At 36.3% G+C, this 72,089-nt stretch overlaps 2 protein-coding genes across 3 annotated transcripts; both read right to left on the reverse strand.

The window, feature by feature from the left end:
- Positions 1 to 15,343: 15,343 nt before the first annotated feature.
- Positions 15,344 to 26,526, reverse strand: LOC110375059 (potassium channel subfamily K member 9). 2 transcript variants are annotated; one of them, XM_064041734.1, is made up of 10 exons: positions 26,270 to 26,526; positions 25,970 to 26,077; positions 24,985 to 25,615; positions 24,135 to 24,290; positions 23,390 to 23,516; positions 22,699 to 22,889; positions 22,056 to 22,243; positions 21,223 to 21,337; positions 20,743 to 20,830; positions 15,344 to 20,538 (listed from the first exon to the last, which is right to left on the reverse strand). In XM_064041734.1, exons 3-10 carry the CDS (start codon positions 25,109 to 25,111, stop codon positions 19,779 to 19,781), a joined length of 1,752 nt encoding a protein of 583 aa, XP_063897804.1. In that variant the 5' UTR covers positions 25,112 to 25,615; positions 25,970 to 26,077; positions 26,270 to 26,526; the 3' UTR covers positions 15,344 to 19,778. The 2 variants fall into 2 exon arrangements, with proteins under 2 accessions (XP_063897804.1, XP_021188706.1); XM_021333031.3 differs by having other exon boundaries at positions 25,970 to 26,526.
- Positions 26,527 to 27,819: 1,293 nt separating this feature from the next.
- LOC126056535 (uncharacterized) lies at positions 27,820 to 33,893 on the reverse strand. Its single transcript, XM_064041714.1, has 6 exons — positions 33,133 to 33,893; positions 32,245 to 32,436; positions 32,023 to 32,136; positions 31,436 to 31,606; positions 30,025 to 30,125; positions 27,820 to 29,018 (listed from the first exon to the last, which is right to left on the reverse strand). Exons 1-4 carry the CDS (start codon positions 33,176 to 33,178, stop codon positions 31,503 to 31,505), a joined length of 456 nt encoding a protein of 151 aa, XP_063897784.1. The 5' UTR covers positions 33,179 to 33,893; the 3' UTR covers positions 27,820 to 29,018; positions 30,025 to 30,125; positions 31,436 to 31,502.
- Positions 33,894 to 72,089: the final 38,196 nt, after the last annotated feature.

Genomic DNA, 72,089 nt, shown 5'->3' on the forward strand with positions numbered 1-72,089 from the left:
GCTTTTCGTCTCGTTTTCTCTTGCTTATTTTCTATATCTGTGTCTCGTTTTCGCAAAAAAAGAAGGGGTTGATCTGACTGCCATCAGAAGGGATGAAATGGCCTTATTGGAATGGTAATGACAGTGTTTGGTAGACTCCCTGGTGTTGAATAATTAAAACTTCAAAACTATAAGACGTTTCATATTAAAATCAGGCTTTTGGTGCTTCTTTCTTTTTAGTTTTTAGATTTCAATGTTGTGTAGGAAGTAAAGAATATTTAACTTGTATCTGCATTCAAAACAACTTGTTTTTCCTAAATTCATCCTTCCGTATAGGTAGTTTCTTAAATGGACTAAGTACATAAAAGTACTAAGTATACATAGTTAACACAAGTAGATAATTCGGTATTTGATGTACCTACACCTAAACAATGTAGGTACTATTGAATCGAAATCGTCATTAAAAGAAGTCGAATAACACTTTCCTGGAAAATGTTCGGTCTTAGATAATTACTGTGAAAGCATAAAACCGACAACAAAAATATGCCGACGGTCTTACGTATATTTTTTATCAGGGAAAATGGTGGAAAAATAAAATTAATATAAATTAATGAGAGCGCTGAATGAGACGGAAAGCATATCTTCAATTAACTTGAAAATTACTACATCAAAACAAAGCAAGACATCATATTTTTTAAATTAGTCATACACGCTTACAAACATATATATTACGTAATCTTAACTCTATGCTACCGTTTTCAAATGAACTCAAAAGCACCCTTGGACCACACATTCCCTCTTCATTCGGTCTCGGTCAAGGTCACTCGCGTCTACAACACATACATACATGAGGTACATCTACAAAACATGAGGTCATTTTATTTCCATTGACGCAACAAAAAGACCCATAAATTTTGCCCCAACTTAAAAGAAAATCCACTTTATATTAAGCTCAATTTTTCTCAAAATAATTAAAACAACGCTTCGTCAAAATGTTACTTGATCAAAGGGGGTACACAGTAAAAATTTCCCCCTTAAACCCCCGACTCGGGGGTGCAGGGGGCGTTCGTTTCTTTGTCCCGCGTTATCTATACAATTATTTGAAGAAAGTAAAGTCTCGCAAAAAGATAGGAAGGCTGGACGTCCGCGGAGTTGAGACCGTCGCCTCTTTTGTGGAAATTAATTTTGTTGATTTTAGTACAAAGAACGTATTTGACGTCAAAAAACCTCTCTTACATTTACTTTATAACTATAACAAAATTCAATAATTGAAAACAATAATAACAGAAAAGTTTTGTTTTGTTTTTCTTTATAAATGTTTTAAATATACTCCTATCTGGAGCCTTTTATTTATTTTTTGTAACACTATGCTATATTGGAACAGCTGCAGAGCACACATTTCACTACTCCATTATTTAGTGCATAATTAACAACAATTAATTTGCATAACAAAAATATATTTCTTATTTCAGAAAGCCACTAAAGAGCAACATCTCCATCGCCGGACGCCCTACAAAAACGATCCTCTAAAGGGGAGTCGTGGCAAAAATGACGCTCCGGAATAAAATAAATACTCGACCAGCTTTGTCAGACCTCCCCCGTCCCTTCTGTACTAAAGAAAATGGTATATAGAGGGGTATCTTAAGAGTTTTCCAGAGTTCTTGTACGCTGGTTGTGAAAAAGCGAAGAATCTATTGTATATAGGTTGCCAGCGCTGAGAGGTAAAAATTTATTGAGGAATATTTTTCAGAGGATGATATTGTTTTTGTATGCCGTTGTTTGGTTAATGGTTATTTAGAAATTTTAGGTAATAAGCGTTAGGTATTCACAATGTAAATAAGATGTGTCCATTTCAAGGTCATCTGATATATAGAGTGAATCAAATCATTTTTTAATTGTATACCTCAAATATTCATTCATAAGGTTGAGGGGGAAGTTAAAATAAGGACTGAGTTTTCACTTTTAAACTAATGGTTAGTAGTTAATACGAATTGCATCCATATAAGGCAAGGTATTAACATAGCTGGTACGGTCAGTAATAAACGTGATCGAGGATCCGAGTTCGTTTGACCCCTGTGTGTATATGGTATATAAAACTCTGATTATCTGCCAAAAGTATAGTTTTATATTTATACAATTTTAACGAAAGATGTAAGAGTTACATATACCACATAAATACCTATAATCATTGATTGTAGAAATACATTTTAATGAACTTTAGGCATTATTCTTAGGTGCCTACATAAAAAAAAATCTTTGTAATTTTGCAAATTGTTAAAATGTCCTTAGGTTTATTTATATTTACTAAATACCGCAGTTGTTTAAGAATAAACTAATGTCCAGTGTCTCTACAATAACTACCTACGTATAAATTTAATATTTTATATTCCTCAGAATTTTGTCGTTGCATGAATTGTCTAGTATTTTAACTAAGAGTGGAGAAACGAGGTTTTACGTTATACTTAATATTTTTTCGACAATACAGCAAAATATACTTAATTAGAAATTATCTCAGAATTTCAATAGACACAACCTTCACTACTCCAATTTCCCTCAAAATACGCAAAATTTCCCGTACATTTCTTCAAAAATATTTCTATACCAATACTCATTACCAATTTATTATTATAATGATGCTTCTAGAAATAAAGGCGTCCGGTCACGACTCGGCAGCTCTCGGTACGACTCGGGGACCACTCGGGTGCGACTCGAAGGGGCTCGCAATTTCCTATCTGACTGACAATTTCCTTGGCTCTCCCGATTTTAATATAAAACGAGTGAAAAAACATCGCATCGCCCCCGACTTCTGTAGACGGCGGTAGAGTAGTATGGATGTGACTGCTTTTGATGTTGTATTTTTTTAAGTTTAAAAATTTGTGTGTCATTTTTTCCATTTTTACTTAATTCCTAAATTGATAATTGAGGTAGCTTTATTTACACTAGTAAGTATGTAATTAATTATGTCACTTCAACTTTAATAGTTTCTATAAAAGGACTTTGCTAATCTCCTATGCAAGTATAGTGCCTCAATCACCTTGAATAAATTTTTGAAAAACAATAATTGTTTTCTGTAGTTCTGTAGTCTGTGTTCATTCATTGAATTACGCTATTCAATATTAATATGTATAATGATTACCGTCAAGGAAAAAAAAATCTAAAATGGTAAACAAAACTATATAACCATCGTCTTATCCTCTTTATTCTGCCGCTCCTTTCAAAATGGCTTTGGCGAGAGAAAGAAAAGTGGTTCGCGATGGCCGCCCCCCGCCACCCCTCGCCCCGCGCCGCCCACCCCTCGCCCGCCGTGTTATTTTACAAAAGATGCTATTTTATTCAACTCGCCATTGTATTTTTGTATAAAATAAGTTGCCTTAATTTAAAAACGTCTGACAAAGAAATAAGAGGAATAATTAATTTGGAATTTTCTTTTGTTTCAGTGCAAGTAATACGATCGGTTTGATGCTGTATACTGCGTCTTAGCTAAGAATGGATAACCATACTCGTTCAATCAACTGTTGTGAAATCGGTTGTGCCATTTCTTCAAACACGGTTCGATTCCAGATCATATCATTATGGTACTTTCTTAATCTATCTTAGACACTTAAGGTGAAAGAAAAACCTCTAGAAACTGGAAACTTGGAAAAAAAGAAATAATCCGCCTTTAGCAAGCGCGGTGATTAACGCTCATTTTTTCTCTGTACTTAGGAATGTAACAAATGTTTTTTTCTGAAAGTTGCTGAAAATTTTCGATCAAGGTCAACTTGCTTCAGTCTTCATGCTGTTGTTTTAGTACGAAAGTTTCAACTCGGTATCTGCACCAAGTCTACTAAAACCTCTTTACCTCATGCGGAAACTAGTTTTTCTACGGTTTTACTTACATCTTGATAGCTATTTTTAACCCTGAAATAATCACTGTTTTGAAAATATATGTCTGAACGTCGTTACGGGTCTGAAAAGTCCGGCAACCAGTTTTACCGAGAGTATCGCGTTGCCAAAGATGTTCAAATAATGTGTCATCTAAAACACGAAGAAACTCGTCATAACATGGTATCTTTTGGTGTTTTTTAATTTTATCAATTGACTTAATTATTATTTTACTTTGAACAAACCTACAATTTTGAGGTGAGTTAGTAGTAGGTAGTCTTAGTACGAGGGTTTACGGCACTTTTAATGACTCTGTAATACTTAATGTGTATTTTTATTAGCTGTCCCGATGAACATCGTACAGAATAAATAAATGTTGTGATTTTTCATTGTTTTAGTAAGATAGGTATACTTATCTGAAGTAAGTATGATGGTGCTATAGAGAATATAAATAAATAATAAATAATAATAAATAATGCCGGGACACTTTTCACACACGATTGGTTAGCCCCATGGTAAGTTATTAATTAACTTGTGTTATGGGTGCTAACACAACCGATAAACTACATATAGCTACATAGATACATATTTATAAATACATATTATAACACCCAGACCACGGCCAACAAACATGCTTATAACACACATGTCGACCGAACCGGGAATCGAACCCAGGACCTCAGGTTCGGCAGTCCGGCATGGTGACCATTGCGCCATCGAGGCCGTCAAAATTCTTAAGTGAAAAATATACAAATCAGAGTTATAAATATTCCTAATTTGCCATTTGTACAAAGACTTTTCTGGTGTGTAAATAATCAACCATATTTTTTTTTCAGGTATTGGAAGCTGAAAGAAAATATTGCGATAAATGAACATCTAAAAAATTACTCCGAGAAAGTTGGAATTAAATATTTTCTTTGGATATCAATTTCGGCGTTTTATTTCCATCATTTTATATTATGTAAACTGCAAAAGTATTTAATTTCATGTCATGACATTTATGTAGGTAGATATTTAATAACGTATCAGCAACGCGGAAAAAACAACGTCTTAAAGATGTTGAAGTACCCGCTACTACTGAAGGCTGTTTCTAAGCTTATTTTACTCGTTTTATTATGTAATCCGTGATACAATATTGTGACTAGCCAAATGTCACGTAACTTACAGTTTGAAAAAAAAACAGGGCTTTACTCGCTCCCTTTTCTAAGATAAAAAACTATACTTACCATTTACCAGATCTAGTCTGGGTATAATTTCGACATCAAAACATACCCTCATTTTCAGATCCATTAAAATCCATTTTCCAAAAACCACTTAATGGTACAAAACCAAACAATAGAAGGATAACTTAACAAACACTTACCTCGTCTCAAGCATAGCAACCGCTAAGTTACATTTAAGTAATATTTAAGTGTTACATTTTCTAAGATCCGTTGCAAAGGCCTTTTTCCTTTTCGATTGATTTGTATTCTCAAAGATAAGTAATTAGGAGCCCACTTCGGGCCAGATCCATAAATCCAAGGGGTGGGGAGGGTTCTCCCTTGAAAAAAGGGGGTGTTCTTCTTATATTTAAATATCGAACCCCTTCCGGGTAGGTGCCACGGTTTTTCCAGTAAAAGGGGTAAGTGACAGAAGCAGGGAATAGGAGGTCGAAGGAGTAGACGATCTTTTATTTCTTAAAATTATTATATCATTGGTGACCTTCATTTAAAATTAGATGATGTATTATTGTTGCCGCTATAACAACAAATACTGAGAACTAGAATTACATAAATATTTTGAGGGGCCCCCATACAACAAACGTGATTTTTTTGTCCGTTTTATACATCGGCACGGACGGAACCCTTCGTGCGCGAGTCCGACTCGCACTTGGCCGGTATTTTACTAACACGCTTATATTAGCTTCACATGTACTATGTATGTAAGAAAATCTTGGAATCTTAATTTGACCCACTTCCTGGTTTTCGATCTGGATTAAATTTTGCACACGCTCTGAGTTCTGATGACAATAGGTACATGACTAGCTAAGGAACGTCATTTCAAATCCAATATGGCGGCCTCCCAAAGATGGCGGACTGGCTGTTAGAAATCCACTCCCATGAAATTGGTATCAAATGAAAAGATTTTCCGTCAGGAATATAAGTCAGTAAAAATAATTGTATAAAAACTATTCCCAATTTACTTTTCATAAGTCTGACAAAGATATCTGGTGCTGTACCTAATTAACATTTTTACAAACAAACATTTCGAGACCACTCCAAAGTTTTCCGTGCGCTGTCTCAAGATGGACTTAAGAAGCAAAAAGGAAAGAGTGTAAGGGGTGGCCCCCACCCGCCGAGCCCATTGGAATACAGAATAATAATCGCCAAAAGAAACTGGGAGGAGTAAAAATATAAATAGCCGTAGCCGTATCTTCCTCAGATATTAAAATTTGTACAAGAAAACGGCCGCGCCAGTTTCAATTTTGCTAAAATAAAATTATTTTCAAGCCGACAAATGTACGACCTTCTCTTTTGTTAGTGCTGAGACGTTTTGAGATGTATACAGGTCTTTTACACTGGGCGAGACGGCTATTCTTTGTTTGTTTATTGTAGATATTTTCTTTGGTAAGTTTTTGAAAGAAAATTGGATTTTCTGATGAAAGAAATTGTTGAAGTTTTAGGATTTCTTTTTGCGTCATCAATTCAGAAATGGAACTTGGAATCGATGATTTTCCTTTCTTTTTACGTTTTCCATACTTTTTAAGCTAAGTGGTGTATTTAGTACTGCTTATTTATAGGTAAGCGACCTTGTGGTCTCCATGGTGTTTCAAATGTGGCTAAACGAACTGTCTATTAAGAATCTAGTCTAAACGAAAGGACGCATTTTGTAAATGCGTAATACACATCTACATAGGTCGTTAAGAAGTAGATCAATACTATTCAATGGTAATTTGTTTAATGTCATGTAATTTGACTGAATTGAAGTACAGCAAATTAAAAAGGTTGTTTATCATGACACATCATGGTTACGAAACAGGCAGAGATAGTTATGATAACAAAAGACATAAGAGGCTGAAAGTATTCAAAACTACAGCCTTGCTGAATTATGAAAAAAGGGTTCCTTAAAAAATCACTTACCCCATACTTGAGAAGTCGTGAAAGATAAGTAAAAGCGCAAAGATATAAGCAGATTGCACGCAAGAATGGTGAAAGTGCGGCTCGCCGACTTCTCACTTTTGAACAACTTAAATCGTGTTCAACTTTAGTTTTTGAACTACGGATAGCAGAAAATATATGTGGCTTTTTAAGTGAAATTTTCATTTTTATTTAATTAAGTAAAAAAGTGGGAATTGGTGAACTATTGGTGGTAGGTAAGCTTATTGTTCTATGTATTTTCCGGATAGTTTGTTGCACTTCTTCTTCCCAGCAAAAACACATAGGAAGTGGTAAAGGGTGGGCGTTTTGGAAACTGTCTTTATTTATTTTTTGACGTTCAAAAAGTGCTGAGTTTCAGCCTAATTTGATTATTTACTTTAGATATGTGTGTGATGCGGGTATTTGCTACCCATGACTAGGATGGTTGACTTTCGTTGGGGGAGGTCTATGTCCAGCAGTGGACAACGATTGGCTGATATGATGATGATGAAGTGTAAGTATGATCTTTAAAGAACACGTACATATATAATATTTCCAGAATAAACTCTTAAAAACAGTCTTCTAGCTTTTAATAAAAACGCTATATAAAAGGTCGATGGTTCTCGTTAATCTCACCCTTTCATTACAGTTTTCTTTTAAGCGAGCGCCGATTGAGTTACACAGCGTTTTAATTAAAGAAATCTTATATAAAGTTTATCTTTCAAGTGTAATTATAGAGTAACCGGTATTAACAGGATATCTGCTGGAAAAAGTATCTTAGAAGATGTGAAGATATATACCTACTGGTTTTGTATTAATTAATATCGGGTTCTTCAGGTAACTGGGTAAATAAGCAGGCAGTCATTACTGTACCTAACTCTTCTGCATCTGGTTAGACTGGAAGCTGACTCCAAATTGAGAAAAGGTTAGGCAGATGTTACCTAATGATGATAACTAAACTATCAGTCTAGCTAGTCTAACTAAAAAAGGAACGCTTTAACACTGGTAATATAAGTTGGATATATCCGATTTTTAATGTCACAATTTCTACTTTTAAAATTTTGATGAAGATTTCTCTGCTAACCCTACTCTACATAAGTTAACCACCTGTTGACGCGTGCCCTTACAATAACATATTAAAATTAATAATTAGGGTGAACGTGTTAAGCATGCTCATTATCTGGGTCAAGGTTTGCTTAATAGATTAATGTCGGAAACAGGGAAACGCTTATAAGCTTCTATTAATGAATGAGGATTTACTGAGACCTAACAAAGGTCCTAATAGACGCCGAAAAACTTAGGTTTCTCTAAGTCAAAATGTTATTAAGTATATAGATTTATCAATATATGAGTAGGTACATAATAACATTTTAAAACCTCAATGTCAACCTACCATTCAATAACCAAGCTAGGCATGGAATCTAGGAATATATCGAAGATTGAAACTTAACTATATAGTACAAAAGCTGATTAGTATTTACCTATTAGGCTATCTACCCTTTACGATGATCACAAAGCATCAGAGGACAGAAAACAACAGACTTCTCAGAACTAGCTACAATTTTATAGCAATTTTCTTTCAAACAAGCAATCATCTTAAACGCTACCCTTTAAAAAATGAACCAATGACACGGCCCTCGTGCGAAAGAGAACGCTATAGAGGGGGTAATTTTTGCCAATACTTAAACGAAGATAGATAGGCAACTCCCCAACGCGGGGGTGTTTTAAGAAAATTTTAACTTTTCTTTATTCAAAGCAATACCTCCTCCCCGCGGGGTGGGGGGGTGCTCCCATTTTTCTTCTAGTATTCTCTTTGGCCAGTCTTAAGGAGAAATAACAGTGCTCTCCCACTTAAGCATTTATTAAATCCGTTATTCAAAATGAATTTGTGAAGTGTTTTGTTTTATTTTAGAAAGGTTTCTGTTTTAGCTTTTTTAATTAAAATTTTAAGTGTTTTATGGGCTTTTGTTCTGTTGCCTACTTACTTCGGTTAGCTGTATATAAGTAGATACCTATTAAGTATTTATTCATCGTTTTAGGTAACATTTTGTATAGTCTAGGTAGGTACCTAAGTACTTAGAAGATATATAGGTACTGTAGGAACCAGTAGAACTGAAAAAAGTCGTGGTGGCATGAGATAGGAAGAGGTTTGAGAGGCAACCTCTCAAGTATGAGCGTGCGGATTCGATTCCAGGTCAAGCAAGTACCAATGCAACTTTTCTTAGTTTATATATACTGTCTGCATCCGGTGAGACTGGATGCCGAACCCAACATAGCTGGGAAAAGGCTCGGGAGATGATGATGCAGAATGATGAAGTAGTTCTACCATCGAGAACAACGAAAAAACGTTAAGTTAAAAGTTAATGAAGATTTTTCATTGAGTAGAAAATAGTGTCCCGGTACATTCATAATAAACTTTTCTATGTTCTATTCCTAACCTAATTATTATCAGCGAATCATTGAAAATCTTTTTTGAATTGCAGATTGATTTGTGCAAAAATGATTGCTCCATCCAGCCTACCTACTATACTTTTAATTTACAGGATGCGGCTGCGTATCAGGTTTATTTTCATGAAGCGACTGTCTATTTGACCTCGACGAACAGTTATTATGTGAGATATTTGTAACGGATTTACCATCAGTTGCCTAAGGCGACAGATTTCCGTGCAAGTTTTTAATTATAGTGGCACTCTCTAATCTCGATTTTTGGAAAACCTCCAATGCCACTCTCTAATCACTCTTACACTCTCAATATCTTTTTCCGTAAAATGTTCAAAGCCTTATTTATAAAAACTGCAAGACGGGACCTAGAACCCCCTCTATATTAGACGAATTTTTCGAACCCTCACCCCTGATTTTTACAAGTTTCTAGGAATTGTCTAAGGGCAGAGTGAGACCAAACCACTGCTCTCCTAACTCGTTTTATCGCCAGTGTTAAGTTCTTGAGAATTTTCTAAGTGCAGGATGGGCCTGAAACGATGTTTACCTACTTCGATTTTTTAAAGGCCTACTTGTAGTTTTTTTTTAAGTGCAAGATGAAACTTTGAAATGTTGAATTAGGTAGATAGGTGAATCCCCTCTCTGCATTCAGTTCTTCAATCATCCTGCTATCATAAATAACTATGTACTTACAGTAATTTAATTGGTATTATCAATTTTTGTCTTTTATGCTGACACTATTTTATATTTTTAAATGTTTTTTTTTGTTAACGAATGTTGAATAAATGGATACCGAAAAAAAGTTTTATCTGATGGTCTTGATTACGTTACATAATTTATTAATGAGAATCACAATTCAACCAAACATTTATTTTGTTAATTCGTTTGATTGACAAAATTGCCATCTAGCGGCGATTACACGAGTTAGGTATACAGTTAAGTACCTCTTTGAGCATAAGAGCGGAGACTACGCGTTCCTGGATGATTTGAAAAACCAGATTAGATCCGTAGGTGGCGTTGCTAGTGGTGCGGCAGTAAGAATTCGAATAAAATCGAGGAATCCCATAAATAATAAAACTTATAGGTACGGACCTTAGAACAACGTGCTATTCAAACCCATTTCCCGTGAGATATTATTATCTGTTGCCAAATTTGGTGCAAACGCCAATAGTTAGCCCGCAACCCGACGCAGTAAAGCCTTCCTAATCATGGAGATATGTTCAAAGCAGTTTTAAGTCGGCGCCTTGAAGTATAAACTGACAAATAAAAGCGAACCAACCATTTGTATGTATTTTTTATTGAAATCCGATTTATGTTACATTTTCACTTTTAAAATTACAATTAGTTCAGACCGCATAATAACTAGAACTCACATATTCCAATTAACAGTTTTTATAATACATTAGTTTATATTAGTTTACAGTCAACCGCACTGGAAACGTTGAAGATACACAATTTTGGCAACCTTACTACACGAAGACACTGTGTCAGTTCATGCTTATAATTAGATAATAATAATAATAATAACCTGCCATTTTAACATGTATTTAATACATTGTCATCGGCAGGTGCCATAGTTCCCGTAGTTTCCCCATTCCTAGTCCATTAGCATCCCATCACAATAGCCCAAGTAGTTTTCATCCACAGTTAGCAATAGTTTAGCACAGAACCGGGGATTGTCCTTGGGTACATTTCTATAGTGTATACAGGGATAATCGTCGGTTTTGTGTCGCCACTTCATTAAAGTTGTCTCAAAAGGGCTTCAGCGTGTTGGCTTCGGCCCCACGTTCGCCTCCCAAAAATCCGGGACTCTGTAGTTCCGAGGTCAGAAAGAGACATACATTAATATAATAATAATAATATTCATTTATTTGCTCAGAATGTAGGTATTTACAATAAGGTGTTTACAGAAAATGTTGAAGCATCCTAGTACATTCTACCATTTTGGCATGCAAACATTTGATATGATGCAATTCATCATTACACATACTTAATGCTTATACAACTAAAAAGTGTCAGCTAGAAAGTCAGATACAGAGTAGTAGCATTTATTCAAGAGAAGTGTAGTTAGTTTTTTTTTTGAAGATTGTTACTGGTTCTTGTTTAATACTATTTGGGATGTGGTTAAAAATAGCTGGTGCCATGCCAAAAGCACTTTTCCCAAACAAAGCAGTCTTATATCCTCCAGTGCGTAATAAATTTTGGTATTGAGATCGTAAATTTACGTCTCTGTGTCTGCTTTCCGATAAACTTAAAAATAAGCTTCTATTAACTTTAACAAAAAGAGCAATTTCAAGAATGTAAAGGCAAGGAAAGGTCAACAAATTATATTTTTTGAAAAATGGAACACAGCTGTCAGTAACTTTCAAACCAAAAATAGCTCGTATACAGCGTTTTTGAGCTTTGAAGATACTTTCCTTTTCGGTACAATTGCCCCAAAATATTATACCAAATCTCAATTTAGAAACAACAAGACCATGGTATGCTAGTAATACTGTTTTGGTATTGACTTTTTTCTTAAGATTATAAAGTGCATATGCAGATGCGCTGAGTGTTTTACAGATTGCTTCAGCCTGCGGCTTCCACGTTAGCTGACTGTCAATTAAAATGCCTAGGAATTTTGTAAGCTCTACTCTCTCCACATTTTGGTTATTATAGTTGATGTTCAAGTCATTGATGCGAAGTCTTTGGAAAAAATGCATTATCTTTGTTTTTTGTATGTTAATTTTTAGATTGTTGCTGTTTAGCCAGTTTATTATAACTTTTATCGCGTAGTTTATGTCATTTTCGTAATTTACATGATTGTTACATTTTAGTAGTGCTGTGCTGTCGTCCGCAAACAGCACCATGGGATGGTGGACTTGGCGTGGGAGATCATTGATATAAATAATAAATAATAAAGGCCCAAGGACGGTTCCTTGGGGCACGCCGAATTTAATATCTCTGCTGGAAGACACGTACTTTTTTTCTAATTTAGATTTGACACATATTTTGCAGATTTCTGTCATCTGTTTGCGACCGGTTAAATATGTTTTTATCAGGTTCAGGATGTTACCTCGAATTCCATAAGCGTTGAGTTTGTCAAGCAGTATGTTATGGTTGACAAAATCGAACGCTTTTGACATATCTGTATAGACAGCACATATAGGCGTTTTGCTATCAACATTTGACAAAACAACCTTTAATAAATCAAAAATTGCCATATTTATATTTTTATTTTTTCTGAAGCCGTATTGTTCGGGAGAAAGTATATTGAATTTATTTAAGAAAGATGATATTGCCTCGTATATGACTTTTTCTATTATTTTTGAAAAAATGGGAATTAAAGCTATCGGTCTGTAGTTTGACATATCCTCTTTACTATCCTTTTTATGTATAGGTTTTACAATTATGGTTTTTAACTTGTCAGGGAATATGCCTGATGATATACTTGTATTAATAATATGAGTTAGGGGGCCAGCTATATTATTCGCAACAAATTTTATGACTTGGGTGGAAATCCCATCATAACCAAAGCTCTTTTTATTTTTAAGTGTTTTAATTATTCTTATTACGTCTAGAGGTCCAACTGGTGGTATAAATATTGAGTTTGGGTTATAGTCTATTTTTTTAACGTCCTGCGTTGTGCTGTTAGGTATATTAGTAATTTGGTCAATGAAATAATTGTTGAATAATTCTGCTATTTGCTTTGGATCTGTAATTGTCTGGTTATTATTTTTTATTTGTGAAATTGGTTCCTTATTTATTTTCTTATTGTTTATTATTTGCCACGAGGTTTTTGATATATTTATGGAGTTTTTGATTAAGTAATTATTTTGGGATTTTTGTGTTAGTTTTATAATTTTTTTAAATCTTTTAGAGTAATTAACAAAAGCGTTTTTGTTTTCTGTTGATGGGTTAATTCGTTGTTTCCAGAGTAAGTTTCGCTGTTTTTTACTGCATAATCTAATGCCACGTGATAGCCACTTGATGTTTTTTTCGGATTTTTTTAATACTAACTTGTAAGGGAAGCATAGGTCATGCAGGAGCTTAAATATTTTGATAAAGTTATTATATGCTTCATTAGAATCTTCTGTATCGTATACATCAGAAAATGAAATATTTTGTAGATAGCTATTAAATTTAGTTAAATTTTCCGTAGAAGTGTCTCGAATCTTAGTTCTCCAAGTTTTTATTATGCTTGATTTATTAACTTTAATTTTGACTATCTGTGCAGTATGGTCAGACAGCCCGAAATCTATCACCCGACAAGGACCTGCCTGCTTGGTGTTTAGTGCAAAATTATCTAAACAGGTATTACTAACAGGTCGTGTTGCTTCATTAATTGCTAGAGTAAGATTATAACTTAAGAGAAAGCATTTAAGTTCAAGGGTAATTCTATTATTTTTTAGAATGTCTATGTTTAGGTCGCCGCATACAATTATTTTAGTGTGGTGATTAGTACATATTTTTTGTAGAATAATATCTAAATTTTCATAGAATTTACTTAAGTTTGACATCTTTGGCGGTCTATATACACATACTATAATTAAATTATGTTGCTGCATCTTAATTGCGCAACATTCTATTATTCCTGAAACCGAGTATTTCATTATGTCGGATAATTCTTTGTACTCATGACCTTTTTTGACTAGAATGCAGGCACCACCGCGTTTTACGTTGCTTCTTGCGAAACATGCCGCGAGCCTGTAATTAGGTATATGAAGAAGATGTTCCTGCCCTGACATTATAAAATGCTCGGTTATGCAAATAATATCGACATTTATTTGACTGTTAAGCAGTTCTTGAACATGGACGGTTAATAGATCAGATTTATTTATAAGTCCAGCAATATTTTGGTGCATAATATACATGTGATCAAAGAAAAAACTCATTACGTGAATTCAAAGAATTTACATTGTTTGTGTTGTTTTCATTTAGTGATGGCGAGAAATCATTCAAAAGGGATGACAAGTTTTGAAAAACATTTTTCATACCTTCATCGTTCAATTTGTTATTATATTTAGAAAACATGGTAAAATCACAGCGTAAGTCAAAATTAGAATCTAGTAGCGTTGCATAGTTATAAGTAAGTAAATCTAAATAAAGTAAATTATTGAAAGTTTCGACACGCCAGTTAAACATCATAGAGTAGTTACTTAGCTTGTATGTCGGAAGGCAGAGTATAATATTCGTATTCTGTATTTTTTCCAATGTATTTCTTAACTCTATTATAATTTCTACATAGTTTTCAGTTCTTTGGAAATCTTCTTCTCCAATTAAGACAACACAATAATCGTTATGCGAAAAATCCTTAACTTTTTGGTACAAGTTCTTGATCAGATGCAGTAGTCCACAGTTAGGCGAGATGTAGTGACAAACAAGACTGTTTTGGAAAGTCTCTTCTGCAATTGTCAACACTTTATTTGTTTTGTTAGCGCTAACAATGCATATTTTATTCTTGTTACAATTTACATTGGTCTTATACGTTTCTTCTCTAAGTTTAGGTGTTATATTAGTAGCGTACTGTTCTATTGCTATTTCCATTTTGTTGCTGATCGGTTGCTTATTTTGCTTCTCTGATGTTTTCTTTGCTATTTTCTGTGGCGTTGAAGTTTGTAAACGGTTATTAGATGACAAAGTAACGTTTGCGTTACTCGTAGTATTTTCTATTTTACTATCATTTTTATTTCTCAGATCATGTATGGTACTTTTAAGTTCTCCGTTTTCTATTGATAATTTATTTATTTCTTCTTGAGCTTTATGTAGTTTAGATGTAAGTGCGTTTATTTGTTGTTTTAGCTCCTGTATTGTTGTTGTGTTCTCATCTTCTGATATATTGGGCATACTAGTGCTGCCATCTACTAGTGAACAATTTGTACTACTTTCTTCCGAAGACGAATCTATGGATCGTGATTTTTTTGTTTTATTTGGTTTTCTGAATGTGATATGATCGAGGAAGTTCATTTTTGAACGTGTACTGTTTTTTATTCGACTTTAGTTGTATTTAAAAATAGAAAAAACATCCGTCGCAGGTTGGTTTCGAACTCGCGCCATCTGACTCATGCAGTAGCATACCTACGCACTTGAATAGCCGTACGTTAATTCCAGAGTCGAAATTACTGTTCTTATTTTTGAAATATTAATAAAATCCGTTAAAAGTTTTGTATTTTGAATTTAGCGGTTTTATGGAAAAATTTGCACAAAGACTAGAATGATCTTAGCAAAATATAGTTTCAGTTTGAGGGACATTTCTCTTTAGGGTAGTAACTAGAATATAGTACCTATTCTTACTTTGAATGTCTGTTAAATGAGATTTTATGCTTTGGAACCAACAAATTCAAATAGACATTACCAAGAAATATGTTTAGATCAGCGCTGATGACTTACATAGATGTTGCCATTCTAAGACATTCACCATGTATCAATCAAGAGATGGTCTTTAAAATGAGTCTTCAATGCTCCTCAGATTCTCCAGTATATACAATGAAGCATCCACTGATCAGTTACTTTTTGTGGCGCAACACGGTAACATTAGGTGTCGTGTTGTCAACTTTTGACTTGAATTTTTAATGTTATATATCCCATAATTGCATTTACATATTTTGTGTGAGAGACATAGTTGGTCATTTAAGACTAAACATGAAAGTAAAATTACAAAAAAATGCTTTGTGCAACTGACGGTTAACTGCCTTACCACAAAAACTTTTAAACGTCAGTTTATGACTTGTATAAAAAAATGACAAATTATGACGTTGACATATGGTTCATTTTGCAGCCAAATTTTTTTTAGACAAGTGTAAAACAGGGGTTAAAGTTTTTGTAGTAAGGCCATAAGTGTTTAATTTGGGGACTACGTGGGTGGCTCGTTTGCACTACAAACTATTGATTTGGAAATGTTATGACAGATCTCTGTACAAAATATTATGAATATCTCACTGAAAGAGGTGGAACTTTTCTAAGAGAATTGTCCCTCTGAACTTAGCAACGAATTCGCAAATCGACTACATATAAAAAAGGATAGTTTATTATAGCATTTAAATAGCGCATCCTAATTATGCAATGTCAATTGCAATTGATATTTATATTTTGAAAATTATTTTACTAAACGAAAAATGTCTTTTCATAAAACATAGTTTGTCTTCAAGACACTTAATAGAATCAGTCGTGGGTATGCAAAGGATTACCTCAGTAGCTTGGGTAGGTAATAAGGTAATAGGTATGTAGGTAACATTACGCTCAAAACCATGTAAACATAATAAGTTGGATTTTGTGCTAAAAACTTAATATGAGCTAAATTCAGACTCCCAATGCATTATATAAAAATAAATAGCAAATGATGAGGCCAGATTAAGCAATAAAAAAATATAGAGAAATTGCCGACGCGAATATTAAATAAAATTATAGTTTATCTTTATTTTGTAGCTATGTTAAAAGTGTCTTGTTTCGAGTACGTTTGGCATACATATTTAATGCAGTCATGTTTAGTAGATTTCATAGATCATTTTTACTTAAATCCTAAACAAAGTCGATATAATTATTTACTATACATACATACATATCCATATTTAATCAGTGATTTACTGTCATTTTATAGATACTTCGTCGTTAAACGCTAATACATAAAATGTAAAATAATCGTTCGAAACGACATCAACGATTTTTTTCTTTTTTGGGAGTATTATAAATTAATTTATCTTAGATCTTTTGAAGATAATGTTTTGGCATTTTGAAGAGTTTTATAAACCTAAATAAAACTTAGTTTAATATAATACTAGAGGTAAAATTATCACAGCAAATAATAATACTGATTTACTAATACTAGTTAAAAATGGTATATAACAAAAAAGGTTTTTGGCAGCTAAGAATAAGTCTTATAAGTAAGATAAAAAAAAATCAGTTAAGGAGAAAACTCTCATATCCCATGTACATACATGTTTTTGGATGTCGCTGTAAAAATATAAAATAATCACAATATCACTATTATTTTAACTACACATTTCTTAACGGTAATTCTCACGTTTTTGACTAGATATTTGTATTATACAGTTAACTCACTTCATAGTCAGTACGATATTATTAATTAGTTTTACAACACAACAGCACAGTGTTTTGTAAATTAGCATTTACAGAATTTTAGTAGCTTTACAGTTTTTGACAACATCTTATTATTTTCAGAATAAAACTTTATTCTTACTAAAAACGTTAAACGTGATCGTTTTGAACTAAACTCCATTGCAAAGCAAATATATTATAACTTCAATTTTAGTTATACAATAACAATCTAGGTCTTTATAAGTATTTTCGAAAAGATTTTCCAAATCAACATTTTTGTCTCCATTTATAGAGGTATACCTAATTTTGTAACAAATCTTTGAGATGTAAGATCAAATAAAATCATTAATTCTTAAAATTATTGGATTTATAATAATTTGGCATTTATAGACCAGTTTTACTGTACAATTCTGTTTTTTAGAAAAGGTTGATCAACCATAGTTTTTAACAAAAACAATGCTCAAAGCTACATTATCATAATAAATTCTTGGAATATATATTTATAGATAAATAATAGATATTATATAATTAAATATTTTTACGTTTTTCGAATTTGAAATGTCTCAACTTTTATATATTTAAGGAAAATGGCCGAAAACAATTGTTTTTAATAACGGCTAGCATATATAATACAAAATTGTTGCGATTCTTTCATAATATTTCATAATTAAGGTTTCTGTGTTTTTAGACTTGAGTTAGTACAGTTATTGAAGTATGTAGGTACTGATAGTTTTCCACAAGGATCAATGCCTTGATAAATGTTCCATCTTGAAAGCAAAGGCATGTATTTTATAAATAATATTTTAGACTTGCTGAGACTTGATTAGGGAAAGAAAAAAGTGCCTAAAAACTGGGAACATCTTCAGCAGTCATTACGGGCAGGCAGAAGTTAGAAAGTCTCACAACCAGTCTTACCCAGAGGTATTTTGCCCCGTTAACTGGACTTGATTAGGACTGGAAGCTGTCCCCAACCTAAGTAGGAAAAGGCTGGGCTAATTTGAATATAATTAGCTTTCAATTCGTCATTTCTTTCAATAAAAACTGATTAGGCACTAATCCCAGTAAATCAACATTTTGGGCTTTTGCAGTCAAGATGAAACAAATCTCAAATACTCAAATGCCATATGATCTTCATATTTAAAAATATCTCAGTCATTACAGTATACTTTAACATAATAGAGAGTGATTGAGAAAGACATAGTGACATTATAATATTCGGATACTATCCAGGCAAAGATTATTGTTCACACATCAAGTACAGTCAACAGCAAAAGTTTTTAACACAATTAACATTACGAAATACCTGAACACCAAAATCTCCAATAAGTATAACTGTCACGACTACAGAACAAAATAACCTGGATAATAGAGAATTACAAAACTCGTTGAACACAGCTTTTGATTTGAGATTTTAGTCCTCATGTATTTTAATTGTGTTAACAAACTGTTGTCGCTAGCTGTACATTAACCATCGGTTTTAGCCAGTTTTTTGTATCAATAAGCTCGATAATTTTCATTGTATTGTGTCTCGCAACAGTATCTACTTCCTAATTCACTCCGAATGGAAATAAAAACTGAATTTCGCTTGCACTACGTCGGTTCAAATCGATATGCACTCCTCTAGATTAATCGAATTACAAAGTATTTTTTATTCCCGACTACAATGAAAAGGTTGACAGTAATCTGAGTTAAAAATATTCAAGTGATTTCTTGAAATGAGGTATTTTTTGGTTGGTCTTTATTAAGATATAGTCCTTAAGTATGTGACCTCAAAGGTATACTAATTTGTAGTCGGGTTGGATTCGTCAACTCTTTCTATATAGCCGATGTGAAATTAGCCAAATATTCATACAGCCAAAATCACTAGATATCTAATCATACTCTATTAAATTGTATGATTGATTGGTCTCCGTAAGTACCTACATTCATCTCTATTGCAGTCTTATTTTTATCTAAATGACTTAGGAATGCAACTCGAGATACCTACATTTCTATAATTTTTATTCAATCTTAAAATGACCTAGCCTAATATGGGGCATTTTATTATTTCAAAATCTTCGATTCCCGACGTAGTGCAAAATAAAACGCTCAAGCGCTCGCCCGACAAGCCTTAAAAACACTATATTACAATATCTACAAGGAAGCCAAGCTCATATCATAGAATTACAATAAAAATCGCGACAACTATAAACTATGTGTAAAAGCTAAAACTTTCAAACTCGGATGCTACCGCGAAAATTGTAAAATTACTATTAATTTATCGTTTATTTACTTAATTGGCCCATTTATTTAGTAGACTAGCACTAACCTACGTTGGCACAAGTCTTGGCACTTCACAACACGTCACTAGATGCTGGCGCGGTGCGGCGGCAGCTGGAACGTCAGCGTGTCGTTCACGAAGTACTGCTCCTGCTCCTCCTCGTCCGGCAGGTAGTACCCGTAGCTGCCGTCGTTCGACACCTGGTCGGCCGCGTGGCTCTTCGGCATCTCACAGTTATAATCCTCCCACTTTCTCTCTATAGATTTTCTCCTTTTAGCAAAGAGTATCGACCCGTCGAACGCGTACTCATCATCGAAATGTAGCACCGCGTCATCATAGAAATAGTTTTCAACGCGTTTATTACTGGTGTTTCTAGCTATATTTTTCATGAGTTTCTTTTTCGCGTAGCTGGATTTCTCTGAGTCGTAGTCGTCGACGAGAGGGTCGTTACTGCGGTTCTCCGACCTCATGTTCATGGAGTACAGTGAGGAGCTGTGAGGACTGGTCTCGAGCCGGGTGCTAAGACTGTGCCTGTAAGGGTGTAGATACTGTTCGTTGTTGTTACATCGCATTTCGTACATCATCATGCCTCTGCGCAGTTGTTCGCGGCGTTTGGCGACCATTTCTCTGAAGTCTTCAGGGTCTAGTTGGAAGTCGTTTGTCTTAGCGTTCATGTAAAGGTACCCTGAAGCTGAGTTGAGGCGTAGAGACTGTGATCGGTTCTTGGCTGAGGATTTCTCTATGTAGCGAGGTATGCTACCGAGTTCGCGGTAGTTTGACTTTGACTTGATTTGTTTGATGTTGGTTGGTGGTACCGGTGATAGTGGGTCGCGGTATGGTATTGACCTGAAATATTTAGACAATTTTCTATAGTCAAATGTTAACTAGCTGGTTGAGCATTTATCTTACAACTGAAATCGCTGTCCCAAGTTGCATGGACGAACTATAAAGGTAATTATGGAAATTCTTCGAACAACATTACAACTTTTGATGTCCGTCAGCTATATTGTATTATGTAATGTCATACAAATGAACAGCAATAATACTCACTTGTTTGGTCCGAAGCAGTTACATGAACAGCTGCACACACTGGGCGGGTACTCCTCGTCTACATACAGAGGAATTAGCGACGTGTCTCCTGGAATTTGTATAATATACGTAAGTAATACATCATTATGAAGGAGGTACTTTCTTGTTATTTATACCAGAAGCTTCTTTTTCAAAAAGCACCGGAATCTGTAAGTTGGCATTGTTTGGGGACGTCAAGCATTCGCTGTTACAATTCCACGTCAGAGCCCTCCAGACGGTTTTGATTAACTATGACCATTTGCAATACAAATATATACATATACTTACAAATAAAGATCTATCTTCTACCTATTTTGCTGTGCCCATAATCATAATTGGAATCATAATTGTGACTATCATTTTATATTTTCCACTGAATGAAATGCAGTAAACGATATGATATGATATAAAGATGTTATCTTGCAGACTAAGATAGGATTTTTCGTTCTTTTAGGTACATACCAGCAGTGATCTGCCTGGGGTCTGCGGGCAGGCGGGTGCCGCGCGATACGCCGCGCAGCACGGCGCCGTCCGCCGTGATCACGTCGCCCTCCAGGCGCACTGCTACTTGCTGCGCCTGCAGATATATAAATAGTTTTAAATATAAATATTTATACATTTAAATGTAAGTTAAATAAAATAAAAAACAAAAATAATTGACTGAAACTCGGCTGCAAGACAGCACTTTTTTAACGTCAGGAATTTCCTTAAGACAGCCCCTAAAACGCTCACCACTTCACCCCTAATAATAATAATTAAAACATAATTTTTAATATTGTTTACATAACAGTCTTTCCATGTAAGACGGTGATACTCAACTGCATTCCAGACTTAAAACCGACCTCAACATACTTGGGAAAAGCTAGGCAGATGATGGCACACAAAAGCGCCACTGTTCTTCTTAACACTGAACCAAACACTAAAGTACACCCTCACGAGTCGATATTTTATACATAGTTAAGCAACGCTGGGAGACGCCGGACCGTGGATTGGTGAGTAGGTAGATATATCATAACAAGATCCTCCATGTAAGAAGACACGTTAAATTGATGGTCCTGGTTAAAATTTTTACATCATTGGCAGTATTCGAATACGAATAATCGGAAAGTCTAACCGATTGTCTCACCCTTTAGCAGAACACTGGGCATTCTGGACAGAGTAACTGAATTGAGGAGGTCAAACAGGCAAACTGTCTAAGCAAAACACTGGTGAGTTCAAGTAGGTCCTCTGCTGCTTCATATTAGTTTGAAAGCCAACTCTACACTGTAAAAGTAGACAGATAGATGATAAATTACCTGTTCCGCTTGAGCCTGATCTCTCTTCTCATCTTCAGTGTTCATTGTGACGAACCGTAGCACTAACAAGTTGAGACACGCAGCCACTATGGCTAGCCCGAATAGGATGAAAATTAGGGCAAACATCACGTATGAAGGCTTGCGGTTCAGTGCGTTGTCTTTTTGTAGGGCCACCATGTCTCCGAAACCTGGGGGGTTTGAGGAAGTTTAGATATATACGCATGAAGTACGAAATGTAAGTATACTTAGTGTGTGTGGCTCACAAGTCAAATAAATCTTATGTAAACAAAAATAAGTGTATTTGTGGCTACCATAAATTTTTCCCAAATCACTGAAATTGTTGATGGAGCTTTTTCAGAGTTGTTACAGAATGACAAAATCTACTAAGTTTGGGACAACAAACTTTGCAAACTTCTTATGCTTATATGATGAAATGACAGAACACATAAGTAACTATGGGCAGTAAGTATCATAACTGACCTAACCCAAGGATAGGTTCTAATCAAATAAATAAAATTGATTCACACAGAGAGACACAACTCTACATCTAATCCGATTTTTAAGACTACTTATCTCCTATGTTATTGAGATATGTTTGAAAACTGTAGGAATCCATTATATACTTTACAAAATACCAACTCACCTATAGTAGTCAACGTGATAAAACAATAGTACACGCTATCGAAGTAGCTCCAACCCTCGAACTTGGAGAAGGCAGCCGCCCCCCCAGCTATCGTCAGCGAGGACAGCGTGGTCACCACACATATGAGGTCCACCTCAGACGCGCTCGTCTGCTTGCAGTTCATCGCGCGTTTTATTGACTTTATTATTACGCTGGAAGGAGAAATAAAAGTGTAAATTAAGGATTGGGTAGTGTGGTCAGCCATGAGGTCTGCTTGAAGAATGAAGAACTGTATATATTTTTATTATTATAGACAAAAATATACAGTATACAAAGTTTCATGATGCCAGCATCTGAATGAATTTATGAGAGGAGAAATAATAGGTACGATGAAGAATGTGTTGAATGATTTGAGTCGAACTCAATATTTATCTAATTTCCATTGCAGATCAGACAATCTAGACATATTCACGCTGGCAAACTCAAGTTAATTCCAAACTATTTGCAGTCAGTTTTCCGCTGTAGCAACCGACTCTCCTCAAAGGCTGAGGGATTATACGAAAAAAATCCATAAACCGAGAAAACCACAGAAATCTCCAGAAAAAACTTGGGTTCGTTTCAGTTCTCCTACCTCTCTTGAAGGATGGATGAGTAAAAGGAAAATTCTACCAATGCCCACTCAGCCCACTTTACTAAATAAGGGTATACTAACCTACTGAGTCTATTGACTCTTTCACCGATGCTCTGGAACATGATGAGGCCGAGAGGAATGCCTACTATAGCGTAGAACATAGTGAACAATTTCCCGCCGATCGTCGCCGGCGTCGAGTGCCCGTAGCCTGGTGGAACAAAATATAAGCGATGTTATTATCATAATACCTATCGGTAATATAGATATATATGCTGACTTCAATAATCTGGTGACTTCCAAGCCTATGTAGGTATATCTGAGACCTAAATAATAAAAAGGCTGCAACAGTAAATAAGAAACTACATTTCCTAGCTTACTACAGTTTTTCTGTATAATATCTGGTGATCATGACAGTATTATTCGTATATTCCTCAAAATATTGTATGTTATGTGCTAACAGTGTTACTGTAAACCACCAACATAAACTTTAAGTTATGATGTAAATATTTATACTTATTGTATGGAGGGAAACTCCACTGTCAGGTGATCCTGATTAATATTACATAAGCACAACAAAAATGATGTACTTTCATTGCTGGCTAACCTTTTAGGGCTCTGACTTCAGCACTACTGTCTCCATCACTTGAAAAGATGCAAACTGAACCTTAATCCAACGGAAGAAGACTTACCAATAGTAGTAAGTACAGTGGTAACATAGTAGAAGGAGCCAGTGAACTTCCACTGCCGGCCAGCCTTGTGGAACTCGGACACAAAAGTCCTTATGATCATGCAACCCCGAACCTTAACACAAGGGAATAAGACTTACCAATAGTAGTAAGTACAGTGGTGGCATAGTAGAAGGCGCCAGTGAACTTCCACTGTTGGCCAGCCTTGTGGGGCTCTGACTTGAGCACAACTGTCTCCATCACTCGGAAGTCCTCTTCAGTAATATTGTACTTCCTTATGATCATGCCCTCGATAGCTGTAAGATTTGAAAGAATATTTAGAACAAGTTTTTTCTGATACTGCCTCAACAAATAAAAGACTGAAAAAAAAAATGTACAGAAAAGATGGAAGAGTGTAAATTGTACTTTGAACACCTTAATAAAATGTTCTGCAACTTTTGGTGAAGCAGATAAACATTGCCATAAGTACAAAATCTGAAGAAAACTGAACAATATCAGCGCAGTGTCATAAATAAAATGATTCATTATATATACATTTTAAAACTTTTTTTTCAGTATATATCAATGAAAATACTTTGGTATAGTAATGAGTAACCTTTTAGGATTAGAAAACTACCTGGATATTGATTTGCAAAACAATAGACTGCCAACACCATGGTTGTCTTGGATACCAAAACTCAAACACTGACTATGTAGCTTACAGTACAGCTTGCCATAAGTTAAAGCTATTATTAAATAATAATAAATAAATAAATACACAAGATTTATATAAACCTGGATATCTTGATAGACACATACCGGTAAGCTAGATGATCAGAAGTGTAGACTTATGGAAAAAGCTTGAGCTAACTTAATTAGAAGTGATTTCAAGATTCCTAAGTAAGTAAGAGTAAACATAAAATGTATGTATGGATAGTGGATATATGTGTAGAATACTTTGATTGATTTATTACAAGTGTGTAAATAGGATTTTATAAGAGCAATACCAACCTTGCAGTACTTCAAATCTGTTCCTCTCAGTAGTTGACTCTAAAGCGTCAAACACAGCGGCACCAACCAGTAAATATGTAAATGTGCACACAATCAATGATAGAGTGCGAACATTTTGCTTCTTCATCACTGCCAAGTGTCACCACGGCCTTAGGGCTTTACGCCCAATCCCACCCTTATTGCGATTCAGTCAAATAAACACCATATTGTCTTGTTTTTTATTAATATAACATTAAGTAACCATTGTAGGTTGTAATTGAAAAATCTAAGATTCGAATTTAGAATCCATTTTTGGCGGCAATTTTTTGGCAACAGACACAACATACAGCCTGTCTAGCTACAAAGATGATATGCTTGCTACTGTTTTTTATTGTTTTAATTTCCCTTAACTGCATCAGTTGTGTATTTTATTAAGAAATCACAACCTGAATCGTCTTCTCAATACAATAATTTTATTCAATTAAAAAGGAATTGGAATATGTTTATAAATAAAACTATGATTAAATTGATCCCTTCAAAGGAAGTTGTATCTAAATAGTGTTTTATGTTATCTGTATTTCTGTACTTTGGTTTGATTTTCCAGGAATTATAAAACTTCCATCCATAGTGTTTATTTGAACAACTGTTGGACCTGAAAGTATTTATGTTAATTATATTCACTACTAGAATATTATGTAAATTAACAAACTATAGTATAACTTTTGAATAATTAATGAAAATATTATTAGAGCAATAAGCCACATGTGTGTAAATAAACTTATTGAATAACTATAGAAATCAAATTCCATTGATTTTGTGTCACTGACATGAAAACAAAACCAGTAGTATTACACAGCTACAGCTGTTATTTAATTAATGCATTGTTTTAAATTAATTTTACATTACTTTCGAAGTTACGAACCTATAAACATTGAGTGCAACAATTAAATAATTGGAACATCGATATTCGAAATTCAAAATTGGGAGTAAAACAAAGAAAACTCACCAGTATTCAAAGTGTAAAAGGTCACGGGAACTTTCGTCTATAATTTATCACACAATTGGATATCACCAACGGCATCTATAAATATTTAATTATCTGCAAAGCTGTATCCTAAAAATAACATCGTGCTTTAGTTAGTCCGCATTCACATCCATAGGTCAACGCACACAGCACTGTAACTGGGTCAAATGTTATGACGATTATTTTCAATAGAAATGGCAAAGAGAACCCATTTAAACGCCACCCTTGTACGATTTACAGTCATAACGTCTAATTAAACGATAGAACTTTGAAGATATTAACCATTTTTGAGCTAAAATCTTCTATGCGGTATTCTTTAGCTGTCACACCACCTAGTTTTCTTCTGTCCTGTTACAACCACTCGCACTGCCTCCAATCATTACGGTGTACGCGCTACATTATCTCACTCTTATTTCAACTAAATAATAAAGAAACAATACACATAATTGCATTTCATAAAAAATAACAAAAAAATTGGCGAATAGTTTTTCTGCTGCACTTCCTTGACCTGGTTTGTGTGGCCAGACTACAAAATTAGGCTACTGCATTTTCCCATTGCCAAAAGAATTTGATTGCCATATAAGGAGAAATCATAGAGATTTTCATGAATGAAAATATTTACAAATTAAAAAAATAGTAGGCATATTGTATGTAATTAGGTGCCTAATTGATTATACGGTTTGTTATTTTTAAATAAATGACTTGCGAATTAGCAGCGTTGAAACGATTTTACAAATATTCCATAGATGGCGTGTTTCACGAACAGTTCATTTACATCTGTTACGCGCTTAAAACCCTAGATGGCGATATTCTAAAAATATATTTTTCAAAAAAAGTCGATTTTAATTGAAAAATTTAATTAATTTTATCAGCATTTGTTTTAATTACTATTTCTGTCAAGTTGGGTACAGTATTTAATTGGTTCATAATAATTTATTACCCAATTCGTTTCGGCCCATGCCGTTTTCTACCGCATCTCGAGGAAACTACTTAGTTAGGTACTTTCTGCACATTATCTAAAAGTTTTCACAAAAATCCATTCAGTAGGTTTTGCGTGAAGGACTAACAAATGGAACCCTAGTAAGTAACACCGATCAGTCATGGGTTCGATACCGTAGCAATTGCCAGATTGTGTAGGTATTCTTTGCTAGCAAAACTAGATTAGGTGTTTCTATCATATTTACCAAAGTAAATAATTTACTTTATTAATTTAATAATAAATGGGTAGGTACCTGCCTAAGTAGTCTTAAAGGGGTCTTCAGCGTGTTATTCAAAAATCCTGAATCCTTTATGAATAAAGTAGTCCCGTGGCCTGGGGGAGAACTATCAAATAGTAGGTACATCTACTTAGGTAAAAGCAGTTTCAGTCAATTTTCTGCTCTCCTTTCAACATAAAATTCACAAAGCCTATGTTTCTGTAAACTAACTAATTCACTCAAGTATCGACTTTTTACATTTCCAATCACAGATCCTAAAAGTTAGGCGTTTAAATGCTAGCAACCCTAAATAGGGCCAAGATGGCGGCTGCCCGCACACAGTTGGCGCGTGCAGGTCTACCGGCCCATAAAGCGAAAGCTGGCCCTAGCTTAGCTTTCACATGCAGAGCCGAGGGTATCAGTGTGATAGGGATTACTTTGGTGTGACTTGAAGGGTCTCGTATGAAACGTCGTCATAGTTACCTAGGTATGCCAGTTTTGATACTAAGTACTTGAGGGGCAGGTAAAGATACATCATGCCTAAGTCTACTCACTGTGCAGCGGTGTAGCTTGTTGATAGGGCTGGTGCGCTGATGCAGGAGATTCAGATTTTCAGTAAATAAAACAGCGATTGCAAATAATTACATACGTCTATTCGGTCCGTGTCGCAGAGCAAGAGAGAGAAAAGTTGCCACAGTACAAAAATATAATAAAAATTAAGCTAATGTTGCAATTTATAAAATCCAACATGCTGCGGCCTCACAGAAGTATAACTATAACTTATATGGTTTTACAAATATGACTTATTATTAAACATTAATACAATTTCTTAAGTACTATCATCATATTCTATTGGCAGTAAACAAATTTTATTGATGGCACGGGTATGGGTTTTCCCATTTGGTGTCCTAACATCAACTGCCCTAATTTTTCCATCATGTCCTGGAAATAATTTAACAATTCGTGCCATTGGCCATGACATAGGAGGAATATTGTCCTCTTTTAAAATAACTAAGTTGCCTAACTTAACATTACAAACTGTATCACGCCACTTAGGCCTGTTTTGTAATAAATTTAAATAACATTGGTGCCACACTTTCCAAAAGGATTGTTTTAAAGAATTACATAGTTGCCAAAACCTAAGTCTATTTTGTGGAATGTTGCATACATTTATTTCAGGATACATTGACAAAGCACTACCTATAATAAAGTGACCAGGTGTTAAATAACAATAATCATCAGAGTTTGAAGATAAAGGTAAGAGTGGCCTAGAATTAAGCACTGCTTCGATTTCAGTTAATACAGTATTAAGCTGTTCATAAGTTAGAACAGTTTTTTGTAATATTCTTTTTAAGTGAAACTTCGTGCTCTTAACTGCCGCTTCCCAGAGCCCGCCAAATGTAGGTGAGTAACATGGTATAAAGTGAAATTGTATCCCACGCTCGGCGGTAAATCTTTGAACCTGCATTTGGTGGCTCTGCGAAGCTTGCAGCTTGTAGAGCTCAACTAATTGACTCCTTGCACTTTTAAAAGTACTTGCATTGTCGCAGTGAATTTCGGTGGGCAAACCTCGTCTGGAGATAAATCTCCTTAAGCACGCAAGAAAGGTTTCCGTGGTCAAATCTGATGCAAGTTCTAAGTGAACTGCTTTTGTCGCGAAACATACGAATACACAGATATACCCTTTACCTATTAAAGATCGTCTTACGCGAGAGAGTTTCACATCAATTGGCCCAGCGAAATCCACGCCGACTTTCTCAAATGGCCTGCTGGTGGCTGTTACACGTGCAGCCGGCAAGGAGCCCATCAGTTGCTTGGCTGCTAAGGCCTTTTGTCTGAAACATACAATACATTTGTGAGTTACTTTCTTAACTTCTAATAAGCCATTAACAATCCAAAACCTTTGATTGAGATGCGAGAGTAAAAGCTTAGGCCCTGCGTGCAGTAGCCTTTCATGTTCACACCTTATAAGCAAGCTAGTAATTGAAGAGCCCTTAGGTAGTATGACAGGATGTTTTTGTGAATAAGCTATATTAGCATAATGCAGCCTGCCACCAACGCGCAATAGACCCCTATTGTCAAGAAAGGGATGCAACTCAACTAGATTCCCCTTCAAGCTCTTATTATTGCTTATTGCTTTGATTTCAGATTTAAAATATATACTTTGTTCATATGTAATAAGTAACATTAATGCATTATCTAACTCAGAACTTTGCAGATAGTTTGTATTTATTTTAGAATTATTTTTGTTAATATTGTTTAAAAATCGCAATATGTATGCTAATAGCCTTACTATTTTATTTATATTAGAGTAATTATGCAAGCGCTTGAACACATAGTCAAGCGGATTGGGATTTTGGCACACCAAGTTGCTGGAAGGAGCTAAGCAGCGCTCCTCTGTGAGTGACTCAGCTGGTGAGCTATAAGCAGCAAACTTGTACTCACTGTTTTGCAGGAACTTAGGGCCATTCCACCAAATATCGCAGCTACTCAGCTCATTCGGGTTGACGCCTCGGCTAATGAGATCAGCAGGATTGTCATGCGTATTGACATAATGCCAACTGTATCCAGATGTGTTTTGACGAATTACACTTACTCTGTTCGATACGTAAGCTTGAAGTTTTGTTAGCTCAGTGTTTAGCCATGCAAGAACGATTTGCGAGTCGCTGAATAAACAAACATGCCTGATGTTAATTTTGACTCTGAGTGTATCATGAGTCCTCAAAACCAATTTTGATAGCAAGAGTGCAGCATTCAATTCAAGCCTTGGCACAGTCATGCCTTTCTTTTGGATAGGGTTGATTCGCGACTTCGAACAAAGTAGATGCAATTTTGTTGTACCTGTTTGGTCTGTGACTCGCAGGTACACACAGCATCCGTAGGCTGTCTTACTCGAAGCGTCAGCAAAGCCGATTAAATCTGCCGAGTCTCCTTCTGAAACACTAATATTCCTATCTAATAGGATAGGCTGCATTGCAGCTAAATTATTGGTAAAATTAAACCATTCTTGCTGAACATTTGCAGGCGGACTGTCATTCCAACCTGTGTTCAGTAACCATAATTTTTGCATTATGGCCTTTGCTGTGACCACAATTGGGCTCACAAATCCCATTGGGTCATAGAATCTACCTATATAACTAAGTATGCTCCTTTTTGTAACCTTTTTTGTATCAATTGGTTCTGGAGTAGAGATTATAAAGTGATCATCCTTTACATTTATTTGAAGTCCTAGGGCTTTCATATAATAATTATCTTTTTGCAATTCTATACTATCAAAATGTCTTTCGTTTGATGGTATAGTACTCAACACATTTTCATTATTTGATGACCATTTATGAGTGTTAAAACTACCTAATTTAAGCAAATCACGAAGTTGGTCTCTGGCACTGACAGTGGTTTCTAAATTATTATTACTATATATAATATCATCAACATACTGATTATTTTTGATAATGGATGAAGCTAGTGGGTATAACTTTTCATATTTATTTGCTAGCTCATCTATACAACGAGTTGCTAAGTAACTTGAACTTTTCAAGCCATATGTAACTGTGTCTAATCTAATACATTTAACTGGCTCGTCCGGATTGTCCCTCCACAAAATATTTTGAAGGGAAGTGTATTGAGGGTCTATTTTAATATTTCTAAACATACGCCTTATATCTGTAGTAAATGTGTATCTACCTAAACGAAATAATAAAATGATATCAAATAATTCCTTTTGAACCACTGGCCCATTAAGTTGTAAATCATTCAAAGAAACTTTTTTGTTTGTTTTCATTGAACCATCAAACACTGTGCGAAGCTTTGTAGTTTTGCTATTGTTATTAATAACCGCTTGGTGTGGCAAAAAATATACTGCATGCTTACATAAATCATACAATTCTATATCAACATAATGACCATGACCAAGAGATAGATATTCATGAATGAAATTTTGATATTGCATGAATAAATCAGGATTACTATGCAATCTCTTTTCCAAATTTAAAAACCTTTTTAATGCTAAGTGAAAAGACTCACCAAGAGTATCGTTTACATCTGACAAAGGTATTTTTAAAGGTATAGGAACTTCAAATTGGTTATTAACTAATTTAACTGAACTTTGAAAGATTTTTTCACAAAGTTCTTGCTCAGATGTTTGTTCAACAAATCTCTCTGGAACTTTTTCATTTGTCCAAAACTTGGCAAGTGTCTCATTGAGACCTAATTCACATTTCAAAACTACACTATTACATGTTTGTTGAGATACCTTAGGTGGCAGATTCCCTCCTACAATGTGCCCGAAGTATGTGTTGAAGACATGTAGCTGTGTGCTACTAGGCTGTTGTGGTGGATGAGCAGCACTCCGGGGCACAGCTGATGACTGGTTGCTGTGGCTGGGCAGGCTGATGGTCATGCACTGCTCGTTGGGCAATAGCGTCTGGAAAAATACATCAGCCCCTAATAACATGTTGATTTCACTAGGAACATTAAATTGGTCATCTGCCAATATAATGTTGGGTGGTATAATGACCCTAGAGACATCAAATTTGTTTTGCGGTAATTTGCATGTAACATCTTTAAGTACATGACAAGTTACTGTTGTCTTGAATGGTGAATTTAATGAATGAATTTCAATAGGAATGCAGTACTTAATATTACTCTTTTCATTAGTGATTCCAATAATACAAGTATCACTTTGCAAGGGCGTTAATCCTAATAGCTGAACAACCTTTGTGGTTATAAATGAAACTTGAGATCCGCTGTCCAGTAACGCCTTGATAATGAATTGAGTACCATCCCTTGCTACTACCTTGATTTTAGCTGTAGGCAAAAGTACATTGTTATCAACATTACTTGATAAGGTGACAGCTGGTGGGGTTTCACTTAAATTGCAGTGAAGCAGAGTGTTATGAGGCTTCTTGCACTCTGAGCACCGGAAGTGAAACCTGCATTTGCCACCATGCTGACCTAAACAAATCATACATACTTTTTTTTCCTTGGCAAATGTGTATCTATCATTTGCAGTCAATAACTGAAACTTTTTACAGTTAAACAATTTATGTTCATAAGACTTACAGTAAGCGCATGTTGCTCCTGTAGTGGCGACTGCTGCTACCTTACTGCTACTATTACCAGGATGGGGTTGATGTCCCTGCTCGACATTCTCCAGTGCGTTGGCTCGGTTCTCAATGTAATTGAGAAAATCCTCCAATTGCGGCTTAGCATTCATATCCCGGTCAAGTTGGTAGGCCTTCGCAGTGTAACTGTCTAGTTTGCGAGAGAGAATACACAACAATATAGCATCCCAGTATATAACATTAGGTTCTTGATATTTGATGGCAGCTATTTGCTGCCTAACTGTTGAAATAAATTCTCTGAGTGAGACTGCTGTTGATTTTACTATTTGTTTTAAGTCTAATAGCTTGCAAATGTGCTCAGAGATTATTCTATATTTATTTTCATATCTATTTTTTAGTAAATTTAAAGCTGCATCATAACTGAGACCTTCGACTGGCAAGTTTTTGACTAAATCGAATGGCTCACCCTTTAACAATGTTCTTAAATAATAGAATTTTTGTATATTGTCTAGGCTTTTGTCATTATGAATTAATGAATTAAATAAATTGATAAATGGAACATATTCTGTGTATGTGCCCTCAAAGGGTTTTATGGATATAGGTGGTAATTTAGTTTTATGTGTTTTTTCATGAGTGGAAGAGCCTGAAGGGTTTGAATCAAGAGGCTTGATGCGTTTGTCAAAGGCTGATAAAGTTTTAAAATAATTGTCCTCCACCGACTCGATATCTTCCTCGTCGGCGGAGTCAAGACCGAGAATATCTTTACATAGGGCTTCGTATTCTTTAAAAGCCACATTGAGCCTATCACGTTTTGTGCATAGGTCATTAATGGAAATATCGTCTAAATTGGCAATATTCACGAAATTAAATAATCTAGTCATAGTACCTTTCACATAACCGCGTGCGGCGACTTTTTTCTTTAGGTCTTCCATTGTTCGCTAAACTTGTCGATTCTTAAAACAAATATTACCTGTACTTTACGTTTATAACTTAATAATAACTTTACAGGAACACTATTAACTATGTATTACAAGATTAGATTCACTGTTATATTAAACACTTTTACAGTATTGATCGGCGACGGCGATCCAATTCTTCCCAACAAAATGGCGGTTGCGCGAGCTCGCCTGTTGCTGCTGTGAAGTTTTGTGGCGTCACTTGCTGTCTCTTTCGCGCCCGTACGATTGTCCTATTGTTGCGTGCGGGCGTGCGATGAAATGCGAATCTTTAGAATTTCGATGTGCTCCGTCTCGCTTGCTCTCGCGGAACACCCTATCTTGCTGCCAAGTGTACTCTTCGCACCTGCAGAGGTGACTCCGGCGACGACGGTGAAATCGAATTTTAGATCGATGCTGATGCTGGGCTTCCTCCTGTGGACCTTGTAATTGTGGCCGTCGAATCGTGTAGGTATTGCGATTTTGTAGCGACGACCAGTCTCAGGAAATCGCGAGCCCGTTTGCTTGCTCAATGCTCACAAAAAAAAAATGGCCTCGTGCGACACGGCCGTAAATTTTTTTGCAAACCTGGAGTTTCGTCTCCCAGCAGCGCTTCTTTCTTCGAAGGACCATGTGCAGCGGTGTAGCTTGTTGATAGGGCTGGTGCGCTGATGCAGGAGATTCAGATTTTCAGTAAATAAAACGATTGCAAATAATTCTATTCTATTCTATTTTTGTTTCTGGCAATCAATGCCGTCGATGTTGATGTCGACGATTCTGCCACTGACAAGTGATATGAGAAGCAAGTAGGTATATATTATTGTAAAATGTAAGAAAGAAATAAAACTTAAGAAGAACCAAAAGAAATTGCTTTCTCTTCTTGTAGGACTTGTTGAGTTAGTAGGACGGCACTGAAACAAACACATAAATAAAAATTGATAAATTGTTAGAACATAGAAATATAACACACAAAATATATATATATATAAAATAAAATAAAAAATATTGCCACAACCACATAGACAATGGCCTAACTAGGCCAAAGTCTACAATTTAATATTATTTTGAAGGATGAAGATCAATAGGATGTGGAACAGTTCTGGGGAGGAATATGTTAAAAGGGAAGGGAAGTTAATTGGAACAGGAATCTTTAATTTAATGAGGCGGTTATACAAGTCGAAGGATGAGGAATTTACGGGGCAGCTAAAAAATATGTGTTCCAGGCTGCCTTCATCCAATCCGCACTCACAGAGAGACGAGTCCTGAACACGAATTTTGCGCAGAAAAACAGGCGTGCAGCAATGACCTAAACGAATTCTGCTGAGGACCGATATCACATGCTTGGGATACTTTTTAAAATGGAAATACCAGGGCTTGGTTTGGATCAAGGGTTGGACATTAAAAAAGTAACCACCCTTTTTCCTGCTGGAAACGTTCCAATATTCTTGCCATGCAGTCTCAAGATGCGCTTTTGGAAGGTTCAGCAGGTCATACCCTTGAAGGGAGAAGTGCGCAGGGTCGGCTGTAACTGATGTGCAAGCATCTTTAGCCAGAGCGTCCACACATTCGTTGCCCTTGATACCACAGTGGCTAGGTATCCATACTAAGTGAACCTCTTTTTGTTGGATGCTACAGGATAATAGGACCTTTTTTATATTTAGTATTATTGGGCTATGGAGTTTACTTTTAAATGGATTTTGGGATAGTGCTTGGAGGCAGCTCAAGGAATCTGAAAAGATAACCCCTGAGCTGATATCGTGGGATTCTATGAACATACAAGCTTCCAATAATGCCACACACTCACCTGTAAATACAGAGGACTCCTTTGGACATTTAAATTTTAGAATAATTCTAGAGTTTTGATAATATACCGCAGCACCTGTGTTACTGCAGGATGTTAATTTAGAAGCGTCGGTAAAAAATCTCTGAAACCCAAGCCATCGTTCTTCCACCACCGCATTGAAGGCAGAGTTAGCCGAAGGGGAATTCTTGGAAATACCGATATTATAGAATATCTTGGGAATAAAACAAAGGACTTCATAGGAAAAATTATAAAGGGGTAATCTGCGGTTTTGGTTTATGGGGCAATTTAAATTTTGGATAAATCGGTATGTTTTCAGGATTAGTGGGATTTCTTTACGTTCCCAGTATTTGGAGGATCTGCATAAGGAATCTAAATTTTGAAGTTTAGGAATGAGGGGGTGGGAACTTTTGGGAAACACTCGGGATAGAAAACGGGAAGCTAGATACTGCCTCCTCAGGGCTAAAGGAGGTTCGGCGCATTCTACCTGCAAAGCGTTGACGGGAGAGGATTTCATGCAACCTGAGATGATTCGAAGGCATTGAGACTGGAGCCTATCTAATGCTGCCAAGGCACCCCTGTTGCAAGGAATCAATACAAATGAGCCGTAATCTAGTATGCTACGAACTAACGCATTATAGATAAGTTTCATGGTGTAAGGGTGAGCCCCCCACCATACACCAGAAAGGACTTTTAGTATTGATATCACCCTTTCGCATCTTTTGACGAGGTAAGCAAAGTGCTCAGTCCCACTCAACTTTGCATCAAGGTAGACCCCTAAAAATTTTGTCTTCTTAACAACAGGAACGCCCTGACCTTGGATTAAAATATTAACCTGAGGGATCAGACGTTTCCGAGAGAAAATTACTGCCGAGCTTTTTGGAGCAGATAGTGACAGACCACGATCTAGAAGCCACTGGTGCAGAGAGTCCAAAGAAAGGCAGAGTGATGAAGCCGCGTCCACAATTGAGGCATTGGTAACGTAAAGCGCCAGGTCGTCGGCGAAATGCAAAATGCGGCAGTCCGAGTTCAAACAGGAACCAATGTCAACTGTGTACAGGTTATATAGTAACGGACTGAGGACAGAGCCTTGGGGAAGGCCCTTCCATGCGTATCTTTCCTCAAATACCTCACCCTGTACTCTCAGCACCAAGGACCGCGACATAAGAAGTCCGCATATACTTTGAACCATCTTGACCGGGAGACTCAGCTGTTGCAGTTTCTGCCTGAGAATGGGAAGAAGGACACTGTCATATGCGGAGGAAATATCTAGGAAGGCGGCTACAACAGATTCATTTTTGGAAAATGCTGTACGAACATCAGTAACTAATGTGGCCACGCTGTCCATTGTGCTAAGTCCCTTCCTAAAACCGAATTGATGACTCGGCAGTAAGTCCCTAGATTCGACCAACCACTCAAGTCTATTTTTAATTAGGTGCTCAAATAACTTGACCAAAACTGAGGACAAGGCAATTGGTCTAAGGCCATTCGGATCATCAACATTTTTGCCGGGTTTCAGTAGAGGTATTATAATTTGGAGTTTCCATTGATCGGGAACCCAACCAGTAGAGTAACAATAATTTATGATATTAAGAAAATATATTTTCGCACTTGTACCAGCATGAACGATAAATGAATACGGTACGCCATCAATGCCCGGGGCAGAATCCCGAACATGACGAAGCACCGCATTTAATTCATCCAATGTGAATGGTTCGTCCAAAGGGTCATCCACTACACTCACAGGCAAGTGAGCGAATTCTGAAGACAAGGGAACGTAGGCTGGAGCAATTTTGTTAAAAAAGGATTCAGCGGTTTGTCTAGTGATGGGGGAGGATATTGATGGAGAGCACCCACGTCTGAAGCGGTTTATGCTCTTCCATACTGCGGACACCGGAGTGGAAGGAGAAAGAGAGGTGCAGAACTTAACCCAACCACGACGTTTCCTCTTACGAAGAAGCCGTTGGGATCGGGCGTACACTCGTCTGTACTGTAGTAAGTTGTCGTTGTTCATCGCTGCATTGTACTGTTTTTCAGCTTCCTTACGTTCGCGAATCGCGGCTGTGCAGTCTGGATCCCACCACGGAGGTGACGGGATTTTGCTTTTGGCACTATTTCGCAGGGGGAATGTGGAATCAGCACTGGATGTTATAGCTGAGACGAAAGACTCGTAACAACTCTTAGCATGGCAGTGACCAGCAGAATGTGGTAAAGCAGAAGTTAAATTTGGAAGAACACTAATTTTCTCCTCCACTAGAGAAGCAAACCTTGACCAGTCCGGTTTGGACAGATTGTATTTCAGAAGTGGAGGTGAACTTTTCTCTAAATAGGTTTTATTTAATAAAGTAACAACAATGGGGTAGTGGTCGCTACCATGCGTCAGAGCAGTGCATTGCCAATGAAACGATGCCGCCAACTCTACAGAACAGAATGTGAGATCTACACAACTCTTTTGCTGTCCAGGAAGGGATCTGCGGGTAGGACAACCATCATTTAAGATGCACAGGTTTAGGTCATCGAGGATTTCTACTAAACCTTCCCCAAACGCATCACAACGATTGGAGCCCCACCTAAAATGGTGGCAATTAAAATCTCCCATAACTAGCATAGGCCCATCTACATTATTAAAAACGTTTCTTAATGATGCTAAAAAATTTTGATGAGGGTGGGAAATATAAATAGATATTACTGTTATACCCTCGAATTTAGCTGCAACAATGTTAATTTCACCATCCAGAGCCGGAAGCGAGAGGGTCGAGAGCGGGACTCTATTGTTAATGAGAAGAGCCGACCCTCCATATCCATCAGACCTATCACATCTCAAAATATTAAAGTGTGGCATGCGAAAGCTGAGACTTGGGGTAAGCCAAGTCTCAGCGATGGAACAAGCCAAGGGCTTGTATTTGTTGAGTAGGAATATGAGGTCATGCTTCTTATGAAACACGCTCCTCACATTCCACTGTAGGAATACCTGGCGAGGCGCCATTTTTAATGTTCAGTAAAAGAGTAACAAGTTGATGGGCGACGTTGGACGGTATTTGGGAATTATTGGATAATATAGTTGTAAGGACTTTACTTAGAAGTTCAATTATAGAGGAAAAATTATTAGAATCATCAAGGGGACTACTGAGGGCGCAGCCATTAGGCTGTGAAGGAGGGGGAGAGTTAATAATATGCTGATGAGCGACTTTGTCGTAAGAAGGAGAGAGGGGAGCATGGGTCTTAGGCTTTAAGTAAACAGTTTTGCGATAAGACTGAGAATTACTGACTGATTTTACAGCATTTGCATAGTTGCGAGAAACAGGAGGAATTGTTTTGCTAACCTCAGCATATGAAAGCGATTTCTCAGCCATAAGATTCTTAATAGCTTTCTGTCTACCTAACTCCGGACATGACTTGCTATTAGCATAGTGATTTCCAGAGCAGAGCACACAGAATGCCTCGCCCTCAGAAATGTTGCAACCATCACCAGGGTGATCGTGGCCACATTTGCTGCAGCGTGGTTTCGAGCGACATATAGACTCCACGTGACCGAACCTACAGCACTTGCGGCACTGAATGGTGGGGTAGACATATTGAGAGACCGGGAGAGAAGTGTAACAACAATATATCCTAGTAGGTAGTACTTGACCATCGAATGTAATAACGCAAGTTTCAGTAGGCTTGAACTCGGTTACACCATCTCTGAATATTTTCCTACTAATGCGACGAACCTTGAGTATTTGTCCACACCCAGAGGGCACAGTGAGGTAGTTCATCGCTTCTTCTTCGGTGAGGTCGGTAGGAACACCAGTAACAACACCCATACGGGTTATGTTAAATGTGGGAATTGCCGCAACATAACTATTTTTAGCTAATAAACCATTTATAATAAAAGAATTAGCATCCTGAGGGGATGCAAATTCGACCGAAACTCTGTTCCTTCCAACTTTCTTGACGCCATCACGTACGACATTAGCGATTTTGTTGTTCACTAAGAACATCCCAAAAGTGACTGGGTGCAAAGTGGTACCTGCATTAGGCTGGGACTCCAAGCGTGAGACATGGACAATGAATGGAGCTTTATCCGTGGCGGAGTATCTACTGCGACCTATTTGATTTCTCTGCTGCTTAGCCGGTTTGTACGCATTGTTATCTTCTCCAGAACGTTTCCTACCGTTCTGGTTAGATGAGGATTGGGATTCGGAATGGGAAGGGATTTGGGACTCCGCGATGCTGCAAGCAACATCTGCGAATTGGGAAAGTGGGTAATTGGGGGATGGCGGAGCAAAAGAGATGTCAGGCGGATCAGGGTCGGGAGGTTTGTTGCGGTCCATATTGGGTTAAAGACTTACTTCACTAAACGGAAAACGATCACAATCGAAAACGCACACAAGGACAATACACAGAAACAAAAACAAGTCACAAAAAGACACTTAAACACTCAAAATAAACAAAAACTCTAGACACACGTGCTAACCAAAAACACTCTGTGGCGAGAATCCTTTTATTATCGATTGCAAATAATTACATACGTCTATTCGGTCCGTGTCGCAGAGCAAGAGCGAGAAAAGTTGCCACAGTACAAAAATATAATAAAAATTAAGCTAATGTTGCAATTTATAAAATCCAACACTCACCCACTCGCCAGTAGGCGGTAGGTACCAATTTTTAGGTGTTTTGATGAATCCGTTTTTGTGTTGGGTTTTTCCTTTTAACAGACCTGGTACCTCCTGGTACCTATGTGCGAAGTACCAACGCAGCTTAATAGGTACCTGCCACACAGATTGTACAAATTCAGACTAATGTCATGTTAACCGATAAACAGTCGAACCCGAGGTGGTCTTTAATGCTAATTCCTAGACTCACAGCAAACGCACAAAGGACAAACTAAATATAAAGTAAGTAGTCCTGTTTACTTAAAACATCCATTCCATTCTACCAATAAAATCTACGCTCAAACATCTCTTTATCAATCCCCTAGATCACGCTGCGCACTGTCATAAAATTGAGATGCAAAATGCTTTGTAGTTGCACTCCGAGAGGGGGGAGACACGGGAACAGGGGGGAGGTGTACTAGACCTTTCTCTCAAGTTCTGGGTCAAGCCTTTATGTAAGAATTGTTTACTTGTGCAACGCAGTGAATGGGCGTCGGTTCGAGTCCGGTTTGCGGTAATTGTATTGTTAGGGCTAGGGTTTAGCTTGGTTTGTAGTTTAATGGAATTGTGGCCAGTTTATTGGTATTAGATGCTTTTGTTGGCCAAATGGTGTTTAGTTTAAGCTGAGTGCATTCTATTCAGCGCAGAAAATATATTTATAGGTTCAAGTCACTATGATTGCAGTGTAAAAATGCAACATGTTGATTTCTTTAAAAGTTCTTCTAACTAGGTATTAAGTAAGTAAGTATATCATTTTAATGTGGCAAATTAATTGTACAGAAACTTCGACGATTCTAGATCCTGCAAACGAAACTGCTACTATTCCACAAGTAGATAGGTAAATGCTGATAACTAAGTGCTGGAAATGCAAGATTTTTTCTCTTCGAAGCAACTTCATAACCTGCCTAGCCTTTTCGCTCACTCCAACCAAATGCAGATGTGACTATTGCCATTGACCGACCACGCCAAGCGATTTCAATCTTTGAATGATCGGTGCCTGTGGCTGTTACTTAGCCACGAGCCACAACACAGACCAACAAATTTCCACAAAACCAAACAAAATGCTAACTCTCCAAATTGACCCCAATCGGATCGAAGTCTCCAGACAGCCCTTTCACTGCGCTAGAAAAGCGTGACAAAGGGCCCTTAGTCTGACGCAAGCCCGTGTCGAATTGCGTCGCTAATTGGATGATAATGACGTTATTTTAATTGTTAATTAGACAGATTCAGTGTCAAGTTATTACGGAGTTATTGGTGATCTATATTGAATTGTTATAACCTTTGGTGGTTGTTGCTCTCGTTGCTGTGGCCGTTTTTATAGAAGTGTTTAGTCAAGGCTGATGTTACGATCAAAGAGGTTGTGTTTAACCACCTTCCGAAAAAAGAGAAGGTTGTGATTTCCGTTCCATTGGCTTGTAGGTACCTCAAGTTAACCATCCCGGAGACTGTTCCTAAAAAAGAGCTCCTAAAAGGGAGCAATCTTCATTCTTCTTCATTCGCCAATAAAATCATTTTCTTCCCTCATTCTCCATGTGCTTAGGGTCAAACTCGAAGTTCTCCAAAACACATAGTTAACCAAACCTGCTAATATTATAAGCAGTTACATTCTAAAAGCCGAAAAGTAGCACACATACTCATAAATGACAGAACACCGTTAATACGGTAATATTGAGTAACATTTGAATTCACATTTACATCGTTTGTAATATGCGCAGGAGTGTTTGATGAAAGAAATATGGTTGCTTTAATTATTGGTTTGAGAAATAAACGTGCCTATACGATTTTGGACTTATAATTTCAGTAATTGGATATAATGTAATTTCAGGAGATTCTGTTTCAGACCGTATTGAAGCTGGAAAAATCTATGGTCCTTACATTAAATCCTTCCAGTAACTTCAGAAGGAGCTTTTCTTTTACATATCAGCCTGTCATCATCCATTTTTCAGCGTAAGCCTTTTTTAACCCCCGACGCAAAAACGACGGGGTGTTATAAGTTTGACGTGTCTGTGTGTGTGTGTGTGTGTGTGTGTGTGTGTGTGTGTGTGTGTGTGTGTGTATGTGGCATCGTAGCTCCCAAACGGATGATCCGATTGTAATGCGGTTTTTTTTGTTAGAAAGGCATGTCATTCGGGAGTGTTCTTAGCTATGTTTGGTGGAAATCGGTTCAGGTCTTCAGGGTCATCAGCTCGTTTGTTAGGTGTGATAGGAATGTTACACGCTCAGTTTACTTGCAAGCATATGTGGGATCTGAAATATGAAATACTAATGTCTTCTGGAACCACTGAGCTGGTCTGCTGTTAGGACACGAAGATAGGAGACGTAACCCTGAACTGCCTCTTAGTAAACCCATCGAGTTTGGGCTCGTTGAATTTGTCTTGACGAGTTCTCTTCATGTTTCTGATTGACGAGAACCTGATGCTGGAAATGGGATGTGGCGGATGAAACCCCGGAATGCCGGAATGAAACGGATAAACCGATTTATATTTTGCTGAAAATCTAGAATGACCAAAGGTTAATCTTTGTTGTTTCTCAATCTGTGCAATTCTCCCAGAGCCAGTTTGTCATGAGGATTGTTAAACAGCTTCTTTTGGCCGAGATCGCATATAGCGACTCCATCTTAAAATAAAAGAAATTAAATGAAAGAAGGAAAAATTAAGGAAATCCTTCAAAAAGCATGAAATAAAATTAAATTATAAATTTAAAAAACCCCCGACCCAAAAAAAGCACGCAATTATTATGACAAAAGGTTAAAACGCTAAACCCTATAAAAAGCAAGAAATAACTTTAACACTACGTAAGTACCAACTAAAGCATGTCAGACTAAACTAAATTTTGACGAGTCGGGGGACCGCTTTTTACCTTTAAAAATACTTACATAAATCAAATGATACCTACCTAATTACAACATTCGTATAAAAAAAAACACGTATCTAAACAAAATTATATAAAAAGTTATAACAAGTATATGTAATGTAGTAGTATATAATTACTTCTAATGTTAGGCTAATAAATTAGAGCGGTCCCCCGACACGACAAAATTTAGTTTAGTCTGACATGCTTTAGTTGGTACTTACGTAGTGTTAAAGTTATTTCTTGCTTTTTATAGGGTTTAGCGTTTTTAACCTTTTGTCATAATAATTGCGTGCTTTTTTTGGGTCGGGGGTTTTTTAAATTTATAATTTTCATATAAGATCGATCGCACATTCCAGATTTTAAGCAGTTGCAAACAAGCAGTTTGCAAAAAAAAAACATTTCATTATTTGCTTTGCAAAATACTCTAGTTATTCAGAGGGTTTCAGGATTGCAAGGATGCTGGTAAAGTTCAAATCATATTTCAGGTTTTTCCGAAATAACATTCAAGATATAGTTTTTCTCAAAAGAGTGCCGAAAGAAAGGCTGGCCTTTGACCTAGAGTGAGATGACGCAGATTAAAAATAAATAAATAATTCAACATCTAACTGGATTAAATAAATCATGATTTTACCAAAATTAAAAAATATAGAATATCAATAAATAAAATGCACGAAAACGTGCTGTTAATCGTTGTATTTAATTGCTTGTTCCGTTTTAACTGAGCCGTCAAACATTAAGATGTCTGTGCCCATTTCACCTAGCAATACACCTTTCTTTACCCACACTAACGAAACGACACACAAACAAACAAAACGTTCACTGTGTTCAATATTTTATAGAATAAAATGTAACTGTGTGCGTTAATACAGACACCGATGCAATTCTTTCGTACGCAATTTCGCAATAGTGTGCGTTAGAGTTATAACGAGACAATGTACATCGGAGCGTCTGTGTTGCGTCTGTGTGAGTGTGTTACCGTTGTGTTGGAGTTGCGTTTACGCACGCAATGCCAATGCCAGTTACGCGTACGGAAAGTTGCTTTAAACTTATACGGTAATATTACATGACCGGAAAAATTCTTTTATAAAATGAAGGAAATTAATCAGTTTTTTCTTGTTGCTTATTTCACGGCCGTAATGATAGGAAACTATTACGGAACTTGGAAGTGTAGGTTATATTGTAATTATTAAGGAGCTAATGAATATGTAATCATCTTAATTGGTTAGCGATGCGGTTTGTACCGTTTGCTGTTCGCTAATTGGAAGTTTTGCTTCACAAATAATTAAGCTGGTATTTGAAACAGTTATATTATGATTAGGTGATAAAATTACAGTTTTAACGCTTAAAATACCTACCTATAAAAAAATTACTCGTTCTCAATTGGGACTACTTAATTATGACGTATTTCCATACTTAATGAGCAGCAGCAATGCATAATCATGAAGGTTAGGAAGATACGCAAGAATAGATAAATATGTAAATTAATGATTTTTTTCAATAGTTACCGGTGACTGTCCTTAGATGTCGCTGGCTAACACGTTTGAATTAAAGGTATGTTTTTATATTTGATTTTGAGTATTTCCTAGGATAATTCAAGGAGCAAGAAGTATTTAAAATATGTAACAGAACCTTTTCTTTTTATAGGCTTGTATTTTATTAAACCATAGGTATACTCTAATTACATGAAAAAGAAAAATTCCTGCATGGAAAATAAATGGACCTGCTGTTACTTATTTCAAAAAAATAACTGAATAATTTATTTCAGAATCTGAAGTATTTGTCTGCCTCAAATATTTATCACGAAAGAATACCACTTCATAATATAATAGTATTAAATAAATAGAATATTAGAGATGAATGTCTGCGCATACGCAGTAGGTTGGCTGCAGTGAAAGCTGCACCGACCTAGCACTCGTTGCACTTACTGTACTGTGATTGTGTGCACTTGATACTTGGACATTATACGAGAAGACTATATTTTTTCTTTTAAAAGATGGCAAGATTAATCAGGTAATTAGAATATCAAGGTTTGTGAGATCATGTCCTTATTTTGAAGATTTAAATTAAAGCATGCATTAATAGCATGAAGTGGAATCTTAGATGCACTAATTATAAAATTCCCATCCATTTCATCCCACCCTGGCTGTAAAAACAAGTTTTTTGGACCGATTTTAGCCGGGTCTTGTACTGGCAGATTTCTGCAGCACGAAGTAACTTAAACTACCTTTCATCCGGATCCGGATAATATAAGTACCCTTTATTGCGAGTGAAACAGTGAGTTGTAAAATATGTTAACAAATTGTACTCTTTAATACATAGATCCTTCTAGAATGATGTCATACTGGTAAGTGGCTTTCACAAGGATCAAGACTTTACAATCGTACTAAGTTTAAGCATACCTAAGATCTGAAACCAGGGAAAGTTAGCTCTAGACTTGGTGGTGCTTATTGATAGAGTACCGCTATCTTAGTGGAAGTTTTCATGATGGTAGGTACTTAAATTGATTTTAGTACACCAATTTTTATAAGATTATTTATTGAATGACTTGACGTAGGTACGTAGATATTATGTCAAAGCAAACGTAACTTGTCTGCCATTTTGTCCTAGGGACTTACAAGTGGCGTTAGCTATCACAATAAGAACCATAATATTACGTTCTCTTCCATTTATTTACTTGTTTTTAATATTTAACATATAAACATGTACCTAAGTACAATATTATAACAATGCAAATACCTACCTAATTAACCTTTGCTACCAACTCATCTAACGGTACTGGCTGAATGCGATCGCCTCAACTAGACCAGTAAAAAAAAACATAAAAGAACAATAGCAACAGCCGCCTGATAAAAGCAGAAAAAAAAACGCTCTGTTCCAAATTCAAATAATTTCCCACACGTAACGTTACGCGGGCGGGCATTGAGCGCAGGCCGTTATACGCGCGGCAGTGACCCACTTTACAACGTTTCGCCAGGACTCAGATACGACTGTCTTCCTAACCTTATTGGTAGTTACGACAGTTTACGTCTACATTACCCTTCTTGTACTAACTTTCTCTTTGTCGCCGCGTGGTGAAGCAGCAATGTATGCTGCAGAAAGAAATGCGTTGTTGTCCGTGAAGTGGATTTAGAATGTTCTGGTAAAAGCGCGCGGCCGGTGTAAGTTGTGCGCTTTCTGATTTTGAGACGATCTCGAAGCGGTTTCAAAGTCACGTACCTACTTATCTGTTACGTACTATGTGGCAATTTATTTATTATGTCTTTTTTATAGGTAGCTAGGTATTTATTGTCTTCATTTCGTTGTGGTTTTACTGATTTGGTTGGTACAATGACCTGATAGACTTTTTGTTTCGTCTTTTTGATCTAATTTCAGATAATTGCTTCACTTTTAACTGAATGTCTCTTTTCTTTTCATTATTTTTTAAGAATGTTGCAAAAATAGCATCATCCAGTTACGCATCATTTCTATTGCCATTTACCTAAATAAACTTTCCCATTCCCAACAGGACAAAACGCTATAAGGACAATGATAAGAATATACGTACGTGAAAAGGCGTCATAATTTAAGTAAAATATACAAATTAACAATGACGTGAAACTTTTTACATTGCAGGACATATTCTTCCAACGTCATCTACAGGAAAACTAATAAGAAATAACGTAACCGCCCAAAACTTTATTATTTGACGCAATTTTTAGTATCAGGAAAAAGTTTGTAGGTAACGAGGGAATTTTGACCAAAGAAAAGCAAGAAATTGAATGACGCAAGTAGGTAAATAACAAACACTAACAAGGATCAGGAATTCCCATTTTCCACTTAAGCAAAAAATCTTAAAGAGGATTTAATTCCTCCTCCATATTTTAGCATGGAAGAAAACGTCACTTTTTGAAGGCCTGGGTTTCCTGCCGGGGCTGCGGGATTGTTCACAAGAGTTAAGGCTCTGGTACACAAAGTGATACAGAAGGAACATGATGGGCTTTAGTCAGTAAGAGTCTGACACTCCCTCAAGCTGCACCCACTGTGGGAGGGTCAGTTGATGATTTTTCAAGAGAAAGACCAGGTCCTCTATTTATAGACATTACATACAATTAGTGAATCTACATCCAATGGTAAGCTGAATATAATGTTTTATATCTTCGGCTGATACATAAGCTCAGTACAGCTTCGTGGAAGTATCAAATCTTTATTTTAATTCTAGCACATTCTAGCTTTCTAATAATGTTTCCTCAAGCGATTTGAGCTCCTAGAGCAAACGGTACATAGGTAGTATAATATGCGCCTAGGTTCAGCCCACAAGCAATACTCAAGTAGTGGGCGGTGCCAATAGGTCACCAGTGCTCTCAAATATGTTTCATACTATTTATTACTCATAATAATATTTGAATGTACCACTGAAAGTCACTTATTTCTATTAGGCACAGTTAAAAACGATTTACACAGGTTGATAATATCGCTTAGGATAGCATGACTAAGCAGGTAGGTACCTCTATCTAGGTCCCAGAGGTCTGGCCGATTCTTTGTCTACCAATTATGTATGTACATGGAAAAATTGCCATGAATCAGCCAGCTCATCCACTTAACATGACTCAAAGTCACATCGGCACTACCACCATTTCCGTAATTTTGGTGTTAAAAAACCTAACCCAACGTCATGATTTATCTAACAATAGCAAGGAAACAGTTACTTAAAAATAGTTTAGTTAGTTGGGCAGTATTACCCATTAAATGCGTGATTTACCTACGCATGATCAATTATCATCATCACTCTATGCGTAAATGGTGAGTAACAATTTTCAATAAATCTCATAACTGAGGTAAATTATTTACAATAGGTACACTCACAATACGTTATTATACCGTTTTTGGGTATGTGGCTGGAAAACACAGATCTATATTTTTCCGTATTTTGTATAAAAAACAGAATTTGTTTCTAAGTGAAGTGGTTGGGCGTCAAAATATAGGTACTTACATTTGAATGTTATATATTATGTCGCTAAGAAGTCGAGAATTATTTTATCATCGTCACTATTTCTGCCTTTTGACGTACCTAAACTGTTCTATTTTTAGGTTCCAATTTATATACGACTGAAGTTAATTACTAATTCCAAATAAAAATAGCTAACTCAGCACCTCAATATGTTCATTTAAGAGCCTAAGCTATTCATATTTAAACTCTGTAACAGTTTCAAAAGTAGGTCCACGAAAACTTCCCAAAAAAGTGAAACCTCATTTCGCCAAAAACAACGGTATGTATTCGTATTTTATAACGAGTGTTGCCAGCGTGATAACAAAGAGATACAACAACGGCAGTTACGCGTCAATATATGCAATACAGTTACACATAATGCGAATGAGTCAACAAAGCTAAAATACTGGCACAAAATGTGCTGTGGCATGAAGTTAGAGGCAGAAGTTCAACTTTGTCCATCATCATCATCTATGCCACTTTTAAACGTAGGCCTAATGAGCGCCAACCTTCCCGGTACATCGTGTTCTCTCTAAATATTTCAATGACATCTCATTTGAAGATTTTCAATATGAATACTCTTCCAACTGTTATAAATCTGTCTGGAGTTTTTAAATGTAAGGAAAGGAATAATAACCTGAACGTTCATTTTTAAAAATTCAATAATGTCAGAACCTTAGAACGTTCAAATCAACAGACTGTTACTTACAACTACTTCATTTGTAGTACATACCATTATCTCATATAATCATTTGCAATTTCTAAAATTGTAACAATAAAATCGATGTAAAAATAAGGATCACGCATACTAAAATATGTGCCTGTTTCTCTGAGTAGGTAGTAGGTTTCCTAATACTTCTGCAACATAACTGTCTCTTGTCCTGTTTAATATTGGGCACATTGTGGTGCGCCCACGCATCTCGTGGATAGCTGTCAAGCATAGTACTAATGAGGTGTGTTAACAATCCTACGCGTCATGTAAGCTTCATCATTATGGTAATACCATTAGAATTATGACGATGGATTTTTATTATGATGATTATCTATAATCCTTAAATACTATCTGTCTGTTACGCAAAGTAAAAAAGCTGAACCGATTTAGATAAAATTCACATTTTGATATTTTGACATTTTGGTAATACCTTTGACAGATGTACCACATACAATAAGCTAGCGACGGAAAACCACAAATAAAAACATAGGTACATAAGTTGCTATATAAGTAAAAAACGAAACCAAACAAAGTCTATTATAAGAATTACCGAAAAAAGTTGAGTAACAAAACCTAACCCTATCATGTCAAGTTAAGCCACAAAACCAGTAAGTCGTAATGTGCAGACAAATCATGCGTAAAGAAAACTTTCTTACTCAGCTGCGCGCGCGCATAAAGGAGGTTACTCACCAAATCTGCCGAGTCTATTCGACACTCGATGTCAGACATTATGTACTTCAAACTAACTGTTCCCGGTGAATCAACCGTATCCCGAGAAAATTGAAAGCATGGATATCTATCAGTATTGAAGACATGAAGCCATAAAAAATGGGGGGTGTAAGATGGCTATGACAAGTTGATCAACACTGGAAGCCGACCTCAACAAAGTTTGAAAAGGCAAATGATGGTCAAATAAAATCGATAAAACGAATAACAATCAATAAAATGAACTTCGGAGTGATAAACTTCATTCAACGAAAACTCTTAAAGTGATGCCGTCAACTCAAGGTCCGCAGTCTGGGTGTTAAGTGTGTAGACCACTTAACAGCGAAACTTGAAAGTTTACAGAGCTATAATTAAAGTTATTGCTAATAAAATTATTGTTATAATTAAAAGAACATAACTAGGAAAGCGTGAAAGCAGGTTTGTGGTAGAAAATGTACGTGAATTGTGGTCGCCATGGTGGATGAAAATCATTAGTTAGACTTTTTCATGGTCACGATGTTGGGCTGTTTGATATTACATTATTACGTAACTTCTTAAATTAAAAAAAAAACACATTCTACCTAGGAACTGTGGAAATATGTAAAAACAGATAAAACTTTCAGGAAAACCTGGTCAAGTTGATAAAAAAGTCCTTCGCGACATACAAAATCCTGTCTACTTAGTATTGAATACTCTTTTTGCTTTTAAAATCTTCGACTCTTCCTCCCGTTTTGAAGTCATACAATATAACATGGTTACAATATTTCTCACCTTTCGTCTTCTTATAAATTGCTTGTGAATCATACTTACATAAAAACGTCAAGTGTGAGAGTGACAGTACTCTCTTCATACGATGACTCATTTTCATTTGCTTTTAATTTTTGAAAGCCTGATTGATATTCTGAGAATTTATCAAAATTATAAAATATAAATTAATGCAGTATTTTTGATTGATTCTTTTCAGGGGGTTTATAATTATCTCTCTCTATTTATGTACTTGAAACTATTTTCAATCTGCTAAAAAAATCAGTAGGACAGTAATTTTCAAAATCTTCGAGGCACGAAAAAGTCTCGTTATCTCGAAGATGGTCACTCATTTCCAGACGGGCCGTGGAAAACGCTGCTTAAGGCTTCAACAGCAAACATCCATTAAAACACACTGTAGGTCCCGGCTGCCATTGAACATCCTTGGCAGTCGTTACGGGTAGTCAGAAGCCAGTAAGTCTGACACCAGTCTAACCAAGGGGTATCGGGTTGCCCGGGTAACTGGGTTGAGGAGGTCAGATAGGCAGTCGCTTCTTGTAAAGCACTGGTACTCAGCTGAATCCGGTTAGACTGGAAGCCGACCCCAATATGATTGGGAAAAGGCTCGGAGGATGATGACATGATTATCAATTTCCAAATCCCAGTCTCTCTATGCCTAATTTAATCTAAAATCTATATTTAAATCAGTCGCTACCCACACTATCACAAATCCTTTAAAACCAGCGAGCAATTTTCCTCAATCATCAATAATGCTCAGTTGTCTAATGACAGCTGTCAATTGGCGGCGGCCATCTTGTCGGATTCGTAAACTGGAGCGAGATTCGGGGCCGCGTGACACTTACCGCAGTGCAATAAAGAAAGTCTGTGTTTTGAAGCGCCAGTGGTAGGGTTGTGCGTCAGCGCAGCGCAGCGGTCAAGTTCAGGAGATGGGTTTTTTCCGGTTGTTTTTTTTGGCGGTCAATGTACGTAGGTATGTTGGTTGGTAGTGTGTGGGTCAGTTGTCTATGAGGAAAATTTTATTCTTAGGTGGTTTAATGGAGTCTCTATCAAATGAAATAGGTACTAACAAAATTATCATTGAAATTACTTTTAATATGTTTCCTAAATATTTACTTTACCAAAAATCTCTGTGACTAAATTGTATACTTATTATGCTGGGACATCAATAAGCCCCTTTCGTTTTGCAGCGATAAGAAATCTGAATCAGTATTTATGGTATCTGAAGCAAATAAATGTTAACACGCATAGAAAGCCGACATTTACTTCATCAAATAATGAAAAATATTGATATCGATAAACGCTACAAATTTTCCATACCTATAATTTTGACGCCTTCGCTAACATTGCAGTAAGTTGCGAGATCAATTTCAAAGTCCAGCAAGACCCAATATTAAACATAGTAAAATGTCAATAACAGATCAATAAAGACTAGTTTAATCTCCTATCAAGGGATATTCTATAATTAAATCGATGCAGATCAGATAAAATATCGTCTCCCTGCTTTCAATTGACGATTCATTAACGATTAATCAAGGGAGAAAACTATCGACGTGACGTCGAACGAATGCAGGGGAAATGCAATTTTCTTATGCAACTAACTCTAATGCGATGCAACCGAGGTATAAAACCGACGTTTCTAATATTACACACATGCATTTTAGCTTGCTTTCTTCGGCATACTCTCAAGTAAAATGGTGGCCGGCAAAAAATCTAGTGCTTTCTTTTTCAATGTCGAGTAGCGAGCAGGACAGACATACGATGTGCGAAGGTAAAAACGGGATGGATATACATTATGTATTGCGCGTAAATGTCACGATTGACGTTTGAATTTCGAACCGCACCAAACGTCAAACTTCCCGCCAACTGATTATGACAGTTGGACGTTTGAAATAAGGTTGTGTTTTGTTTCGGTGTCTCTGCTTCTAGTGTTGTGACTTTTCGGAGTCGCGTCGACGATTCGCGTGCAGTGATATGTGGGACAATCGAAAGCCTTTCTCCACTCGGCTGTTAGGTATTTTATTCCGTTAGTTTTTTTGTGGCCGCCATTACACCAATATGGCGGGTGGCATCATTTTTTCGCTTTGTCACGTTAGATCATTCTTGTTAGACGTTCGAAAGCTGTGTTCTGCTTCTAGGAATCAGAGTCGCATAACTGTACACCGCGCGGAGAAATGATGTAATTGACAGCGGATGTTTTTTTGTATGGACGTGTTTACGCTTCGTATTTATTTAATTAGCTTGTAACTGAAAAGCATGTAATTTACAATTTAAAATAAATTGAAAATTACTTATTTTTGTGTGTTGTGTTTCTTTAAGCAATTATGATAATTTGTTGATGTTTAAAATATGATTGTTGCGTTTGCGCAGGAATACATTCGCATGTTATGTTGATAACGGTATAATGTAATAGTTACCCACTAAATAAAAATAGCTGTAAATTGATTATAACAGCATCTTATTATGGTTTCATGGCCACCCATGGGGATATGGTTTTTATTTTGGGTAGTTACAATATGTATGGTCCTTTTTAATAGTGATTATGAATCTATCACCACTATTGACATAACACGTGTCATTATAATATTAAATATTAATATGAATTATTTTTGATTGATTTTTATTTATTATTTTTGTCAATTTCACTTAGATGACATTAACAGAAACATTCGATAACCATGCATTGATAAGCCACAACACTAAAAGGCAAAGGACATCAACCCATACAGCCTCACCTGTCACTGTCAAAAATCTATGTCACTAATATCATGAGTTTTTAATCTGCATCCGTTGCACAGACGATGCGTATAAAGCCAGTGTGTAATTGCATAATTTGCATAGGCGATGCACCGCGTCCGCCACTTTCTCTCACTAACGGGACCCATAACTGGGACATCCGTTGTGTTCATTTGTTCCCACATCGTCTACAAATGTTGTTTTTTATGCTTGTTCGTATTCAAGTGCAGTTTTTTACAGGTGCTCGCGAAACTTTCGGGTTTTGGAGTTGATTTTTTTTTTAGAAGCTCATATTGTTCTGTATTTTTGTATAATTCTATCGATATCGGTTAGGCAATATGTTATGACAGAACAATAGACTAATAACCAGGCTATGGTTACTGTAGTATTTATTTATTGGAGTTAGTAGTGTTTTCTCATGAATACTAATATTTTTTTCTTTTTTATATCATCTCTATAATATTGAACTTTTGACCTGATTAGTACTACAAAAATACACAAAAGCTTTCTACGTAGAAAGTCATTACTATTCATAATTAAAACCAATTGTTCCGTCCAAATATGAAAAAGTATTTTTGGTATTTTTACTGAATAGAAAGTGTTATTGAAAAAAAACATGACATGCTATGTAAAGTAATCATATTTTGTCTTCCAAAAAAAATTGCAATTCTTAGTTTTTCTTAAAGATTTTTTTATTTAATTTTGGAAAAATAATCCACATCAAAGAAATGCCAGCCTTAAAAAATGCACCCATTTCCCGCGTAAATACACAACACAAAAAAAAAATACAAAACTAGACTAGAACTCCAATTTCCAAATTAAAAATTCATAAAATCAGAGCGCTAATCCACCAATCGCAGCGTTATCAGTTCATGGTCAAAATATCGACAACAGCGTATGTGTGTCAGACTCGGTGAAAGTCCAGCGAAAGGTGACCGCAACGAGGTCAGTTACTAGCATTACGTGTACGTACTGTGACACTTTCTTTGCCGCCATTTTGTATTTTTAAACTTTTTAGAACGAAGTGATTAATGGCAGTTACAGTTGTTATGGGTTGTGGAAATGTTTAAGTTTTTTTCGGTTGGCAATTGATAGTTGATTGGTTTATTAGTGAAATGAAGTCGTTTTACCCAGAATTTAATAGGATATGAGAAGTTATCTTGGTTCATAATTATTGAATAATTACCTAAGTAGCTAATTTTATATTGAATTCAATGACATGATCACAGAGTGCTATTTACATTGTTAGAGATGGGTATATAAGTTTATCGATAAGTTGAAGTAAAATCAAGAAATAAAATACTTAAATAATTTTCAATTTTAAGTCTTTTCACTATTTTCTGTAAATACACAATAATTTCCCTAATTAGAAGAAGCTGGATATATTTTTAACAACTCTTTTAAACCTGTTGTAAGATAAAAATACCTACTCGTTGTATCTTTCATTCTGCATTTTGTTAAATCAAAACGTAACGACAAAAACATAATTCAATTTATGACTATTACGTGTCATGGCGTGTAACTATGAATGACACTTTCTTTGACCTATTGGCGCGAAATTACGGCGGCGGCCATCTTTGGCGCCATTACCAAAATAAAATGGCGACCTAAAAGGAAAACGGAATTTTAGCAACCTTGAAATAGCTACCTGGTAATCCAGTAAGATTTAATTAAACTAAGGAAAACCACAGGTAGGTACCTAAGTATGCATCAATGGAAGCAGGTAATGATTCTTAGTAAAACTTATTTTGTACGTATCACGATTCATAAAATTATTGTAGGTATTCAAAATAACTTGTCAATGATGCAAGTTATACGCTGGTCATAATTAGGTACCAAGAAATAAATATGTACGTGATGCATATACACGTAAAACCAGATAGTTTTGGGAATCGATAGGTACCAAAAATTAGACAAATTACATACTTAGCAGCTACCTAAATAAAACTAGGTGAAAATGCATGATTTATTCATCTGCCTAGCCTATTCCCAACTATGTTGGGATCGGCTTCCAGCCTAATAGGATGCAGCTGAGTACCAGTAGGTACATAGAGCGACTGCCTATCTGACCTCCTCAACAGGACCCGGGCTACCTAATAGGTACCCTTTGGTAAGACTGGTTCTCAGACTTTCTGGCTTCTTACTACCCGTAACGACTGGCAAGTACCTACGTATCTATATTGTAAGTCCAAAATACGTGCTATTTTTGAACAGGAAACTTGCAGCATTTGTCTGCTGCCTCCGTTTGTGCATGTTCCGATAATCGGTGCATATTATGAGAAATATTTAATAGTGTACCTAATTAAAACTTGTGGGTTTTTACTTCAAAGCAGGGCTTCAAAAGTGCCCGGTCAAAAAAGTTCCTGTGAAGAAAACGTACAAACATCAGAATTAAGAAGAAATCAAGAAATTATGAATAAGTAGGTAGTACTTACAACCATTTTATATTTCTACAGACATAGGTTACTTACTTACTTCCATTGGCTCTACAACCCTTTGTGGGTCTTGGCCTCCTCTACAATCATCCTCCAGTTATCACGAAGCTTGGCTGTTCTTTTTCAGTTGGTAAACTTTCCCATCTTTCTAAGGTCTTCTTCAATGCAGTCGCTCCAACGTTTCTTAGGTATATCAAACAAAACCATAACAAGTTAAAAGTTAGCATTTCACAGTAAATTGGCATGTATTTTAGCATATTTAACTCTAGTCATATTCAACCGGATTGCAATCATTAGTCACTCTATAACAAAATGTCACAAATACCCACTCAACCGTCCAACGATTACAGAAATTAACTAAACTATTCGTTTAACGGTTAAATAAACTATAAACCCATATAAAATCGGAACAGTAAGTCACGTCATTCTAGCGTGATAACTGATCATCATTCAAACTAGTACCGTTATTGTGAAATATGCGATTTTGAATCTTATTGCAACGAGATAAGGTTGGTAGAATTGTGTTGTGTTTATTAAAGATTTACTGATGTTAATATGGTTAGGCTTGTGTTTCATAAGCAGCTAGGAGATAGAGATGCTAGAGAAGTTATTGTATTAAGGTATTTCAGATGAAAAACTCATAAATTATTTTGAACCCTTTATTAATTAGTCCTGTTTTTTGCAAATATCCATCATCATTATCATATCAATTAACATCGTCCGCTTTTTATTATTATTATTTTTTTAAATATCAAGTCGCCGTCATCTGAAAGAAAATTGGAATGTTGGTCCTTTTCGATATGTTCTACTGTTGCAAATCAATTGACCTAGACATTCTACCACAGTTGTTACTTCATTAAACAATAATATACACACACATATATCTTACTAAAACACCAAAATATACACAGCATCGCATATCACCGCGCATCTCTCGCTGCGCACACGCACATTCGTGAGAATGCAAGCGCGGGAAGTATTCTAACTTTTCACCACTTTTCCTCAGAAGCGCACTTTCCTTGCCACGGCCCACTGGCAACACATAACGACGAGTATTTTCTTAACTAATATTGCCATTTGTCACAAGGCAATAGCCAATGATCATTGTAATATCGGAGATTTATATCGCCGTTACTTTTTGGTTGATTGGATGTTGAATATGGATGTAGATTATTCTGTATTAGTGGATTAATGTTGGTATTATCGCATCCAAGTACACTTTCCTATCGAGTTAGTTAAAGTAATATTTTTTAACACCTTCTTTCCAGTAAAATTCGCTACATATTATGTCATCAGCCTTTATATCGTCCCACTGCTGGGCTCAGGCCTGCTTTCGCATGGGAATGAATGTATGATTAGTCATATGATTTTCCAACGTAACCTTCATTAAAAACAGCAAAAACAGAACATTTTGTGGTTAAACACATGGAAGTTCCTAATCTTGACTCATGGTCCTGCTCTTTCCAAATTAACTTGGACCCTGGTGGAAAACCCTTTTCCAAACGGACCGTTGTTTTGTTGCCTCAGTTCTAAAACCCTTTGCTTTTATTTCAAGTACCTACGTAGAAAAATTAAGCTAATAAATTCCAACGTCTTCATAATATGACAGAACAATCTAGACGGACATACAAGTAATGATGACCTGGCAAAGATATGCGTTTGCGCAGTGACTATGTTAGCCTGCACAGCACAATCAAAAAGTAAGATGACCACCCGGATCTGAAAATTCCTACATCGAGGTTCAGTTATCGGCAGAATTTACGGCAATAGTTGCTGTTTAGAAATAGCTACGCTAATAATATCCGATTGGTTCAGAGGAGGGTTTAAATCAGTCTATGAATGTATGTGGGTTCCTTTGTGATAGATCGATAGACCTTTTAAAACACGAAGCAGACTGTAAATGTCAAACCAGGGGAAGGATAAAACTTCGGGACTCGATCTTAGAGACTCCCGGTATTGACGAAGGATATAAGTTTACTTATAAGATGTTCAGGTTCGTGATGTAAACTAGAGAACCAGGGCAAAACAGTACTAAATTCAATACAATCAAAACGCATGATATATTTATTAGGACCCCCATATTTTCTCAAGACCCTTCAAGACAGGATGCGACATGTACAGCAAGGTACAGCAATTTTCCGCAGGATGTTAAAACTAGGGGAAATATGTTATTAACTCAATAGGTTCCTAGTGTAAACTGTGCCTGATCGGTGGCAGTAGACAGCAGTAACTGATGACCTCGTAGAGAGAAATGCGCCTGCAATCTAGCTGCGTACCTACATAATATCATACAACACAAATGTAGGGTTGTCCGGTGTATGCAAACCGGATCTGGTCAATTCAGATTTATGTAGATACATTTTAACTAACTGGAAAATTTTATCATAAGTTTTCAATTATGTAGTCCTTTTTGTGAAAGGTACAAAGGTTTTTTTACTAGGTAGAGCTATCTGAATAAACAGCTAAGGAATTATATACAAGTTACAGTATTTGATAATGTCAATTAATGACGTACATAGGTACCTAAACTACAAAATAGCGTCATAATTAAAATATTATTTTCCGACGCATCCTGTTCAAATATATAGAACTTTCCTGCAGCCTGCTATGATCCTATGAGCTTTTTTTAAGTATAATCGAGCGTATCTGGATAGCAGTCATTTACATGAAGTGACTGCCTATCTGTCCTCCTCAATCCAGTGACCTTGGCGTCCTGAAACTCTTTGGTAAGACTAGCTGCCAGACATTGTCTCCGATTGCCAAAGATATACAAATTACAACTTAAGCATTCCGAGCCTCCCTGACTCACAATGCCTGCTTAAAAGCCTGGACCCACAATCCTTAAAAAACATGGATCCCGGATCAGACTATTTCCATTAACTGGCAACCCTAACATTTCCAAAGTGTACCGTTATGCAGCTAGCAACATAGACATGCATTCGAGGTCGCTTTCTCATTTCGCCGGCACAAGGCGGTCACCTCGTTTAGAAACGTTTAGCCGGCATTTATAACTGCCGGAGATAGATGCTTTGGTTTCAATGTCAGGTGAACGAAAATATTTTTGTTTGTATCCTCTATATAGCTCTTTGGTTAGCAACATCTGTTTTGGCGGATCATAGGAATAAGGCAGCGCTTGTCGTGGTCGAATCATGTATAGTGTAGGCGCTTTAAATCTGTGGGTCCCCATTATTATTTGAACAGCTTTGGCGGTCGTTACAGGTAGTCACGAGTCAGAAAGTCTGACGGCTAGTCTTATAAAGGGGTATCCAGAGGTAAGGGCTTGTCCAGACAACTGGATTGAAGAGATCAGGTAGGCAGTAGCTTCATGTAAAACACTGGTACTCAACTGCATCCACGGAGAGTGAGCTCAAAATGGTCCTTGTAGACCCCTTATAGATCAGGATTAGTTATTTGATAGATGTCTGACAAACCTGGTAACTACGTTATTATATCAGTATCTAATATATTTTTTTCACAAATGCTTATAATCTGAAAAAGAATCTCCGATATTATTATGAGTAAGACTACTGCATAACTTAATGAATATATACCTAATCAAAGACACACATTCTTCCTCGTTACATACTTTTTAAGACGTAGATAGATATTCCAAATGGAAGCATAAACTTAAAAGTTATACTTTGGAGAATTTGTAAGAACATTTCACCAATAAGTAAATAAAAAAATCGTATTGCTATATTTTTTAATTTTTTCGTGTATTTCTATCGTCGTCCCGTCACCCTTTCCCCAAAAAAGTAATCCGCAATCCAACACAACATTATCAATGTACGGAAAATTAGAAACTCGTAACGTAACCTAATTCCCCCCCTCCGCCCACTTCAGCATCGCATTGACATTCGGTGCAGGCAGGTCAACGACCCCCCTTTCACTTTCCGGTCACACCCCCCGTTTTCCTGTTGCGTAACTTCTGGAAGTGCGCGCGCGCAAGTGCCGTGAAAATGTTCGTTTTGTATGCTGTTGTTATGAGATTGATTTTTATGTATGTAGTTTTTTTCGTGTATAGTTTTCGTTAGTTTTAGTAAGGAAATTAATTAATATTTTCATATTGCATTTTGTATTAAATGTTAAATGGTAACGAGATATATAGCAATTTTCTATAGTTTATTTTGCTTACAGTTACTTCTTTGAAGACGTTTTTGTTATTTAGGTACTATAGTGCTTTCAGTGCAAATTGTATCATATAAATACTTTTTATGATGCTATTAATCAATTGAATAATCGAATTTGTAGAAACACTGTACTTTGCTCTCTCTTAAATTATATTTATTTACAGATAAGATACGCAATTATCAGTATACCACCTGAAAATATATTTTGATTGATACCTGTAGGATTAGGCAGATGACAACAGATTATAATGACAGATATTTGTAAATATTTTTGGAATAATTATCTCAGAATTAAAACAAATCGATTTACTTGTATTAGTCACTGGAAAAATAAGAAAAGTCGGCATGAGCAGCAATATCGTTGATAATTGTGTTCTTTGAGGAGTGATAGTTTGTTTTAAATATTTTTTTGTGTACAACTTTTTTTTTGAAAACTTATCGAAAAAATACTTTACAGATTTGTGAAGAAAAATAATTTCTCCTCCTGAATGCCACAAAATATATTGTATATTTTGTGGCATTCAGGTACTGAATAAAATCTGTTACTACAGATAACGTCATAATATAAAAATGGAACCTTCAAACGATTAATTAGTAAGCCCCTACACATAATTAAACAAAACTAAAAATATCCTGTAATACTCACTAAACCTACAATTTCGAGGGATTTACTATTCAACATGACACCAATTAACAAGAGCTGAGGGGTGGTAAGGCTCGAGCAGACCGGATGCGTATGCGTAACCACGCGCGTAGTCACGCGCGAGTTGAGTTGTAATGAAATGTATGAGACAGGCCACACCGCTTGCGTAACGTAGACACGCGCGTCGTTACGCAAGCGGTGTGACCTGTCTCATACATTTCCATACATTACAACTCATGGTTACGCATACGCATCCGGTCTGCTCGAGCCTTAAATTATGCAAAGTCGTCAAAGTATGACGTCATTACTCGTTTTGACGCAAGATACAGCCCATGTGACGTCAGAGATAGTCATAAAAGTTCACATTACGTTTTAAAGGCACTACAGTACTGACCTCTAAAGTTAGAGGTTACAGGATAAATAATAATCTTATCTTTGTAGAATTTTGATTATCTTGCTTCTGATATAGGTTTGATCCGCATCTTGTGGAAACTAGGTACTCTGCTTACCTACCTTAAAAAGAGCTCGATAAATGGGCCATGTAATACTGAAAGATTTTTCAAATCGGTCCAGTAGGTCCTGAGTTTATAGTGATAAGCAAATCAACTTTTCAGCTTTATAATATTAGTATTTTAAAGAATGCCGATATGATAGAGTCTACAGGCAGAAGTTGGATGCATCAACTTGAAGAGAGGATGATGTTAGAAAAGGGATGTGTTCAGCATAAGCCACATTATAAATAGCTGCCTATTCTTCTTAAAAAGGTTGCAGATTTGTTACAACCTTACCAATCTCTATGAAAAGAAAATTCGGTAGGAATAACACACATGGACAAGGAATGCAAAAATGATATGTAACAATGCTGTGGCCACACACATCTTTATGAATGAATATTATCAAATCTCTATGAATAAATATGCACTGTCGAGTTTCAAAACGAACATAACCTTTAAATTCAACATCCACTCTGAAACACTAAAATAAATAGAAAATAATTTCACACATGAATACACAAATCTTCACCAAAACTTGCCCGTTTTTCCACCAAGTTAATAGTAATAAAATAACACGCTAATTCCTGTTCAATTATATCATAACATAGGAAGCAAAGAAAGTAGCATTCAAGCCATTATACGTGTACGTCGGTATATATAAATCGTTGCTACACGAATTAAGTAAATATGAGCGGAGATGCCATAATGCAGGTGGATCGGGAGCCTTCTTCTAGGTCAAACAGGTATGACCAAAGCTATCAGTTACGAGTGAACCAACGAGGCGTTTGGATTCTTTCAGACATCCACAGACAGTCAACGATTTTTGGTATTACATAAAATGGTCTGGTCCAAAGAAGGCACATAACGTTCCTCGTTCCATAAACACCAGCATTTTGGTGCGCTACTTCCTTGAGAGATTTTCCGTTATGACACCTCCGCTAGTAATTTAGTTCTTCATGTATTACTATTACTCGCGTGACGTAAGTACGAGTAGAAACGCTCGGAAGTTTACGTAACACGGGCCTTGAACCTGCACGGAACTGCGCGAAAACACTCTTGCGCACCCACCAGGAAGCATGGAGGAAGTTAAGAGGTTTTTGACATTTTGTGGTCAAGGTTCTGTTTTGTGAAGGCTTTGGTGATTTGACATTGGTTTTTAGTTTTGAAATTTGTCCTATTTGTAAAGTCTCTGGGTTTTGTAAATGAAAAATGAATGACGGTTTTCCTTGTGCTTAACTGTCATCTGATTTGAATAGTTCTTTGTTTAGTTTTTCAAGGTTTCATTTTAAATATGAATTCCTTGATGATTTACTAATTATTATCTTGTGTATTATTGTTATTTAAACGTCATTATGTGGTGACTATAGTAACAGAAGAATGAAAACGTCATCCAAATCATCAGATTATTCCTAAAATTATCGATACAATTAATCATGCATGACTCATACCAATATCCAATTCAATTCCACTCATGCTCCCTCATGATTTACTTTTATTTAATTTTTAAGTATAGTGTGTATTAGTGACTGTCATTATTATTATATTTTGGGTGCTATGAACTTAAAAACATAAAGCAAAATCTATTTCTATCCAAAATTAACGATATCTGCTGATCCCTCCATTAGAATAGAATAAACACGGCGTTGAAAAGCTGTGAGTTCAAGGCTCGGTAGTTACATAAAGTATTATTATAAATAGACTCACGTAACATAGAGAAATGCTGCTACAGAGCCAGCATTACAATACGATAGTAAGTTAATGAGTTTCCATTTAGGAAAACTGTTTTGTTTCCTGTTCTAGAACTTTTGAGAGGACAGTAGGGGAACGTTCCTACTCTAGAGACATAAAACAGGGAAGTAGCTTTTTTTTGGCATTTAAAGTCTGAGTAACAAACTTAGTACAAAGAAAGAAGGAATGGTTTATCACCATGCTTCTCCGTTTCTGCAGAAAGTCGTCCTCGACTGGATAAAGGCCCCAATGTTCATGACTTTTCCCTTTGGTCTTCAGCCCACATTTGCCCACGTTTGGCCACAGAGTCAGTTCATCTTATGAGGGGCAATAACGCTTACGCAATTCAGGCTTTATACCAAGTTTCCTCATCGATGTCACCTTGGTACTTGCCTGATCTGACATTGACACGATCGTACTTGCTACGCAACGTTTCAACCACAAGACTCTTTACTCTTACAGTCTATTAGGGTTTTTATATCTTCCCTTTTCTTGCCATATTGCTACATTAAAACCAATCTCCTCTATAATAATATCTTACCCTTGTATCTCCGTACAGCCGGTTCAAGGCTTATTACGCAAACGCCGTCATCGGGTCGACGCCCGCGCACCGCGATTCTGAATGCATATTTTTATCATTCAATTCGCTATGTTTTATTTTTGATTTTTTAATGTGTGTTGTGGTATTTTATTTGAGTGGTTTTTACTGTGTTATGTAGTTGTTAATAATTGTTTTTATAGGTTTTCACATTTAAATTGAACTTAAGACAAATATGGTTTTTTACCAGAGACGAGGATTTACCTCGTTGAGATATGTATTGCCTTCCCATTTGTATCAAATAGACAGATAACACAATATTTAGTTTGTTATACAAATAAATATTAATTAAACGCACAAACGTATTAATGTAACTACTTAAGACCACTGTCTCACTTTCATACAAACCAATAATATCCATACATGTAAACTGGGTTACAACTGGCATACCAGCAATCACACGCAATATTTTGCATAAAATTACTACTGATTTTCATATTACATTCGTAATTAGTAAGTCATATGGTAGTCTACTTCATCATCTTTGTCACAACAGGTAGAAATATTACCTTCATATGAGGTACAATGAAACAAATAATAAACAAATCTCTTCTAAAATCTTAATAAGGTACCTATATACTGTTAAGTAAATTACATAGTTAACAAAAATCTGCTATCATCAAACCTTACTGAAAACGGTAAGTGTAAATAGTATAGTTAAGAATGTATGTACTTCTATTTAGTGCATGTGGCTTGCGGTTTCAACAAGTTTTCGTGGATTTTCAAGATTTTTTCTTCACCTACTTCTTAATCTTATGAACTTATTTTGGGGTTAAATGCAGCCAAAATCAGGGTGCCGTTAAACAAGTCTTGTCTATAACTATCCATATCATCAGTAGAATAAACACAAAAATAGCAACTATTTCAGAACCAAATAGGAAATTTTCTTAAGTTTTTTTTCAGCATGTTTTCCACCGAAAACCAGGGTGTACGTGACTCATATCCAAATCGGAACAGCCATCAGCCCAGCCTGACGCGGTGGTGTACCGTTTTCGTAGAAAGTGTGAAAGCATACGTCCGAGCGTGCGTCATTACGTCATCGTGTCATTGACCCTGGCGGCCATGATAGCCTATGCAAATGTTACACGGTGAATTCATTTTCATAATTGTTTTGTCTGTTTTTCTTGATGTGTAGTCACTTTTATGTTTAGATATTTTCAGCAAAATACGCTTTGTTATGGCATATTTTAGATAGGTTAAGAAAAATATTGGCAGGAGATTTTCCGTAAAATACTGAAGAGTTCTTTTTGCATGCTGTGACTTTTCATGATTACTAAACCAAGTATTAATTACTGACGGGTCTATGTAAATGATACATATCATCATACTAAATACTAATTTGTTTGATATAAAATTGGCTAGGCTGCCATATGGAGAATCTTGTGGTTTTGGTGGATTAAAAAACAGTTGAAAATATTAATCGGCATCACGTTTTTTTCAAACCTTCGATCACCTATATCACTATCACTATACCTCTTATAATTGATTGTATTATTTAGCCATTATGACACCTGTAACCACAAAAATGTACCTACTTCATTTTCCATCCTCTTCAAAGTTTTGGACTATGGGAAACCCCCACAAGAGTTTAGAATCAGTAATTTACATATAATATAGGGAAGATTAGTTTAACAATAAGATTAAGGAAATTTTATTTTCTTGTCTTCTTTGACGTCAAACATTAAATGGCGTCCTGAACTATTTTCCTGCCTGCAATTTTATAAATAAACCGTGAAGGTGCAAAATCTTGTTACAGGCAAAGAATAAAAATTTACATACTTAATATATTTTAACTGTGTTATAGGCTGGCTGTTTCCCGCGGTTTCACCCGCGTACTCCTTGCCCTGCCTTGATGCAAAATCGCGTATGTTACTCAAGGGTAGTCTATCTTTCCGACAGTGAAATAATTTTTCAAATAGGCTTAACAGTTACGGAGATTTTTTAGTGCAACAAAAAAGTTCATGTAAGACGTACAGCCTAGTGACAGACGAACAGCGAAGTAAGGGTCGCATTTTTCCCTCTGGGTACGGAACTCTAATTATACCTACCAATTTTCTTATTCCAAGTACACCTACCACCTCTGCCTACCCCACTACGACTTCCTAACAGCAGCAATTAGCAGCGACGACGTCTAGTTCCGAGGTTCGAGGCCCTGTAATGGTTCTTACGTAAATGCTGTCTCTTCCTACATGCAGTTCCTATTGACGTGCAGTGACAGCTAGATATAATTTCGTTGATGTGAGTGAGGAATAGTGGGGAAAAGAATGCTTAGCTGAATGTTATAAATTAATACAAAAATGGCTTCGAAGCTACTGAACTGATTTGCAAAATTCGTGCACTATTAGCAAAGTGAGTAAGTAGTCTTTCCGAATAAAGTGGGCTATATTTTATCCAGGTCCGGGAAGAAGTTCACAGGGAAACTACGTATTTTAGAGAAGGTCGACTAAGTAGCAACTGAAAGGTTCGGTCGATCAAAGGTTAGGTAATGCTAGGCGCGGTCGGTCTCTGAAATAAAGAATTATATTGTGCTCCAGAAGGCACGTTTAATTGTGGATCCCTAGTCGTTGAGGGTAGTCAGAAGCCAGAAAAGACTTTTTGGCTTCTCATGACTGAAACCCTAGGTGACTTCCCTAGTTGTCAGATGACAACCTAAGTTCCGATTTATTAGACACCACGCAAATATTTGCAGCCTCAACAAATCAAGTTCATTGACCGGATTTCCAAGTTCATTATCTAACAGACTGGCAGGTAGTTGAATAATGTTAGTTCTCCGTATCCGGATACTGGGCAGAAAGTGCGCAAACACCGCGGTTTCACCAAATAGGGGCTGCGGTGCGCATGCGCAAAGCGTACGACGCGAAAGTGACACGTGCGCAGAATCGCAAGCGCACGGAAGTTCGTACCGATGGTATTTTGTTTTCGGACTATTTTTTCGTTGGAATTTTTGTTGGGTCATTGAACTTTGAATGGATATTGATTGGGCCCACTTTTTTTACGAAACTGTATTTTCAAGGTCTGGAAAATTGTATGTGCTTAAGCTTAACACAATAAAGAGACGAGAACTAGCAGATATGTTTTTAGTACCGTGACGAAATCTGAAAATTAAATAGATCACTCTATTTCTCGAAAAATATGTCATCATGACACATTAACCACTATTTTCCCAAACCTACGTTATGTCAAACTACATACGTTACACAAATCCTAAAACCACAACACTACTTCCATGGTAAAAATAATAATAGAACAAGTCTAAATATTAATTAAAAAATATTACTCACTCTGTATTAGTCATTATTACGTTTTATATAAAGGGTGTGGTGACTCAGAGGGTGACTACCCTTTGACGCAAGGGAAAAACGGTTACGTCATCGATGACGTCACATTTTAAGGATATCGAAAGATGATGAAATAATCCACTTGTTTGTTGTATTTTGATAAAGATTATATCGGAATTATTAATGTTTTATCAGTGATTATGTCATTTTAAGTGTTTTTGATCGTCTTCGCTTATTTTTGATAATATCGTATGATTTACGATATTACTTTTTAATTAGATACTAATTGTTACATTATTGTCAACTTTGTTATGTGTATTATTAAATATTTCTGTAATTAAGATCTAACAAAGTAAGAAAAAAAAATAGTATATGCTCTAAGAATTACTATTTTTGGTCACATACATATTGCAAGGGTGTCATTTTCATATGACTATCAATAAATAAATAAAGATACATACCGTAGTTCAAACTTACACTGCCTGACTTTAAAACCTTCAACATACCTAATTGTAATAATAGTTGTTTAAATTGTTCAGCCTTTAAAGCTACAAGCCTCCTCTCACGTGGAGAAGAAATTGTAATGAAACATACATATTATTTAATAATAACGTCCTTGATGTTGTTACACTATCATAATAATTATGCACTTCTCTCATAATAATTATTATTATTGCGTGATATTATTTGTACAGTTCCTGAAAATGAGTCATTGTGGGGTGACAATGTATCGTGACTTATTGGGAAGAAAATATGTAGACGGTTTACTTATTATTATTCGCTTAATACAAGGACTAAAACGTCACCTTTCTTGCCCTTTCCCAACTATGTTTGGGTCGGCTTCCAGTCTATCTCAGCTTATTAGGTACAAGTGTAGCTTAGAGCGACTGCCTATCTGACCTCTTCAATTCAGTTGCCCAAGCAAACCAATAGCCTTACTTAATAACCTCTCTTACCAAGGTACGAGTAAGATAGGGTATTGTGTCAGTGCTGAATACAGGCCTCTTCTTATTTAGAGAAGGAATGAGAGTTCATCATCAAGACGGTTCATCACTTCAGATTTTAAAGTCCAAGTTTCCTGATGATTTTATCCTTCACCTTCATCCTATCTAAAGTGAACAAGGTATATGTACTTAAAAATAAAATGGAGGGCTATGTAACAATTATAATAATATAAAAATAATAGAAAAACCTGGCACGTATGTGATAAACAAACTCCAATTACATAATTGATACCTAATTAATCCAATTAAAATTATATCGCAGAGTTCAAGGAATTGTTTACAATGTATAGGTATTTATATTATTTCAATCACTGAGCGTATTATCTAATTCCAGCTAGTTTGTTTAGCAAAACAGTTTAATTAAATAATATTAGGTCATCGTGTTATACAATAATAAATATGTGAAAAATTACGTCATAGTTTTAAACTACGTAGCAATTATTACTAGTTGTTGTCCGCTGCTTTATCTGCGTTTAAGGAAACTACATTATTTACCAGTTTAATGTATTAGAAACGAGTTGCTTAATTTACCTTTTTACATGTTTTATTACGTCTCGTTAGTCTAGTAGTTTTGAGTCCCGGGTCGGGCTGAAATCACTTTGTTGGGTTTTACCATATGTTAAATTACTTGTTTTTGCCCTTTTCTGCTGTTTATGAATCAAATAAATAAAAATGCATCAGCATTTTTTCCTGTAAGCTCACCTGAAAACTTCCTACAATTACTAAATTCATAATAAACAAATCATTGAGCATGACGAATAAACAAGGAAGATTTTCCATCTCCCCTCCACGCACACACACACAAATACATACACAACACCTACACTATACACATTTGTTACCCACACATACGCAACCACCGTCACAATAAATAAAATATTTCGTCATTTTGTGAAGGTAATGAGAAAGACCTAGTTCCAAGGTTGACTTCTGGTCATGACGGGTGAGTGACCGCATGACATAGCATGACGTGACCACTTGAATCAGGATTTGAGAACTGCGTAGTTTGTGAATATCACGCCTTTTTTTCAGGAATGGGTAAGCTGTTGTCGTCACCACAAAATTTTCCAGTATTTTTTTCATCATCTTGCGAGCCTTTACCCGACCATTTTGGGGTTTTCAATTTTTATATTTGGTTGTTATATCGCTTGCATGGGTCGACCTATGACGGAAGTAAGATAATCTAATTCTTATTACACTAGTTTTTCACCGAGTACATGAAGTTATAGTTTCTTCACGTCACTGAAACCATTGGAAATAGGTTAAAGCAGTCATTAATTCAGTTCCGTCGTAAGACTCGCGCCTTGCGGTCGTGTACTACTCATATCTACTGTGGAATTTTAGAAGTCAACCAGTATTTCTCAAAGTTTTTGCGTATCGTACTTTAGAAGTGTTAGTGATGGATAAGGTTTGTGATGCCTGTACTGACCAAATGTCGGATGGAGTATACTGCACTGTGTGCTTAATGACAATGCACTACCAATGTGCGGGCATTACAGAATCTGGCTATCGGAGATTGGGTGACAGGAAGCTTACATGGCGTTGTAACAAATGTAGGCTGTCTGGCGCTACCCATCAACCCATCTCACCAGCACCAAAATCACCAGCACCAAAATCACCAGCACCGAAATCACCAGTACCTGAATCAGCTGTTTTACTGGAAATACGAGCACTATCTGAGAAATTGGCACCGTTGGATAGTCTAAAAGAAGAAGTCTCAGCAATGAGAACTGAATTCGCTGATTTAAAATTGTCACTCAGCAAGCAAGTTGACGATATTATTAATAGACTCGAGGGAAAATTAAAGGATATGGAAGAACGCGTCGCAAAGGTGGAATTTATAAAGGAAGATATGGAAAAGCTTCAGGCTCGTGTGATGAAACTGGAGGAGGAATCTGAAGACCGGGATCAATGGTCCCGAATGAACAACATAGAAATTAAAGGGATAACTCAGCAAAAGAATGAGAATCTTTTGGAGATAGTATCAAAGATTGGTTCAAAAATAAATTATCCAGTCTCAAAATCTCAAATAAATTTTGTGTCGAGAGTGCCAACACGTGAGAAGGATCGTACAAAACCTATAATTGTCTGTTTCTGTAACAGGTATGTAAAGGAGGATTTTATTGCCGCCGCTAGACTGGAGGCAAAGACGGCTCCTCTGACTACTAGCCTATTTGGCCTATCAGGGAATCAAAAAATCTATGTAAATGATCATCTTACCATAAAGAATAAATTACTGCTCTCGAAGTCCAAGAAGTTGGCAGCTGAGGCAAATTTTCAGTACGTATGGATAAAACATGCAAAGATACATTTACGAAAAACGGATACGAGTCCAGTCATTATTATAAAATCGGAAAAAGACATAACAAAAATAAAATAATTAACTTGAGGCTAAAAGTTACACTTCTCACTTGTAGGACTAATTTTAATATAAATAATCCTCACAAGTTTGAGCGCCGTTGGAAACTGTGTGCACTGTGTGTTTTCCTAATGTTTCTGTGTCCGTGCTCCGTTCGTTCACATAAGTTTTATAAAAATATATTATTCGCTAATCATTTGTCACAACTAATTAGCGACTTTAAGTCTAACAGATTAGAGCTTTATTTTCAACGCGCTATTGAGTGCATTGTGACTAATTGCCATTTGACATTGCTACCGGTTTGCTGCCGCTCGGCTTTTGTTTGTATTCAATACTTGTTATCTACAAAGTTATATTATGCCAAACACTGTGTCTTGCTGTGCATGACTTTTTCTACTCCCACCGCCTTATTTATTTATTATTATTGTAAATATAAGAAATTAGTTTCGATCTGTTTTAATGTTAATGTTTATTTAAGTAATATTGTTATTGTGAGGATCCGCCATGTCTGCAATTAATATCTATTACCAAAATGTTCGTGGTTTGCGTACGAAAACGAGTAATCTTCTTCGTAACGTATGTATTAATAACTACGACATTATCGTTCTCACAGAAACATGGTTAGTGGATAGTGTTAGTAACAGCGAGTTGTTTGATAGTCGATATTCTGTTTGGAGGAGGGACGGGATTACGGTCGAACAGCACAGACACGGGGCGGTGGAGTGCTGATAGCGGTGAGGAATGACCTTACCGTTATGGAAAGATGTGAATGGCGTACCTCTGCCGAGGATATATGGGTATCCATTGTTCTGAAGCGATCTAGACCGGCGGTAAGATACTGTATACACATCTGTGGCCTTTATCTGTGCAAAGAAAATGCTGGTTATTCTTACCTTACTCAATTGCAAAACTTTCACCATAAACTCAACTACTTAGTGACCTCCCACCCGTTAGATACCTTTATAATATCAGGGGACTTTAACTTCGGTGGTGATGTAGATTGGCACCAGTCTGATGATAATTCTGCACTATATCCTGAGAACGTGTCTAGTCAAGGTATGTTGGATTTTTTTGACACGATGAATTTATGTAATTTGTCCCAGTTTAATGGTGTACGAAATATTAATGGTAGATTGTTAGATCTTGTTTTTTCAAATAACTCATTAAAGGTGCATAATTGTGATGACCCATTAGCGATGCCTGTTGATGTCCACCATAAACCATTAATTATCAACGCTGAATTTGTTGAAGTTCACAAGGTCGTTGAAAAACCTGGGACGAGGTACATATTTCATCGTGGCGACTACAATGCAATTTCATCTGCACTGGATCTTCTGGACTGGGGTGTTCTGTTGTCTGCTAAATCCCTTGACCTAGACCAAGCCCTCAGTCTCTTTTACACTAAATTATACGAGCTTAGGGATTTGTACATCCCTGTTAAACCCGTTAAAAAATCAACACACCCGGCCTGGTTTAGTAGTGCATTGATAAAAATTTTAAAAGAAAAACAAAATATCATAATAAGTATAAAAACTACGGCAACATATCCGACTATCATTCATTTTCTGTTTTGCGAAATCGAGCTAAAGAATTGGAAGCGATTTGTTTTGATACTTATATGAAAAAAATTGAATCCTCGATAGCCAAAAATCCAAAATGTTTCTGGTCGTATATTAAGAACAAAAGAAGTAGTAATACATTGCCTAATATACTACATTACATGAACTCATCCGCAGATAACAATGAGGGTATTGCCGAGCTTTTTTCTACTTACTTTCATTCGACATTTCAAGATCCCGATGATGCGGATGTAAACTTAGAAATGCATTCTAATAACATGGTGACCTTGAGCACAATCAGCGTGAGTCCGGATATTGTACTAAAACTTCTTAAAGGTTTAGACCCGTCTAAATCTGGCGGGCCAGATTTGATACCCCCCATATTCATAATCAATTGCGCAAAAAGCTTAGTGGCGCCACTTTGTATACTGTTTGAGAGGTCGTTGAGTGAGGGTATCGTTCCGAGGATGTGGAAGTCAGCATTCATTACACCGATTTTCAAAAAGGGAGACAAATCTAAAATAGAGAACTACCGTCCCATTTCTAAATTATGTCTCTTTTCTAAAATTCTTGAACGATTAGTACACGCGGAAGTTTACTCAGTCATGCAACGACACTTAGGCGATGAGCAACATGGTTTCATCAGAAAACGGTCAACTGCATCCAATCTAATTCTAGCTAATGAAATTATAACCTCAGGAATGGACGAGGGATGCCAGGTAGATGTAATTTACACAGACTACAGCAAGTGTTTTGACCGTATAGACCATCGAGTGCTTATGCAGAAGCTATATTATGCAGGAATTCACGGCGATCTATACCGGTGGTTTTCATCATACATAGATAACCGAACGCAGGCTGTGGTCTTGCGTGGATACTCATCTAGTTGGAAATCTGTCCCATCCGGAGTGCCCCAAGGCTCTATTTTGGGACCGTTATTGTTTACTTTATTCATTTCGGACATCAAATACTGCTTCAGAAACTCACATATCCTACTATACGCAGATGATATGAAGGTCTTAAAGTCTGTACGTACACAATCTGACACTGAGCTGCTTCAGTCGGACCTTGACAGATTTGTACAATATTGCAAAACCAACAAATTGCAACTGAATGTGTCTAAATGTTTTCATGTAGTATTCACCCGTCGAAAATCTAATATTGGTTCGGGGTATAAGTTGGATGGTACTTACATAAATAATGAAGCCAGAATTAGGGATCTTGGCGTGATACACGACAGCAAGTTACTTTTTGACAGTCATATAGAGACCATGGTTAGCAAGGCGTTCAAAGCCTTGGGATTTATTATTAGAGTTTGCGCTAGTTTTCGTTCGATAAAACCTTTAAAAGTCCTCTACTGCTCCCTAGTGCGAAGTCACCTTGAGTACGCTTCTCAAGTGTGGAACCCTCAATACGAGATTTACAAATCTCGGGTTGAATCGGTACAGAGGAAATTCTTGCGGTACCTAGATTTTAAGGCCAAGCAGTTCTCAGTTAACTATGAGCAC

Source organism: Helicoverpa armigera, chromosome 26 (genome assembly GCF_030705265.1).
Source record: "Helicoverpa armigera isolate CAAS_96S chromosome 26, ASM3070526v1, whole genome shotgun sequence".
Lineage (NCBI taxonomy): Eukaryota > Metazoa > Arthropoda > Insecta > Lepidoptera > Noctuidae > Helicoverpa > Helicoverpa armigera.

Bases quoted from the DNA above. Each gene is read 5' to 3' on its own strand.
- LOC126056535 (XM_064041714.1), bottom strand. From the start codon at position 33,178: ATGGAAGACCTAAAGAAAAAAGTCGCCGCACGCGGTTATGTGAAAG. The intron at 32,137-32,244 runs GTAAGTCTTATG...TGATTTGTTTAG, and splicing joins AGGAGCAACATGCGCTTACT to GTCAGCATGGTGGCAAATGC. The intron at 31,607-32,022 runs GTAATGTTGATA...GTATTTTTCCAG, and splicing joins ACCAGCTGTCACCTTATCAA to ACGCTATTGCCCAACGAGCA.
- LOC110375059 (XM_064041734.1), bottom strand. From the start codon at position 25,111: ATGAAGAAGCAAAATGTTCGCACTCTATCATTGATTGTGTGCACATTT. The intron at 23,517-24,134 runs GTAAGTCTTATT...TTGTTCCACCAG, and splicing joins CACTGTACTTACTACTATTG to GCTACGGGCACTCGACGCCG. The intron at 22,244-22,698 runs GTGAGTTGGTAT...CAAACCCCCCAG, and splicing joins TATCACGTTGACTACTATAG to GTTTCGGAGACATGGTGGCC.